The sequence below is a fragment of the Acomys minous genome (assembly GCF_964271855.1).
Source record: "Acomys minous genome assembly, chromosome: 1".
Classification (NCBI taxonomy): domain Eukaryota; kingdom Metazoa; phylum Chordata; class Mammalia; order Rodentia; family Muridae; genus Acomys; species Acomys minous.
In genome coordinates, this window is record NC_140483.1 from 124,579,240 (window position 1) to 124,651,328 (window position 72,089).

Genomic DNA, 72,089 nt, shown 5'->3' on the forward strand with positions numbered 1-72,089 from the left:
ATTCAAAAGATAGTGTTAAAAGCTCAATGTATTTTAAATTGTTTGAGGCAGGTCAGGCAGCAATCTCTAAAATTACAAACATGCCCTAAAAAGCATTTGGTGGTCTAGACCCTTGTCAAGTGTTCTGTATAGTGACTAAAAGTATAACAATAAGTAGAGCATTTCAAAAATCTAGAAAGGGTATTTAGGAAGTAACAATGCTGTCCATTGTACCTAATGAAGCATAGTCTCTCATTGTTGTCTTTTTCCACTTTTTTTTTTATCTTCAAACATCACCTCATACAATCAATCCTTAAGTATTATAGGCATTACCTCCTAAAGAATCTATATTACATTTTCACTCTTTGTCTTGAAACATTAGTGGTTCATTTTCTCAAGGTGTTCATTATCTATATTGGGCCAATCACTACACTTGGCATTAGAAAATATGAATTATTCAAACCTGGATTTTTCCATTAAAGAGTTCATGGTCTGTATGCAAAGATTATTAAAATAAAATACCTATGAGCAATATGCATGAGGTGCCATGAAAAGAATTTAAGAGCTAAAATGGATTATTAAAGGGCTGATAGATGAGCTAAAATAAGAAACAAGCATAATTACTAGCAAAAAGGAATGGTTTTGGTAAGGTTACTTAAGTAGCCAGTTCCATGTCCAATTTCTAATTCTTTTAAAATATATTTTATTAATGTACTCATATTACATCTCAATTGTTATCCCATCCCTTCTCTCCTCTCATTCCTCCCTCCCTCCCATTTTCCCCTTACTCCCCTCCCCTATGACTGACTGAGGGGGACCTCCTCCCCCTGTATATGCTCATAGGGTATCAAGTCTCTTCTTGGTAACCTGCTATCCTTCCTCTGAGTGCCACCAGGCCTCCCCATCCAGGGGATATGGTCAAATATGGGGCACCAGAGTTCGTGTGAAAGTCAGTCCCCATTCTCCACTCAGCTGTGGAGAATGTCCTGTCCATTGGCTAGATCTGGGTAGGGGTTTGATGCTGACTGCATGTATTGTCCTTGGCTGGTGCCATAGTTTGAGCAGGACCCCTGGGCCCAGATCTGCCCATCATAATGATCTTCTTGTAGGTTTCTAGGACCCTCTGGATCCTTCTATTTCCCCATTCTCCCATGCTTCTCTCACCTAGAGTGCCAATGGGATGTCCTCCCCTCTGTCCCAGTTTCCTGGTAAGTGAAGACTTTCTGGACACTAGCCCAAGGGACATGTCCCATGAAAGTCTTCATTTACCAATTTCTAATTTTTAATAATTAGTTAAAATTATATAAGATGATGGGCACTCTCTGAACAACGCCTAAACACTGAGTTTAAAAATTTTGTGGTATGTAAACTGTTTTAATTTGATGTATGCTGCTGCAGTATCTGTGAATGGCAGGGAATGGGTGGGAGATGTGGCTAGAACCCTAGCAAGTGTAATCTTGGAAGGCAGGGTAATCAGCATTAGCTTTACTCCTGAGCACTGGAGGACTTAGCAGGGCTTACAGCTGGGGTCTGACTTAGTCCTCTGTATTTGCCCTATGATGTTCTTGTACATATAAGTAGACACCAGTAATTATTCTACAACTTTTTTTGAGCCTCTAGTCTAGTACTTTGTTTATTCCTGTGGGATGTTTTACACTTTTGAACTTAGTAGTATATGCGGAATGCTCTCAGAAAATTCTTCAAGGCCTTGTTTTCTTCCTAATCATACAAACATTCAATTAAACTTGCCAATTATTTATTCCTAATTCTTCTTAACACCTCAGTGAGAATATTATCTCAGTCCCAGGGGAAAAGCAAGGCTGGTTTAAAGCTGTGTTGCCAAAGGTTTGGGCCATCAAGTTCCCAGCAACTAGTAGCCATGGAAAATATAGTTTAGTTTGGTATAGTCATTTGTTCATTAGTCAATTTTATACTTGGGCATAGTATGTTCTTCACAGAGAGAACAAAGATAAAAATCCTGATTCCTTTCACTTATATTTTTGCATTCTAAGTGGTGTTCCTAACCATTGCAATGAAGCAAAAAGAAAGAAAAATGTCAAGTTTAGCAATGATGTAGTAGAAGTTATGTCTTCAGGACTCCACCAAAAGATGTTAGAACAAATAAGTTCAGAAATACTGCAGGAAATAAGGTCAATCTACAAAATTGAACTGCAACTCCAACAGCTAGCAGTTAAAAATCCAAAGCTGAAAATTAAGAAAAGAATTATATTTGTGATAGTACCTAAATGAGTGAAATACTTTGCATAAATGTAATGAAAATAGAGCAAAAATTATGTATCATTAAAACACAGCATTGTGGGCAATACAAGCACCTATATAAATGAAAATTCACAGATATAGTTATTATTTGAAGCATAAGACAGGAGTGTGGAGAGAGCAGTGTATTTCACATTGTTCTAGAGATTAAACACAAATCTTTTCAAAATACATTTATAAAAACTGGCAAGCTGATTCTAACATTCATAAAGAAATGCAAACTGTATTTAAAAGGAAGCCAACTGCCTTTAAAGAGTGAAATCAGAGCTAGATGTTTCCAAGTTGTTCCAATTAATATTTGCATACTATCTCATTATTTGAATATACTTCAAAAAGTTGTTTTCACTGTTTCTGTTTGCATAATATTTTCAATTTTTTTGCTTGTATCTTTAATAATTTAGGATAATTTCAAAGACTTGAGTTAGTGAGATAGAGGAATGTGGATTTTTCAGCAGCTTTGGAGATATAGTATCAGATTAATTTTCAGTAAAATTATGAAAATAGAGTGAGCATGCCTGCCTGCTTTCCTGAATCTGAGAACTCAACCAACATCATAATATCGTAATGTTTCCTACAAATGTCTCATTATTGCCTATTGTTTTAATTTGTTTCTATGACTTGAGAACGACAGTTTTCAGTGTTTGTCAACTGTTGAGTTTTTGGAAAATTCAGTCACTTTATTTACTCTCTTCTCAACCTGGAAATTCCCCATGGTTTACAAAGTATTACTAAAACTAACTTGTTATATTCTAAATCACAAAATTTCTCTGCTGGAAATGTTCTGGTACTCTCTTAGGAAAGGAATGGATTCTATTTCATAGAGTTGAAATAAGAAAGTAGATTGTGTTAGTTATTTTTCTGGTTGTTGGGACAAAATTCATGAAAAATGCAGCAAAGAAAGACAGGTTCATTTTGGTTCGTAGTTCGGACAGTTCACCATGGCTAGAAGTTACGGCAGCAAAGTCACTGAGCAGCTGGTCACATTGGGTTTGTGGTCAGCAACAGAGATAGGTGATTGCTGGTGTTCAGTCTGCTTTCTCCTTTTTAATTTATTCTAGCCCATGAGACAGTGATGATACCATTCTGGGTTGTCTACACCCACGTTAAACTCTCTGGAAACTTCTTTTCTGGATGAACTTTTGAAACTCATCCGGAGGTTTGTCTCCTAGGTGATTCGGCATCCCATCAGGTTGGCCATAAAGAGCTACAACCACATAGATATTTAAAGTGGTTAATGCTGTTTCTAATATTATGCCATTAACATTAACTGACCCTGTTGCTTTTGAAAAATGTTAATATCATGAAACTAAGATGTAATCTCTTCAAAGCATGGCTCTTGTTGTGAGGTAGGATATGTGATTTGCCTATGACTCAGCCTTTAACCACCTGGGTATTTTTCTTTTTCTTTTTTACATTTAATTTTTTATTATTAAATATTTTTACATATACATTTATATTATTACACATATATACAATAAACTACCTACAGCAAGAAGAACCATGAAACAATCAGGAATTGTATAAATGTTATGTTGACAGTGTGTTGGCTATTTGTATTTGACATCCTTGAGGAAAACATCTTTCCTATCTTAGTGAGTCTAAAATTCCGAATGTAAATCAATATCTATCATATCTCATCATTATCAACTTAAAATATCTATCTAGATCTAAAAACATCTTAACCCCTAAACAACTAAGCTTAATTGTAAAACTAAACTATCTGGTCTTCAACCCCAACAAAGACTTGAGAAGGAATATAATTAATTACCTGAGTAGACAGGAAGTGCAGGATACCAGTTTCCCAAATGAGAAGATGACAGAGACAATTTACTGCCTGAACAGTCACCCAAAGCTCTCGATAACACTGGACCACCATTTTTTACCTTGTGGCCCAATATATCTGATTGTGAGGCAGGAGCTATTGAAGACCTGCTTACTCAGTTTTGGCAGAGTTTGGCCATTGACTTGGCTGGTTTTCCACACCTGAAGCCATATCGACAAGGAGGTTCTTTGATGCTTATCATCTTCTTTGAGGTAGGCTTGGTGTTGCCAGGAGTTAACCTGTCTCATTGTCAATGAATCTTTAAAATAATAAAAACATCTTTAAATGCCATATTCTGTAGGTCTCTGAGGTTTTTGAAGACCTTATCTAATAATCCTACCTTATCTTTCCGTAGAATCATATCTATCTGTTACACCTAGGATGTGTATTCTTGGGCTAAAAGTAGACTAGTAATTGATATGACTACAATTTGATCAACTAACAATTAACTTGTAGAACTTACTTATCCTAAAGAGCCTGCAAAAGCACTTTCAAACTATTGGAGACAAAGCTTGTATTATAATTGAGTTATATGGGTGCATTACCTCATATTAGAGTAGAAATATATCTAATGTGTGCGAAGAATAATCTTACATTTGAATTCTATGCCAATGTATCTAAAATTAAGCTTATTTTACATCTATGCACAAAATTCTATACCAGTGAATTAAAAATAACCTTGTGAGTAACAATTAATAAGGCATTAGGTTGAGGAGTAGATTCACTAATCTACTTTTTGTCCTGTCATGCCTATATATTTCTATATTCCTCCTTCTTTCTTTTCAACTCCCATCTCCAAACCTAACAATTAAAGACAAAGGAAAAGAGAGACATCCCTGAGTCCAACCTTTTTTTCTCTCTGAATAAGACCAATAATAACTTATAAACAACTCCCATTGAAAATAAACATCTATAGCCCAAGAAAGCAACCAAAAACCTATCCAACCCCCCTTAAGGGAAATGAAATGTCATTCCCTTAAGATTTCTTCTGGCTGATTTGAGATGAATAATACCTTTATAAGGGCCCAGATAAAATTGGGGAAAATGGTTAAACAAGCTAGGAATAGCATTTGTTGTCCAGATTCTAAAAGTTGAGAAATTCCAGACTTAATTGGAGTCCTGTGTAGGACAGTCTGAAATGATGGATCAATTGGGATTGGAAACTTTCTTCAAAGCTGTCCTGTTCTGATGAGGCACAGAAACTGAAGCACTTAATGGTGGAACATAAAGAATGCAGCATGTCAATGTCCAGCATACCGAGAGGAATGAATCCTGTCAGGTCTGATCCAGTGTCAGTGTCCAGTTCTTTTGTTCTGAAAACATAATTTCTCATAAGCGTTATATAGCCCTAAAATTACAAATGTATAAAGTGTATGTGATGCACAGAGCAATTAAAGCCTGTTCCCTGCTCTTTGTATGAGCAGGAAAAAAAAGACATCTGTAATATTCATTCATGTCATATGAAGAATGGCATCTAATAATAATTCACAGAGGTTCTGTAACCAACAAGAAGCATTGTCTATGCCTAGGCATTCAGGTTTCAGCCAGTCTCAGAGCTATTCCCATGTAGTGGGATTAGCAATATAAATTACCTGTTTATTCAGCAGTTTGAATTGTTTTTTGCATCCCTTTTGTATCTGCCTTTCTCATCCCTTCCTGATCTCTCCTTCCTCCTTCATTCCCTCTTCCTCCCTAACCTAGTCCTCAGAAAGAGGAGCCCTCCTCCCCTAACATCTGACCTCAGCCTATCAAGTCTCATCTGTACTACTTGTAACCTCTTCCTCTGTGGCCTGGCAAGGCTGCCCTATCAGGGAGAAGTGATCAAAATTGGGGGCCCAGAGTCCCTGCCAGAAGTTGTCTTTATTCCCCATATTGTGGGACCCACAAGGAGACCATGCTACTACTTCTGAACAGAGGGTCTAGGTCAACATCGAACATGGTCTTCGCTTGGAGCATCAGTCTCTATATTGTAGTGTAGTTATCCTGATTATGTGGCTAATATCTGCTTATGTGTGGGTATGGAGAAAGCTCAGAGGTTAAGAGCACAACCTGCTCTTCCAAAGGTCCTGAATTCAATTCCCAGCACCCACAAGGTGGCTCACAAGCATCTATACTGAGATCTAGTGCCCTCTTCTGGTGAGCAGGCACACATGCAGGCAGAACATTGTATACATGATAAATAAATAAATCTTTTTTTTTTAAATGGAGAGATGGCTCAGTGGTTAATAACACTAGCTTTTCTTGCAGAGGACCCAGGGTTGGGTCTCAGGAAGCTCTATGGAAGCTCATAACTGTCTGTAACTCCAGTTCCCGGTGACTGGATTCCCTCTTCTGGACTCTGTGGGTACTGGACACTGTGGTGCATATACATTCATTTGGGCAAACAAACCATACATATAGCAAACACACACATCCAGGTAAACAAAACACATAAAATCTTAGAAGAAGGCTCAGTGCTCTGTTGGAAGGTTAATTACAACAGACCAAATGGTCCTGCAACTGCAGATGGTTTTTGTAGCAAGCTCTGTACAGCTCAAGTGGGATGTGAATTAAAGTGTTGTGACATATCTACAAAGTAAAATACACTTTAAAATGCCAATAGTCTGCTGCATGCAGGAAGCTGTGTGGAGCACAGGACCACTCGATCTTTCAGTACCTTTCCTAACAACATCCAGAGATCTGGGGTTCCATTTACACCCCTTTTGTACTCTGATCTTTGTATGAGCCCCTTCATTCTCATGAAATCCTGCCTTTGTAACCACCCTGTCTCCAGACTGTGATCTTCAGGGTGTGTAGGTGCTCTAAATCTGTAAGCAAACACACATGACAGTAAGATATATTTAAATTGTTTTCCTGTCTTCTTTTTGGTCATTGATCCTTTTTTGAATGAGCTCTCGTTGGTTTTGAGTGAGATTCATTTCCAAGAGGGTGCACCAGCATCAGCTGACAGGACAGTGACTTTGAGAGTAATGCCAGTGATGGATTTTTGTAATTCTCAAAATGATAAGATACTACCCAGTGCTTGCCTGAAGGAGGGCTCGGTAAATGTTATTGGAATAGGTAAATGGATGGCTGAAGCTCCTCCCTTCTCTCTATCTCTGTCTCTCATTTATGTCTTTGTTCATCTCTTAGGAAACATTTTTCCCTCCAGGAATTCATTTTCCAGTGTGTCTTGGGATTTCTGACCTCTCCGATAGTAGGGCACATGAAGGCAGTGTAAAATTCCTTTCATATCCTACTCTGAAAGAGGTACCAGATTGATTTTGTAACACGCAAAGTTGATGGCTCTATAGGACACAATGACAAATGCAGTTCATATACCCCAGGTCACTGCTGCTTACTGCCCAGTTTCCATGCCTCATAAATTAGATTAGATTCTTGCCTCCTTCACAACCCATATTTCTCAATCAGAATTGATTCTTTTCTCCTGTGACAGCACCTTGCCTTCATAAACCATGAACATGGACCATATCTCCTATTATTTTATATCTTTCACCCCCCCTCAACTGAAAGTACTTAAGGACAGGAATCATATTTTATTTGCTTCTGTTTTCTGAATTTACCATTTTTCAGTGATATTTTCTATAAATAGCTGATATTTCCATAAATATTTGATCGAAGATTTGATCTTCATTGTCAAGTTGACTAGATTTCGAATCACTATGGAAACACATCTCTGGCTATGTTTATGAGGGTATATCTAGAAAGGTTTAACTGGTGAGGGGCAACCTACCCTGAAAGTGGGTAGTAGCATACTATGTGCTGAAATCCTGGCAGGAACTAAAAGGAGAATGAAAACCTACACCAGAATTCGGTTCTGTGCTTCAGGACTGCCCATTCAGAATGCCCAGCTGCCTCACATCCCTGGGGACAATCCTCCCAAGCCACGATGGGCTATACACTCAAAACTGGCACAGTGCCAGCCGCCTTTCCCACAAGCTGCTTCTGGTGAGGCATTTGATCTTAGCAACAAGAAAAGTAGTCAATCCAGATACTTTTGTTGAGTTGAGGAACTATCCTTCTGCCCTTAGATTGTTGGCTCTCTCTTCATGAAAGAATATACTTTTGATTCAAGGGCAGGGGAAGCTTTTAAAGACTCTTTTCCTCTTTTTTTTTTGTTCACTTTAATTTCTTTTTAATTAAAAAATAGCAAACAAAATTTACACATTTATTTTTGTATAATGTTTTTGTGGGATGTCTAAATTAATGCCATTAGCATGCATCATCCCACATAATTACCTTTTTTTAAACAGTCAAAAGAATTTTAAAGCCTACTCCTCAACAATTTTCAAGGGAACTCTAATGTTTTTAAATATGGACTCTGTGGTATAGGATGGACCATTTTCTCATTGAGTATTCTTTGACCAGCATCACTCCGGTCTGTCTCCTTACTAGTCCCAGGTGGCAAACATTTTACTCTATTATGTATTAATTAGGTTATAAAGTTCCACATGTGAGAAACTTTAATGAGGAGGACCAGGGTGAACTGCAGCAGCATCACAGCACCTAGCAGTCTGTCTGCAGCTGGTGAGTGAGTCAATGAAGAGGGTCTGACCACATCCTGTTCTCAAAGCAAACTCTCTGGTCTTCTTATTTCTCCCTACTGATGGGACTTGCCTGTTCCTCTCGCGAATGGAAGGGCATGGGAAGCTTAAAAGATCTATTTCTAAGATTCCCTCGAAAGAGTTTATTAAAATGAATTATGATGAGGGGTTTTGTAGATTTATTCATTTAATGTGTATGAGTGCATTACGTGTGTGTTTGTGTGTTTGTGTGTGTGTGTGTGTGAACCACATGCATGTCGTGTGTCCCAGATGTCAGGATGTTAGATATCCTGGAAGTGGAGTTACAAGGGCCATGATCCACTCAGGGGGTGCAGGGATCCAAGTCCAGGGCCTCTGTAGGAGCAAGTACGCTTAATTTCTGAGTGATCAGTCCAGCCTCAAATTAGGATTTCTGACTTAAAACAATGATATGTGGAAAGACAAGTGAAGTGCCAATCCACCATCCCAGAGCAGGCAGCAGAACCCTCCTGACTCTGAACTGTTCAATTCAGATGGAGGCTGCAACTCCCCTAAGATCCTTATTGTGTGCTGTGGCTTGAGTTTTTCCTAGAAGAATAAATCAGAGCCTGTTTGTTCAAACCATCCAATGATTCTGTACTGCATTAATAAAATCATTTCAGCATATACACACTAAGTAGTAGATAATGTTATTTGCAAATAAAGTATGAGGAACATACCCAACAAAGAGGGTCCTGGTCTAAAAATTAGCTCTGCTGTAAAAGAACAACAAAAGGATATATTTCTTCAATTAATAGTCATCGAGGCCTTTCCATGTAGTGAATGCTATAGACCATCCTTTTTTTCACTTGTAGTTTACCTACCCACTTAATAACAGGGTAGGGTTCTAGAATGAGTTTTAAATTAAAAAAATAACGGAACCTTTAAAGATCAAATACAATTACATGTATATTATTGTCAGCTGCCATATTTATAATACTTAAAAGAGTGTTTCAAAGTTAAAACTTTCCTAAAGAAGATGGAATTGCCATGAAGGTTTCCCATCACTACAGTTGTTCATACATAGAATAAGGCCAACATTATATAAGAGGTGTTGGAACTCTCCTGAAATTTAATTGGACAATATCGTAAGAACTCCTGTATTTCCAAGTAGGGAATCCCATTTCAGGCCCAGGACCTTAAAGCCAAGCAACAGCAATCTATATATGGATTCACTCCAGGATTCTAGATTTCCTTTATATGTACAATGAGCCTTAGTCAATGCCTCATTGGACAGAAAGATAGAGCTTGGGGGCTTCCATTCCCCTTGTTCCTAATTATTTTTGCCCTGACAGTACATTCTCTCTCCTAGTGTGACAAGCATCTTCTGTCTGTTGTCACCTGCATCTCTCCCACACTGGGGGGAGGGGACTGTGGGAGGCAATTTGCACCATGAGTGCTCCTTGTTTGGACATTCTGTCCTTTCTTTATTTGTATTGTTCCCCCACGTGGCTGCCTGTCACTGGTAAATTACAGTACCAGAACTTAGTTGAGAATAGTCAAACAGCTTTGAAACCTGCATCTCAAAACATACTCCTATGGCCTCTATGTCATTAATCACAGCTCACGTAGCTGTGCTGTGACAAGAGGCACTGTTTGCTGTGTCTTCATTGGGAGAAAAAAAGTGTTCAGCAAAACCAGAGCATATTCATGCTCTTAAGTGCATTTATAAAGTTAGTTTGTCTAATCCAAGGTAGCGATAGTGAGAACATCTTGACATCTGGAGATCACAAGGGGGCGAACAATAGTAAGTTTAATGGAAAAACATTTCTGATTAACTGTGGCTGTCTCTGACTAATGAAGCAGTCATATAATGATCAAGGTCCTTTGTAAAGCCCTTTGTTTCTGAAATTTGTTTTGTATCTGAGAGTCTCAAACCTGGTTGGGTCCATTTGGCTGGTACTAACTACTAAAATGTCTCCCTGAAGAAAATTGCTTCACAGAAGCATGAAAGCAAAGCCTTCCGTGTGGCCAGGAAGGACCTAGAAGAATCGGCTTAGTCCTGATGAAAACCAGGCAGAAGGCCAACTCTTCTTATATTTGGTTTTCATGAGAATCTGTCTGTGGGGGAGCTCTGAGTGTTTCTAGTGCAATAACAAGCTTGTGTTCTCTGAGCCAATTAGTATGTAATTAGGTGTTGGCTAATGAGGAGGAGGGAAAAGGAGGAGCTGGCAGAGGGAGCTAGTGTGGGCGTGACTCTTGTGTATGCAGGTGGTGAAACAGTACATGTTGAGAGCTAAATTGAATTTCTAAAACCCCGTAATTTGTCATGCTCCATCAGAAAGTGCTGGAGTAGACTTTCAACATCCTTTCTCCATTTCTGTGAAGTGTTATTCTTTTCCTCTTGGTAGAATGAAGGTAGCACATGTGTGTTGACATTTCTCATTGACCATTTTTGAAGACTTTACCATTAAAGTGCTAACAGCTGTTGAGTATTGAGTTACCTAGGAAGACAAAAGAAAATAAACAGGTTATTTATTCTACCATAACCATATGCTTTACATTTTCATCTGTGAACTGAACAATGACCTTTGCTTTCATGGAGTTTACTTTCTAGTGAGGAGAGTTGGAACCCAAAGAACAACAAAAGTTAGGCAGATGGTAATGAAAAAAAGTAGATTTTGGGTCCTCAGGGTAAATGTTTGAAAGGTAGCTGAGGTACACTTCATAAGAATTTAACATCTATGCAAAGTTTTGAAGAAGTTGTGGGAAAAAAACTTGAGTGACATGAGGTGGAAACTGACACACAAGTAATGTATTCGGTAGGACTGAAGCATTAGTAAAACAGCTCAGGGTTTTTTGTTTGTTTCTTTCTTTCATGCTTTCTTGGCTCACAGTTCAGAGGGAATGATACATTATAGTCGGGAACACACAGTGGCTGAAGGGCTTGATCTGTGACAGTGACGTAGTGGCAAAGGTCTTACAGTTTTCTAGATCTGGAAACAGAATACTTGGTTTGATGTAGGCCAGTTTATAATCCCCCAAAGCCTGCTTCCTGTGGCCAATTTCTGAAAGCCTGCCTCTTGTCTCAGAGGAGCTGCAGTCTTCCTAAGAAGCACCACTGGCTGGGGACCCAGCCTTCACATGCATGAGCTTGTGAGAGACATTTGAAATTCCAACCACAGTAGAAGGTGACCCTACTCATTGAAGAGCCTTGGGGCAAGCATTTCCATTCTTTTTCCAGTAATGGGTATAGATTTGTTCTGGCATACTTATGTCATTCTGCCTGAAGCTCAGGGCACAGAGGAGAACAATTTGGCCTCCATGGAGTGTTGAACACATAGCCATGTAATTGCTAACCATGTGAACTGATCAGTTGTATTAGTGGCTAGAGAAGTCTTTAGTATCCAAGTCATTGCTTACCTTATAATGTTGAACAGACCCTGCTAAGAACCAGGCACAAAGTCTTTTCTGAGATGTACAATGCAGTATGACAGTTATTATTTAGAAGGATGCTTTGAGTATGATTTATTCAAGATGATGATGATGAAAATTTGTAGAGAACCCAGGATTTTTATTTTTACACATTATATTTAATTTTTACATTAAGTTGTCTCATCTGCTAATTTACTAACACCATATCCGTGTTTTTAGTGATGCTGGCTATCACAATTAGGGCCTTTCACAAAGGTGGTTAAGTATTCTACTATTGAGCCACATCCTCAGTCTGATACAAAAATTCTAGCCCATTGTATAGACTCCAGTCTAGCCCTATAAAACAAAAAATGATCTGGCACTTCTATATAGGGACTGCAATGCAGGGCCATCATGGTCAAGTCTAGGGAGTATCCTATATTTGAATAAGAGGGCACTCAGGGTATCCCTGTATCCCATGCTCCCTCCTAAGAATCAGACAAAGAGCATCTTAGCTAGTATGTGCCAGATTGTCTTAATATCACAAAAAATGCTTTCTGTGAGATGACATTTATTAGAAAATGTTTTGCTAGCTAGTCAAAAGGGTTACCTGACTCTGTTTTAGTAAGCTGCCAGTGGGGTCTTCACTCCCTTGAAGCTGTGTGCTTGGGAAAGCTGATTTAATGGATTCCTCAGATCCTGGTCTGATACCCTACACAGGAACATAATTGCTTATTGAAAGGATAGATGGTTTTACTGAGACAATGAGTAAAAACATGTTGTACTTTGAGATGGTATCGTGATTTAGGGGGAAAAAAGTTTTTGCTAATTAAAAATTAGATGGCATATATAACATACAATGCATTCTAAATAAAAATGGGGAAGCAGAATTATAAAATTGTATTATTTCTCCAGTTTTAAAGAACTTAAGCTGTTATCAGAAAGAAATGAAGCTTTGCAAATTTTAGAAGGGAAGTTTTCCAGGAAGTATAAATGTAAATTGTCTATTATTTTATGTTCAAAAAAAGGTTTCATAGAATATATTTTTATTTCCATGGTGTTTGTTAGTTTTATTTTACTTTGAGAAGGATCAAAAAGCATTGTAGGTCATAACAAAAGTGAAATAAGAAAGAAAAAAAGAAAAAAAAGTAGAGAGAAGACTTCTTAACTAGGGAAAACTGCTTCTTGACTTCATTTCCACAGTACAATTCTGTATTAGTTACTTTTCTGTTGCTGTGATAAAACATCATGGCCAAGAAAACCTATTGAAAAGTTTATTTGGTCTTTAAAAATTATTTAAAATCTATTTACTCACTTTACATCCTGATTGCAGCCCACCTTCCTCTCCTCCCAGTTCCCCCCCCCCTTTGCACACCCTTTCCCCCCTTCTCCTCAGAGAAGGGGGAGATTCCCCAACCCATGCCCACCCACTGCACATTAAGTCAGAGCAGAACTAGCTACACCCTCTCCCACTGAGGCCAGAGTAGGCAGCCCAGTTAAGGGAGTGTCATAGAGGGCTCCTGCTCCAGTTATTGGGGAATCCACATGAAGACCAAGCTACACATCTGCTACATATGTGCAGGGGCGGGGGGCGAGCACTAGTCCATGCCTGCTCTTTGGTTGGTGGTTCAGGTGGTTCAGTCTCTGTGAGCCCCATGGACCTAGGTCTTCTTGTGGAGTCCTTGACCTCTCCGGCTCCCTCAATCATTCCCCCAGCTCTTCCATAGGACTCTCCGAGCTCTGTCTGGTATTTGGGTGTAGGTCTGTGTACCTGTTTCTATCAGCTGCTGGGTGAAGCCTCTCAGAAAAGATATGCTAGCATCTTGTCTACAGTCATAGCAGAGTAACATTAATAGTGTCGGGGACTGGTTCTTTCCCATGGGGTGGGTCTTAGAATCCAGAGGTATAGAGTTCATAGTGATGGGGACAGCATAACATCAGGCAGCAGGCACAGCAGCAGGAACAGGAAGCTGCGCGCCCATGGGGCTCTTAATCTTAAAGTCCACCCCCAATGGCCTTCTTCCTGCAGAAAAGCTGTCCCTCCAAAATCTCCCCTAACAGCACCACCAAGTCAAGTGTGCAAATGCCAAAGGGTGTGGAAGACCTGTCATTCCAACCACTGTATCTTCTCTCCTAGCACACACCTTCACTCAAGTGGTCAAAAGAAACAAACAAACAAACAAAAAACTGTTCCTCAAATGCCTCAAACCCTTGTGCTTTTGTTTTTACTATTGGGTAAGAAGCTTCTGTTATTTCAATTTTTAAAATAGTTCATACCTTATTTGACTGCTCCTTAAACTGGGTCACAATTTCATGTGGGTCCTGCAACTAAATGGGGTGGGATTTTGTAAGATTATAATGTGCCTGACCACAAAATAACTGAAACTCTATTCAAAGTGTGTGATGATGGGCTTCTGGTATCAACGTCCATGTTGCATTACATGGCATCACTACTGCTCTGACTCTGAACAAGCACCATGTTCACTTTGCACTGTACCTCCCTCACCTCATACCATGCAACCCAATGAAAACTATATAAGCTTCCCCCTTCCCCCAGCTCATACTCCAGACAGAGGTAGCAAGTGTAGTGCTTTAACTGGTATGGTCTTCTCTTAAGGAACATAGTGGTTTATTTGTAGAAAACAAGAACTTTTATTATTTTCCTACCATCATCCTTTAGTACTTAAGAATCAGTCTAGCACATCTCTGAATTTTATGGTTTTAGAATATTTCATTTGCTCACTTGTGTTTCATTGAAAATACTTTAAGTTTTATGTTGGGATTTATAAAGAATACCCAACTATTCCTGAAATCGTCTGAATCTGCCATGTGTGCTATGAACTGATGCCAAATTGCATTCTCAGCATTGACAGTTATAAAACAGAGTGCTGATCAACTCAGAGTCTTTGGAGACACCTACTTCATAGCCTGCAGTATTCAATATTTAGCCAAAATTTAATTGTTTATGCCTAAATAGATAAGAAAATCCATCTTATTTGTTTTAGGTGTTAGTATGCAGTAAAATGTGTACAACAAGGAATTGCTGTAAAATAGATACATGTTCTCATTTTATAAAATTATTTTTATGCCAATTTTATTTAGCTATATCTCCGGGATCATGTAAATTTTTATCAAGCACAAAGGGGGGCATAAAAAGAATAATTTAAGAAATCCTTCTCTATTTAGCTTTTAGCTTGAACAGTGTCTGTTTTTATGAGCCAAATGTAAGACTTCAAGATTTACAGGACCCTTGTGAAAGAACACTGAAGTGTGGAGCCATTGGCACCAGATATGGCAGTGTTCTGGTCCAGCATATTAATATTAAAACTACAAAGAAATCACAGAGAGAGAGAGAGAGAGAGAGAGAGAGAGAGAGAGAGAGAGAGAGAGAGAGAGAATGTGACAGTCCTTGGAACTCACAACCTTAAATGGGATGTCTCCATCAAATTTCCTCAGAGTTCGGGGAACCCTACAGAAGATGAAGTGGAAAAAGTGCAAGATACAGAGGAAATGAAGGACACCAGGAGAACAGGCTCCCTGAATCAACTGTTCATGTCTCATATGAACTCACAGAGGCTGAAACAGCAAGCACAGGGTTGACTTCGGTGTGCACCAGGTATTCTGTGCATATATTATAGCTTTCAGCTTAGTATTCTTATGGGGGATGCCTGAGTATGTGAGCAACCGTGTGGGTCTCTCATTTTTGTGCCTGCTCTTGGAGCTCTTTTCCTTCTGTTGTGTTGTCTTTTCCAGTGTTGATCGGGTTTTTATTTTATCTTATTATATTTTACCTATGTTTACTTTTTATTTCTTAGAAGCCTGTTCTTTTCTGCCGAGAGACAGAAGGGAATGGATCTGTAGGGAAGGAATGGTGGAGAAGATCAGGGGGAAGTAGAGGGAAAGAATACAGCGAACATGACATATCGTATAAGAAAATCGTCTATTTTCAATAAAAGGAAAAATAAGTAGAAATAAATAAATAGAGAAAGGAAGGAAGGAAGGAAAGAAGGAAGGAAAAAGGAAGAAAATTACTTAGGGGAGCAGAGTTATAGCTCAGCAGTTCAGAGTACTTGTTCTTCCAAAGGACTTGGGTTCAATCCTCATACTCCACATAGTAGTTCACAAGCACTTGTACCTCCATCTTAAAGGGACTCTGTTGCCTTCTTCTGATACATTACATACATGTAGGTAAGACACTTAAACACATAAAATAAATAACTATTTAACAAGAAAAAAATTATTCATAGAAAATATAGGTATTAGGATTCAGAGACAAAAACATAAAACAATATTTACATATAATATCCATATGTCCTAAAGGTGAACTAAGGCTATGAAAATATTTTTATAGTTTAAAAGTATGCTACTGACTGAAATTTAAAATGGAAGAAATTTCTAGAAGATATTAACCTCTGATTAAATAATACGGAAGAAATAAAGAGTGACCTGAAGCACAGCAGCAGACACTGTCCAAAAGAAACACAAAGAGAGTGAGATTTACAACGCAGAAGGTCATCACAGAGGCAGCTATACAGTAGAGGACCTATGGCATGTGCGAAGGATCTAAGTGACTTGAAAGTATAATGAGCCCTATTTTACCTGTAAGATAAGAAAGTAAGAATAACAGATAACAAACTAGAAAAAGAGATTAAATAATAAGTACAACAGTGTCTTCTTTACAAAAGGCAATAATGAAGTTCAGTGTGTTTCAAAAGCCTGTTTTTATAAAAACAGAAACAGAAACATGCAATTATGGTGGAAGAACTATATCCAAGTAAAAATGAAGGTTATTTTAAAAAACTGGACATATTTATTCTACTACAGCTGGATTTTTTTCTGTAAAGGTCCATAAAGCTGGTTTTCAGCTTTTCAGGCCACATGATTCCTCTGTTTTACTTTTTATTTATAGTCGCTTCAAAGAATAAAAGTCGTACTTGTTCCAACATGTGCAGGTACAAGTTGCATATCCACCACAGTCTGGCCACATGAAAATTTCAAAGATAATGAGTCAATTGTTGAAGTATATAGACAAGGAGACAAAAGATAAGCACAATGCATTCACAGTAAATATGAAGTAAACAAGGAGAAGAACAACGAACCAATAAGAACAACAACAGCAATAAGAAACAAACAAGATGGTTAAGTTTAAAACTACGGATCTAGATGGATTGTATATAGAATCATTTCCATGTACCCATATAAAAATTGTCAAATTGAAAATAAAAGCAAGACTCCTCCCCACAATGTTACCTGGAGGAAACACACTTGACATAAAAGGAACTGAAAAAGCATACAGTGTACTGTAATTAGGGGGGCAGCTGGTCTGTAGCTTTAATGCAATCCTGATCAAAATGGCAGAAAAGTATTTTTCTAAATCTACATAAGCATTTAATCCTAGACAAAGGCTTTAGAATAACTGGTACAATATTAAAAAGAGAACGAGGTCAAAGGATCAACACTAGCTGACTTTAAGGCATTGTATAATACTACATTAATTATGGCAACATGGTGCTGGTGAAAAAAATCAATAAATTGATCAATGAGGCCCCAGGAACACATTCTGATTTTTGATATAAGAACAAAGGAATTCAAACAGGGAAGAACAGTTTTTTTAGATTTAAGTTTAAAATGCAAAACTAGCTGTGTGTAGTGTTTAGTGCCTGTAGCTCCAGCACACAGGAGGCTAAAACAGAAGGACTGCTGTGAGTACCAGGCCAGCCAGGCTGCACAGTGAGTGAGTAGCCAGTCAGCTGGGAGTGTACAGTGAGTACCAGGCCAGCAGGGGCTACGTAGTAAGACCTTGTTGAAAAAGAAAAACAAAATAGCAAAGCCCAGAAAAAATGCACAGGAAATGGTACATGACCTTTCCCACACACAATCCCCAAAGTACTTCAGATAAAAGGGGGAAATTACAAATCACACTGTGGAATTCAAATTTTCTGTTCTGTGATAGATTTCGGTCGAGACTGAAAGACAAGATACAAGCTGGGAGAAAATATTTGCAAGTGTGCATCTGAAATTAGACTTGGGTCCTCTATGTAAGGAAAAGATCTAGAACGCAACAATACAAAACAAAGAACCCAATTAAACTTGAGCAAAAAAAAAAAAAACTTGAACAGATTCCTTATCAAAGAACGTATCATATACAAGTAAGGGTACAAAAAGATACTTATCATCATAGAGGGTTAGAGTACGGAAATGTAAAACAATGAAACAGCCTACCTGCATATTAGAATGGCTAACATACAAAGAGCTGATGACACCAAATATTATTATTATAGTGTAGAACAAGAAGATATTCATGGGCCTGAAGAGATCGCTCAGTGGTGAAGAGCATTTGCTCCTCTCACAGAAGACCCAGATTCAGTTCCCAGAAACACGTGACAGCTCACAGCCATCTGCAACTCCAGTTCCAGAGAGCCTAACGTATTCTTCTGTGTCTGAAGGCACAAGGAATAAATGTGATTCACATAAATAGATACGAAATCTCATAAGAAGATAAAAGTACATAAATCTTTATAAAAATACAAACTATGGGCCTACTAGTAGATAGCTCAGTAGGTAAGAGGCAGTAGACATGCTAGGTCAAACAAGGAAGGAAGGTGAGAAAAGACACCAGGATCATTGTCCTTCCTTTACCTGTGAGCCACCCACAAACACGTAAACAATCTCACTTGCCCTTCCTCTCTCTCCCCTCTCTCCTTTGCCCTCATCTTTCCCCTCCCCCTCCCTGTCTCCCCTTCCCCCTCTTCCTCTACCTACCTCTCTGTCTTTCAAACACACATTCACCAAAGAAGGCACGGTTAACATGTCTACAGTAAACTCCATACACAAATACATATGGCAGGTTTATTTATCTTTGCTGGAATTAGAGGCAGTCAAGATTTTAAATAGATGAATGAAAAAACAAACTGTGAAGAGTACAATACATTATGCTTTCAGTGTAAAGGGAAACGAACCACCAAGCCATAGCAAATTTATAGTTTTAAGCGTATGTTGCTATGAATGATAGCTCTCTGTAAAGATTGTACTGAGAGTCTGTCCTCATCATATTTTCCAAATAGCAAAACTATAAAACAAATAAAAGACACTGGCTTGGGGGCTATGGAGACAGCTTATTGGTAACGTGGTTACTGTGCTAGCATGAGAACCCACCTTCAAATATTCAGAACACAAAAAGTTAATTAAGAGTTGGTATCTACTTATAATCTATGTTTTTTTTAATGCAGGAATTAATAAGCTTGTGTAGCTTCAAACCCTATTGTCCTGGCTAGGTTTGTCAACATGACACAAGCTAGAGTCATTTCAAAAGAAGGAACTTCAGTTGAGAGAATGCCCCACCTGTTTGACCTGTAGACAAGCCTGTGAGGGCATTTTCTTGATTGACCATTTATGTGGGAAGGCCCAGTTCATTGGGGGTGGTGCCATCCCTGGGCAGGTAGTCATAGGGTGTATAGGAGAACAGGCTGAGCAAACCACAAAGAGCAAGCAGGCCAGTAAGCAGCAGTCCTTGGTGGCCTCTTCTTCAGTCCTTAACTGTAAGTTCCTCTCTTGAGATCCTAGTCTGACTTCACTGCATGATGAGTTACGAACTCTAAGAGAAAATAATCTTGTTCCTCCCAGGTACTTTTGATCACTGGGTTTTTATCACACCAAGAGGAACTCTAACTAAGATACTCATAAACTACAGTACTAGCTTTCCAAGCACGGTGAGTTCACTGGTGTGAGGTTGGCAAGACGGTTGTTGGAACAACCAGCAATTCTCTGATTGGATCTGTGTACTGTTCCACTAGGGGGCATTCATGCCTGGTACTGTAAGCCCAGTCAAAAATCTGTGGCTAAGGAAGTCTTGGGCCCTAGGGATGAATTTATTACTCTTGTTTAGCTAAATTGACACAGTGTTTTCTAAATATACATATTTAGACATTAATATTTTTAAAATATTAGATTAGACTAATGCCTTAAACAGAGAAGTTTTTTTAAATATATATATATATACACACATATATATATAGAGATGAGTTTAGAGACTCAGCTGGCCCAGATACTGAGAATAAATGACAATTGAGTACTCCTTCCTAAATAGGACATGTATAATTCCTCCTCCAAGGTTCTGGGAATACCGAAGAAGAGAGGACAGAGAACGTAGGAGACAGACAACAGGGCGATAGGATAGATAGGTAGACTCAAGACCTTTCAGGCACAAGCTCATGGCAGCTGTGGTTGCCTGCACCGAGCCTAAACAAGACTGGGCATGTCATCAGTCACTCATTGATCATGATGATCTATCGCTTGCCGAGAGGAGCACGAGGGCCCTCCTGAGCCCTGTGAATTACTGGCTACTGACAGATTTGAGAGAAGGACAATCGTTGCATGGCCACACATGAGCCCACTAGCATCCAATAGAGCTCAATCCGTGGTCATATAGACATCTTAGGTTAAGATTAGTGGATCACAAAATGAAACAAAAAGACATGAATGTGTCAGTGCACTTAAAGGGAAGAGGGGTTCTGTCAGAGAGGGAATAAAAGGAGCTAAGAAGTAGTGGGTAAGAGTAGCTACCATGTGTGAAATTATCAAAGAATAAATATAATAAAAATTATTTTTTAAAAACAAAAGCAGAACTGATGTAGCCTGCATATTTAATATCATTACTGGCCAGGTACTCTAATTAGTGATTTAAATGCCTTACTATAATCTTTAAAACATCATATTTTAAAATAAGAAAAATATTTATAGGTTTAAATAAAAACATAACAAAGCTTGGCCCAACAGCTCCTATTGGTCCTATTGGTAACCACAGTATTAGGGGAGAGGAGATGGACCAATCCCCAGGTTGGTGAGCTCCAGGTTCAGTGAAAAAAAAAACTTATCTCAAAAACAACATGAAAGATGAATAAGACAGCCAGCATTGACCTTTGACATACACATGCACACATATGCATATACACATATCTCAAAGAAGACATATAAATGCACACCACACACACACACACACACACACACACACACACACACACACACACACACACTAGTGCTTGACAGGGGATTGAGAATAGGTGAAATGAAGTGAAAAGAATGGACGATAGGGGAATCTTAGGGCAGCTAAATGATAGCATTCTGGATAAAAATGGCAAAGGATGTGTCATTATATACCGGTTAAGATCCCTAGAAATGTAAAGTACAAGTGGCTAGCAATCGTGGAAATGGTGAGTGGCAGTTTTAAAATCCACCAACAACAATTCTTATTTTAACAGCAAGATGTTAACTGTACAAAAGGATAGTGCACAGATGACCGTGTGAGCCCCTGGTACTGTTATTAAGATGTATTTACTTTTTTTTTACAAGGGAGAAATATGGATATATACTTAAATTTATATCCATGCTGCAACAGATGTTACAGATGTGTGGAGAAGGGCTCTGGAAACCTGCTGTGGCCGGGACTGGAAGGCACTTCTCACTACAAACCCTTAGTACTTCTTTTTTAAAAAGCACCCCCCTTTTTTTTCAACTAAAAGGAATCTATTAGGATATTTTTTCATTGATAAAGAGATCGACCAAAGATATTGGGGGAAATGGGAATGTTTTGGGATTCAGCAAATTTGGCAAAAGAGAACCAACTCTCTTCAGCTACAGAGCAGACAAGTGAGTCCCCAGCAGTCCAGGAGAAAGCTAGTTGGCTTTTGAGCTCCCCTTAGGGGTAGGTATGTGCACAGCTGCTCAATCCCGATATCCAGAGGTAGGATCTTCCTTCCCCTAAGGGGTTTGTAGGTACAAGATTGTTTAGACACAGAACCAGGCTGAAGAGCCTCAGTGGCAGAGCCGTGCATGTTGTATCTTTCCCAGCCCTATTATGTTTCTGTACTCAGCTATATAAGGTTGCTTCCGGTCAGTACACTCTCAGCTCATTGCGGTGCATCCTTGTGCGCTCCAGCGATGCTCTAAAAAACCCTGATGGTTTCTGAAAACAATTGCCACGCTGTCATCAATTCTGAACCTGCTGAGCTTTTAAGATCCTAGACAAAAGAATGAATGAATCAGAAATGATGGATGCCTGCAAAGCTTCCTGGCTCAAGAGAAATCTAAGAAGCTGAGTTGATTGAACCTGAAGAAACAGGATGACTCAGTGCTTATTTTAGAATCCCAGAGTTAATACATGTTCTGTATTTGGATCCACTTGGTAAGGGTAAAAGGATCAGAACAGGATGAAAAATGGACTTCTTTTGGCTCTGTAAAATGCTTGTTTCATGCAAGAACATGATGTTTCTTGACAGTCCATGCCCTTTCTTTCTTAGGATTATGAATATTGTTGCCCAAGAACATCCTATTCACCAAGATTCTGGTTGATAGAGCTTAGGATTTGAGTAATAACATATCTATCCCAAAAGATTCTCTTCTGCTTATATTCATAAATCTGCATGCTTCTGGTTTCTGGTGGCTTTCTGTCTAGTATATTTGTTGTTAAAATTCTGCCAAGGATATTTCCTTAACTAAAAAATTGGGTTCTCTTTATTTTATAAAAAACAGAAAACTTCATGGCCCCAGATAATCTTCTGTTTCATATGTAATTAGCCATAATAATGTATAATCATCTGAAAACATGTAAGTGAGGGGTATGTGCAGACTATGTTGAGTTGACTTTTAGTGTGCACTTGGTCCTGAGTTCAATCCCCAATTCCTAAAATAAAATACTACATATGAATTTTCTGTAAATTACAAATAGCATCCCTAGGTCATTCCTATTTTATCATAATAGCAGAGTATTCTAAGTCATCTCCTGGATTTATTTTAGCTTTATTAGTAATAAAAACATTGCAAAGAACCTACCAAGATTTTAAGAAAATGAATACCTTTACCTTCTTCACACACAGATTACCTGATCCGGATTCTCAGGAAGTTTAACAGGATCCTGAGTCTACGCAGTCATTGAGTCTATTCCCGTGTTCTTACAGTTCTCTTCAAAGTGTGCAAGCCACTTCCTTTGTTCTTTAAATATCCCTCTTCCTACCTTCTTATCATGTATTCAACGATCATGCCCCAGATTTTCCCTGGATACTTCTTTCTCAAAATGTGAATTTTATTTTGTTTACTTCATGTTTGTTTACTGTCTAGCCATCTTCACTAATTGCATGCACCCTGCCCACCCCCTCCAGCCCATCTCCAAAGCGATGCCTACCCACAGCCTGCTCAGGGGTGGTTAGGTAAGCAGGAACTGACCCACACTGCCTGACAGGTATTTGCAGTCACCGGGGCTCACAGATGGGCACTGTTCCTTCTGTCTTGTTCTTTTCACATAACCCCCTCCTATTCCCATCTTGATTTGCTCTAACCTAGTTTAAACGACCCACTTATTTCTACACTGTAAATGAGAACATCGTTGTCTAGCAGTTAATAGTCCACTTGGAGCAAACCTGGCTTTATGAATGTTTTCAATATGTCCTGGTGCTTTTGCATGGTGCCTAAATCTCCCTTCTGAGGTTTCTACACTATAACCTCTGGATATATGTATATACATGTGATATATATATATATATATATATATATATATATATATATATATACCACATATCAACCTTCTTCAGAATTTTTTACAGTAAAGCAGAGGACCCCTCAATTGTAAAATTTCATTTCTGAGTTTAAAACTAAACTTTTATTTGATTCAGTGTTAACTTAGCCCAAATTGTCATATATAGGTGAAGACTGTTATTCCCCTATAAAATAATTAATATATATGTATTCTTTATATATATTCTTTGGGCCCTATAAGTAAGTATACATTTGTTGCAATTCAGTTCCTGTGATAAAGCAATATTATGGTTTTATAGGATAGGACAAGTCTAATTTAAATAGGTTAACAGAAAATGGAATCTTATCTTATATTCAGAATATCTAAAATATTTAGCCAATTATGCGGACTCCTTAGGCTTTGCAGATATACCCTTTGTGAAAGAAGGCATGGGGATTGTAGACGAATGACTTTATGTATACTATTGGAAAAGAATTCTTCAGAACTGGTCTTATAGCTGAAGTTTTGAGTGTTACATGTATACGTGTTTATGATTCAAGAGGCCCTCATTCAATCCCTAGTCCTGAAAAAATGAAAACAGGATATAATGATAAAGTCATAGTTCATAAAGGGTAGAAAATCATCTAAGCATATGAAACTCTTCTCTGAGGGTATATGATAGTCCAGGCCTGTGAGCATCAGTGTAATCTTTGTTAAAGATTTTAAGGGACAGACTGCCTGCTGTGGGCTCTGCTAATTATATGCCACCATTCCCAGTGGACTAAACTGATGCTAGTGGAACATTCTGCTTTCTTCCCCCCAGCAGAACTTCTCAACCATCCTTCCTAGCCCATCCCCGTTCCTAAGTATCATATCCCAATACCTAAAAACACATTTTACCTAGCACTTATTGGGATCCCAAAATAATTTTCTACCAGGAAACAGACAGCCACAACACTCCCCTAAGAACCAGAGAGGGCATCAGAAATGAAGAAACAAAATACCCACCAAACAAAGAAAGAACAGATATTAGCACCTAAACTTACAGTCTTCCCAAACCCAGGTGCCTAGATGCCATCATAAAAGCACAAAAATTAAAAGACTACAACATGTCTCTGCTAGAGCCCAGCAACCCTATCACATCAGGCTCTGAGTTTTTGTTATTGCTGTTTTGGGTTTTGTTGTTGTTTTTGTTTTGTTTTGTTTTGTTTTGTTTTCCATTAATTTTTTTTTTACTTTTATTGAATGTCTATGATTTACATGTCATGCACCAAAATCCCTCTCCTCCCCCTAGTAAAATAAAACAAACAAACAAAAAATCTTGTCACAGAAGCTGTGGTATATCATGCAGTATAGCCTTTGTCCACATGTGTTTACTTTCAAGTGTTCATTGCTACAAGTCATGGGTCTGGTTGGAGGCCTACACTATCATTACCTGATCCTCACTGGGACTGCTGTCAGATATCCCGTTGTTGCCATGTGTCAAGGAGATTCTTAATCTTTGAATCTGCAGGTCTGGCCCCTTCATATGTTCCAGCAGGTCATACATGGGGTAGATGTTGGGGTGAGGCCCACTCAGAGCCCTGGATCACAGGCTCTGAGTTTAGCAAAATACCTGCAGTATAATAAAAAAGGCTTTAAAATACACTTTATGATTATGACAGAGTACTTAAAGAAGTCTATAAAAGCAGAAACAAATAGTAGAAATAAATTAGGAAAACTTGAAAATAGACTCAATAAAGAAAACCCAAACTGAGGAAAATATGGAAAAGAAAAATTTAGGAACTCAAAGAGCAACTTCAGAGGCAAGCCTCATCAACAGAATACCAGAGATAGAAGAGAGAATCTCAGGCATTGAAGACATGATAGAAGATATGCATACCTTAATGGAAGAAAATATTAACTCTAAAATCTCCTCACATAAAACAGGCAGGATATCTGGGACATTATGAAAAGAACAAATATAAGAATAAATGAAATAGAGGGAAGAGAAGAAATCCAGGTCTCACACATAGAATAATTTTTCAACAAATTAGAAGAAAATTACTCTAACCTAAAGAAGAAGATGCCTATCAAAATATAACATGCATGCAGATTCTTAAGTAGAATGTACTGGAAAAGAACATCTCCTTGGTACATAATAGTGAAAACACCAGATTACAAAACAAAGAAAGAATATTAAGAGCTTCAAGTAAAAAAGACCAAGTGAAATATACAAGCAGACCTATTAGAATTACAAATGACCTTTTAAAGGAGATTCTAAAAGCCAAAAGGGCCTAAATTTATAGCCTTACAGATTCTAATAAGTCACAAAGATTAGGCAGAATACTATAACCAATAAAACTTTCAATCACAGTACATGGAAAACATAAAATATTCCATTTTAAAATACATTTAAGAGACATGTATCTAAAAACCCAGAGCTTTCAGAAGGCTCAGAAGGAAACGTCAAGCCCACAGAAATTAACCACAAGGAATAAATTATCCCAGAAGAGTAGAATAGAGGTGGCATGTGCACATGTGCACCAAAACAAAACAAAACAAAAACCCAAGAATCAACAAACACTGCTCACTGATATTTATCAACATAAAAGTATCAATTACCAACAAAAAGATGCAGACTAACAGTAAGGAAAAGAAAACAGGATCCACCCTTCTGCTGTATTCAAGAAATACCTTTTGGTATCTTCACCAATCTGACAAAGGTCTAATATCCAAAATATATAAAGAACTCAAGAAATTAAACACCACCAAACCCAATAACCCAACTAAGAAATGGGGTTCAGAACTTAACAGAGAATTCTCACAGAGAAATATTGAATGGCTGAGAAACACTTAAAGAAACGTTCAACTTCCTTAGTCATCAGGGAAATGCAAATCAAAACGACTCTGAGATTCCATCTTACATCCATCAGAATGGCTAAGATCAAAAATTCAAGTGACACCACATGCTGGCGAGGATGTGGAGAAAGAGGAACACTGCTTCATTGCTGGTGGGAATGCGAACTTATACAACCACTTTGGAAATCTATCCGGTGCTTTCAGAAAACTGGGAATAGGGCTTCCTCAAGACCCAGCTATCCCATTCCTTGGAATATACTCAGAAGATGCTCCAGCACACAAAAGGGACATATGCTCAACCATGTTCATAGTGGCCTTATTCATAATAGCCAGAATCTGGAAACAGCCTAGATGCCCCTCAGTAGAAGATTGGATAAAGAAACTGTGGTACATTTGCGCTATGGAATACTACTCAGCTATTAAAAACAAGAAAATCCCAAAAATTCTGGACAAATGGATGGAACTAGAAACAGTCATAAGTGAGTTAACCCAGAAGCAGAAAGATTCACATGGTATATACTCACTTATAATTGGATACTAGCCCAAGAGGCATGTCCCATGAAAGTCTTCACTTACCAGGAGATGGGGATACATGAGAGGACATCCTATTGGGACTCTAGGTGAGAGAAGTAGGGGAGAATGGTAAAATAGAAGAAACCAGAGGGTCCTAGAAACCTACAAGAAGAACATCATGATAGGTAGATCTGGGCCCAGGAGATCTGCTCAAACTACTGCACCAACCAAGGACAATACATGCAGTAAACGTCGAACCTTTACTCAGATCTAGCCAATGGACAGGACATTCTTCACAGTTGAGTGGAGAGTGGGTACTGACTCTGACATGAACTCTGGAGCCCAATATTTGACCACTTCCCTATGGTGGGGAGGCCTGGTGGCACTCAGAGAAAGGATAAGCAGGCTACCAAGATGAGACTTGATAGGCTGTGACCATATAATGGGGAAGGAGTTCGCCCTCAGTCACAGACATAGAGGAGGGGATTAGGGTGAACATGGGAGGGAGGGAGAAATGAGAGGATACAAGGGATGGGATAATGATTGAGATGTAATCTGAATAAATTAAATAAATAAATAAATAAATGAAATACCTTTTCAACAATCCAAAATGGTAGCACCGAACACTTATTTTGTTTAATCAGCAGGACAGAAGTGACTGTATAGACACTTAAGGACCATGTTGAGAACCACAAAATGCCAGTACTAGTAACCCACAAGTAAAAACGGTCTAAACTGTGTGGAACACAGTGGGGTCCAGCCTTGGACCACCCAACTAATCCATAGAAAAGCCCCAGGTTCCTGCAGGCATGACCACCTGAACTCTGAAAGCTATTGGCACATGCCTGGCTCATGTGAATGTTCTGAACTCCTGGATCTCAGAGGAGCTGTGGCCTGTAAAAACACCATCTGTGGCTTCTAACACACAGCAGACACCACAGTCTAGAACACAAATGGATCTGACCTCAAGTTACCCAGAAAATCCACAGAAAGTTCCAGAGTCCAAACAGGCCCCTGGCACATGATCCAATGACTAGCCACATGCCTGGATGGTGGCATTTTCTGACCTTCAGGGCTCAGAGAGCCCTGGACTTCAAAAATTACAGCATCACTCATTGTCTTCTGCCCCCAGGAAGCAAGCAAGCCCACAGGAGCAGCTCTTTGCTTTGATAACTTTTTGCCTACTCCCCAGGTGCCTGGCCTACCTGGATCATAAATAGGGAGCCAACAGAAACAGTGAACCTAGAAGAAATGAGTAGGGTATGCAACCCCAATGTCTATACCTACTCTCAAACCCTCGGAGCATCAGAGACCACCAACCTGATGACACCAGAGACATCACAATGGGAAGAGGTCAGTGTAAGAACATAAGCAACAATTTCCAGGACCACTTGATAACATCAGAAACCAGCAGTCCCACCACCACCACAAGGCCTAGAGACACTATCACACCTGATGCACAAAAGAAGGATTTCAAATCAGAAGATATGAAAATAATAGAATCTTTAAAGGAGCAAAATAAATCCCTCAAACTAGAACAAGAAAAGACAAAGAAAGAGATGAAAGAATTGAATAAATTATATAAGAAACTAGCAAAAACTAGGAAACTATAATCAAACAGGAGAAGGAAATGAATATAAGAATCCAAGAACTGAAAATGGAGATAGAAGCACTGAAGAAAACACAATCCAAGACATTTCTGGAAATGGAAAACTCAGGGAAGAGGGAAGGAACTACAGAGATGAGCATCAGCAACAGAATACAAGAGATGGAAGGCAGAATCTCTGGGGTAGAAGATATGACTGAAGGAATCAACACAATAGTCAAATAAAGTGTTGAACATAAAACGCTCCTGACACAGAACATCCAAGAAGTCTGAGACACTATGAAAAGACCAAACCAAAGAATCATAGAGATAGAAGAAAAAGAAGATTCCCAGCTGCTAGGCCCAAAAAATACTTTCAACAAAAGCATAGAAGAAAACTTCTCTAACCTAAAGAAAGGAATGCCCATAAATATACAAGAAGCCTACCAAATCCAAATAGATTGGACCAGAAAAAGAAAATAATCCTGCCACATAATAATCAAAACACTAAATGTACAGAACAAAGAAAGAATATTAAAAGCTGCAAGAGAAAAACGCCAAGTCACATATAAAAGCAAACCTAGCAGAATTACACCTGACTTCTCAACAGAGACTTTGAAAACCAGAAGGGCCTGGACAGATGTCATGCAGACACTAAGAGACCAGAGATGCTGAGCCAGACTACTTTACCCCAGCAGAACATTCAATAATCATAGATGTAGAAAATAAGATATTCCATAAAAATACCCAATTTTAAATAGTACCTAGCTACAAATCCAGCTCTAAAGAAGATACTAGAAGGAAAACTCCAACCCAAGGAGGATAACTTTACCCAAGAAAACAAAGGAAATAAATAAACCCACATCCACAAAACCAAAAGAAAGGAAGATGACAGATCTTCTGCCACTATCAACATAAAAAAGGAACCAATAACCACTGGTCGTTAATATCTCTCAATATCAATGGCCTCACCTCCCCAATAAAGAGACACTGGCTAACAGAATGGATGTAAAAAGAGAACCCATTATTCTTCTGCATACAAGAAACACATCTCAGCATTAAAAAAACACATTACCTTAGAGTAAAGGGCTAGAAAAAGGTACTCAAAGCAAACAGACTAAGGAAACAAGATAGAGTAGCCATTCTAGGATCTAATAAAGCAAACTTTCAGTCAGAACTAATGAAAAGAGATGGTGAGGTACACTTCATACTCATCAAAGGAACAATACACAAAGATGATATCTCAATTCTGAACATCTATGCCCCAAGTCCAAGAGCACTCACATTCATAAAAGAAGCATTGCTACAGCTTTAATCATACATTGAACCACACACATTAATAGTGGGAGACTTCAACACCCACTCTCACCAATAGATAGATCATCAAGGCAGAAACTAAATGGAGAAATAATGAAACTAATAGACACCATGAATCAAATGAACATAACTCATATATACAGAATTTTTTATCTAAACACAAAAGAATACACATATTCTTCTCAACAACTCATGGAATATTCTCCAAAATTGACCATATACTTGATCACAAACGCAAACCTTAACAGATGCAAAAAGATCAATATTGCATTATTGCGTATTGCATCTTGCATATTATCAGACCACCATGGATTAAAGCTGCAACTCAACAACAGAAGTAACAAAAACCCTGTGAACTCATGGAAACTGAACAACTCCCTATTCAGTGACCTCAGGGTAAGGGACAAAATTAAAAACTTCCTACAATTCAATGAAAATGAAGGCACACCATATCCAAACATAAGGGACACAATCAAAGCAGTGCTAAGAGAAAAGTTCATAGTGATAAGTGCCTTTATAAAGAAATTGGAGAGATCCTATAGTAGCCCCTTAACAATGCATCTGAAAGCTCTAGAATAAAAGAAACAGACTCACTGAAGAGGAATAGATGGCTGGAAATCATCAAACTCATGGCTGAAATAAATTATTTAGAAACAAAGAGAAAAATTCAAAGGATCAACAAACCAAGAGCTGGTTTTTTTCTCAGAAAGTCTAAAAGACAGACAAACTCTTAGCCAAACTAACTAAAAGGAAGAGGGTGAGTATTCAAATAAACAAAATCAGAAATGAAAAAGGAGACATAATGACAGACTCTGAGGAAATCCAAAGAATTACTAGGTCTTACTTCAAAAGCCTATACACCAAAATTTGAAAATCTATACAAAATGTACACTTTTCTTGATAGCTACCAATTACCAGAATTCTATCAGACCTTCAAAGAAGAGCTAATACCAATTCTCTTCAAACTATTCCACAAAATAGAAAAAGAAGGAACATTACCAAACTCATTCTATGAGGCCACAGTCACCTTAATACCTAAACCACAGATAGACACAACAAAGAAAGAGAATTTCAGACCAATTTCTCTAATGGACATTGGTGCAAAAATACTCAAAAGAATACTTGAAAAATAAATCCAAGTATACATCAAAAATATCATTCCCCATGACCAAGTAAGCTTCAGCTAGGGCATGCAGGTATGGTTCAATATATTGAAACAGATCAATGTAATCCATCATATATGCAAACTAAATGAAAAAACAGATGATCATCTCCTTAAATGCTGGAAAAAGCATTTGACAAAACCCAGCACCTATTCATATTTAAAGTCTTGGAAAGATCAAGGATATAAGGCACATATCTGAACATAGTAAAGGCAATATACAGCAATCCTATAGCCAACACCAAACTAAATGGAGAGAAACTTAAATTATTTCCATTGAAATCAGGGACAAGACAAGTCTGTCCACTCATTCTGTATTGCTTCAATATAGTACTTGAAGGCCTAGCTGGAGCAATAAAACAACTAAAGGAGATCAAGGGGATAACACAGGAATGGAAGAAGTCAAACTATCACTATTTGCGGATAACATGATAGTGTACATAAATAACCTTAAAAACTCTTCCAAGGAACTGTACAAAGCTAAAGTCCAAGTGATTAAAAACCTCAACATAAAACCTGACACACTAAATCTGTTAGAAGGAAAAATAGGGCAAAGCCTTGAATTCATTGGCACAAGAGACAACTTCCTGATCAGAACACCATTTCTCCCAAATAAAAATGAATACACCTTCTTCTTAGAACCTCATAGACTTTCTCCAAAATTGACAACATGGTCAGGTACAAAGCAAATCTCAACAGATAAAAACATTTTTAAATAACACCCATCACTGTATCAGACTACCACAAATTAAAGCTGCATATCAGCAACAGAAACAACAGAAATCTTACAAACTGGTAGAAATTGAACAACTCACAGCTGAATCAAAAATAGGTTTAAAAAAAAAGTTAATGTTTCTCTAGAATGTAAAGAAAATGAACACTCCATAAACCTAAACTTATGGAACACAAGAAAATTGTTCTAAGAGGGAAATTAATGGCAATAAGTGCCTACATTAAAAATAAACAAACAAAACCAGAAACAAAACAAAAAAATCCAAATGAGATCTCAACCTAGTAATGTAAAAGTACAACTGTAACTCCAGAAGAGCAACAAAAAAAAGAGGAAGAAGAAGAAGAAGAAGAAGAAGAAGAAGAAGAAGAAGAAGAAGAAGAAGAGAAAAGAAAGAAAAAACAAAAAAGAAAAAGGAAAAAGAAAAGAAAGAAAAAACAACAGAAAAAAGAAAAGGAAAGAAAAGAAATCACACTCAAATGGACTAGGTAGGAAAACATCAAATTCAGTTTTGTATTTAATAAAAGACACAAACAAAACAACACGAAGATTCAATAAATCAGAGTTAGTCCTTTGCAAATGGATGGAACTAGAAATTATCCTAATGAGTGAGTTCACCCAGAAGCAGAAAGACTCACATGGTATATACTCACTTATAATTGGACACTAGCCCAAGGGGCATGTTCCATGAAAGTCTTTACTTCCCAGGAGATTAGAATAGATGAGAGGACATCCTATTGGAACTCTAGGTGAGAGAAGTATGAAAGAATGGGGAAAAGAAGGATCCAGAGGGTCCTAGAAACCTACAAGAAGAACATTGTGACAGGCATATCTGGGCCCAAGGGTTCTGCTCAAACTACTGCACCAACCAAGGACAATACATGCAGTAAATATTGAACCCCTACTCAGATCTATGCAATGGACAGGACATTCTCCACAGTGGAGTGGAGACCAGGGAATGACTCTCACATGAACTCTGGTGCCCCATATTTGACCACGTCCCCTTGATGGGGAGGCCCAGTGGCACTCAGAAGAAGAATAGCAAAATAAGACTTGATACCCTATGATCATATAGAGTGGGAAGAGATCCCTCTCAATCACAGACATAGGGGTGGGGAATAGGGTGAAAGCAGGAGGGAGGGAGGAATGGGAGGATACAGGGATGGGTTAACAATTTATATGTAATCTGAATATATTAATTAAATAAAAAATGAAGATAATTAAAAAGTTAGTCCTTTGATGAAATTAATAACATTGACTAATCCTTACTCAAATAAACTAAAAGGCAGAGAGAGAATATCTGAATTAACAAAATTAGAAATGAATGGGGCATGGCAGAGAGATGACCCAGAAGTTACAGTACTTATTGCTCTTCCAGAGGTCCTGAGACAGTTCCCAGCAACCATCTATAATGTGTTCTGATGCTCTCTTCTGGCATGCAGGAAGAGTACCATATACATAATAAATAAATAAATCCTTTAAAAAAAAAAGAAAAAGAAATGAACAGAGGGTTATAAAACAGACACATACGAATCCCGAGAATCATATGGACATATTTTTAAAAATCTGTACTCTATCAATTTGGAAATCTAAAAGAAATAGGTAAATTAAATAGTACATTCCACTTAGCACTGTTATATCAAGGTTAGATAAGCAATTTAAACAGATATAACACTTAGTGAAATACAAGTACTAATTAAACTCTACCAAAACCCAAGCCAAACAAAAATAAAACTACAGCCAGAGATTTTAGAGCATAATTCTTTCAGACTTCCACAGAAGAGTTAATGGCAATACTCCTCAAATTATTCAACAAAATAGAAACAGAAGGAACATTTCCCAGTTCATTTTATGAAGCCAATTACCCTGATTCTCAAACCACATACAGATTCAACAAAAAAGAAAACTATAGACCAATTTCTCTCATGAAATAGATGGAAAAACTCTTAATAAAATTGAATCCAAGAACACATCAAAAAATCACCTACCATGATTAAGTATGCTTCATTCCAGAGATATAGTGATAGTTCAACAAACATGAATTGATAAACATAATTCACCATAATAACAAATTATATGCATAAAAATTAACAATATCCAATACCCTTTCATGATAAAAGCCTGGAGAGATTAGTGTACAAGGGACTGTATACTAACACTGAAATAAAACAAAGGCACTTAAGAAAAATAAAGGCAATTTACAGCAAGCCCATAGCCGACATCAAGATAAATAATGAAAAGCTCAAAGAAATTCCAATAAATTTAGGAAGGAAAAATGGTTGTCTACTCTTGTAGCACCTATCCAATATAGTACTTAAAGTCTCAGCTAGAACAATAAGACAACTGAAGGAGAGCAAAAGGATACAAATTTAAAAAGAAGATGTCAAAATGTTTTTTATTTACAGAGGCAACATTGACAATGAAATCCCAAGAGCTTGTATTATAAAAACTATGGGGCCCATAAGTGCAACTGCTTTCCCTGAGGCCACACCAGCAACAGAGACCCCAGGTAAGACGACATCAATGCCTTATGCCTGCCAACTCCCTTTAAAGCACACTCAGCAGCGATAAATTGCGCCTCACCCCTTGGGCTTCATTTTCTGGCCCACAACTTCAACAGAAGACCTCTGTTTCCTGGAGCCCACACCAGTTCTAGGGACCAGTTTCATTTTTAATTTACAAAGGCAACTTTGACATCCAAAGTGCCAAAGCACAGATTAGTAGAGCCCAACATAAGAATACAATCGACAATATCCAGGGCAATATGGCACCACCAAAGCCCAACTATTCTACTTCAATAAGCCTTGGATAATCCACTACAGTGAAAAGTGACCTTAAATCTAATCTTGTGATGCTGATACATGCCTTTAAAGAGGAAATGAATAAATTTCTTAAAGAAATGGAGGAAAATACAATCAAATGGGTGAAGGAAATGTATAAAATTGTTCAAGATCTGGAAAGAAAAATAGAAGCAACAAAAAAGAAACTGAGGGAATCCTGAAGCTGGAAAATCAAGGTAAGCAAACAGGAAATACAGATGTTAGAATTAGCAAGAGAAGACAAGAGATAGAAGAGAGAAACTTAGATGTAGAAGATACCATAGGAAAAACTGATACATTAATCAAAGAAAATGTTCAATCTAAAAAGTTTCTGGTACAAAATATTCAAGAAATGTGGGACAATATTAAAAGACCAAAGCTAAGAATAATTGAAATAGAAGAAGCCTTCCAGTTCAGACTCAGAAAATATTTTCAACAAGTTCATAGAAGAAAATTTCCCGAACCAAAGAAAGAGATGCCTATAAATGTAAAAGCTTTCAGAACATAATAATCAAAACATTAAACATAAAGTACAAAGAAAAATATTAAAAGCCCCAAGGAAAAGAGCCAAGTAACATAAAAAGGCAGACCTATTAGAATTACACCTGACTTCTCAACAGAGACTCTAAAAGACAGAAGGGCATGGGACGATATCTTGCAGACTTGAAGAGATCAGAGATGTCACCTAGACTAAAATACCTAGAAAAACTTTCAAATACCATAACAGAGAAAACAAGCTATTCTATGACAAAACCAAATTTAAACAATATCTATCCACAAATCCAGCCTGACAAAAGATACCATATGGCACACTCCAACCCAAGGAGGTTAACTACAGTCAAGAAAACACAGGAACTAAATAATTTCACACCATAAAAACAAAAGGAAACACACATACACACACACACTACAACAACCAACATTAAATAACAGGAATTAAAAATCATTAGCCATTAATATTTCTCAACGTTAATTGACTTAACTACACAACAAAAAGACACAGGCTAGAAGACTGAATTCATAAGCAAAATCCATCCTTTTGATGCATTCAGGAAACACAATTCAGCAGCAAAGATAGACCTTATCTCAGAGTAAAGGGCTAGAAAAAAGTTTTCCAAGTAAATATACCCAAGAAGCAAGCTGGAATAGTTACTGTAGTATCTAATAAAAAGGACAATCAACAAAAAATAATATAAAAAGAGGTATGGAAAGACACTTCATACTAATCAAAGGAAAAATCTACCAAGATGGCATCTCAATGCTGAACATCTATTCCCCAAATTTAATGACCCTTTCATTCATAAAAGAAACATTACTAAAGCTTAAATCCCACATCGAACCTCTCACACTAATAGTGGGAGACTGCAACACCCCACTCTCCCCAACGAATATATCATCAAGACAGAAACTAAACAAAGAAATAATGAAACTAGCAGACATCATTAATCAAATGGACCTCACAGATATCTACAGAACATTTCACCCAAACAGAAAAAAAAATCTGCTTTCTTCTCAGCACCTTACAGAACCTTCTCCAAATTTGACCATATACTCAATCACAAAGCAACCCTCAATATACGGAAATAACTCATTGCATCTTACAGACCACCATGGATTAAAGCTGGATTTTAGCAACAACAGAAACATGAAAAAAACCTACAAACTCATGGAAACTGGACAACTATCTATTATAAGGTCACTGGTTCAGAAAAGAAACTAAGAAAGAAATTAAAGAATGTCTAGAATTAAGCAAAAATGATGACACATCATACTCACACTAATGGGAAAGCAGTGCTAAGAGGAAAGTTCATAGCACTAAGCACCTTCACAAAGAAATTGGAGAGTTCTCATAGCAATTTAAAAGCACACCTAAAAGCCCCAGAACTAAAAGAAGCAAACACACCTGAGAGGAGCAGATGGCAGAAAATAATCAAGAGGCTGTATCCAAATTAACAAAATCAGAAAGAAAAAGTGAGACATAATGACAGATACCAAGGATATCCAAAAAATCATTAGGTTTTACTTCAAAAGCTTGTATTCCACGGCATTGAAAAATATAAATGAAATGGATGATTTCCTTGATATATTTCACTTCCAAAGTTAAATTAATATCAGGCAAACAATTTAAATAGTCCTATAACCCCTAAAGAAATAAAACAAGCCATAAAAACTCTCTCAACCAAAAAGAGCCAAGGGCCAGATGGTTTCAGCACAGAATTCTACCAGACTTTCAAAGAAGAGCTAATACTTCTCAAACTTTTCCAAAGACTAGAAACAGAAGGAACATTGACAAACTAAGTCATTCTGACACTTAAACCACACAAAGACCCCCAAAATAAAGGGAATTTCTGACCAATATCCCTTATGAATACTGACACAAAAATACTCAATAAATACTCCCAAACTGAATCCAAGAGCATATCAAATTCATAGTTGACTGTGATCAAGTAGGCTTTATCCCAAGGATGGTTCAATATGAAAATCCATCAACATAATCCAACATAAAAACAAACAGAAATTTAAAAAAGCCACATGTTTATCTCATTAGATGTTGAAAAAGCCTTTGGCAAAATCCAACAATCTTTCATGTTAAAAGTCTTGGAGACATCATGGACACAAAGCACATACCTAACCACAATAAAGGTAATATACAGCAAGCCAGTAGCCAACATCAAATGGAATGGAGAGACACTTAAAATCCACTAAAATCAGGGACAGTACAAGGATGCCCACTTTCTCTGTATATCTTCAATATAGTATCTGAAATCCTAGCTGCAGCAATAAGACAACTAATGTAGATCAAGGGGATACAAGTTGGAAAGGCAGAAGGTAAAGTATTCCTATCTGCAGATGATATGATAGTATATATATATATGTAGCCCCCAAAATTCAACCAGAGAACTCCTACAGCTGATAAACACCTTCAACAAAGTGGCTAGTTAAAAAATAATTTTAAAAAATTAGTAGCCCTTCTGTATACAAATAAGAAACAAGATGAGACAGAACCTTCCCAATAGCTACAAATAATATAAAATAGTTTGGTGTAACCCTAACCAAGCAATTGAAATACATGTATGACAAGAACTTCAAGCTTTTGAAGAAAAAAATAGAAGAAGATATCAGAAGATGGAAAAATCTCCCATGCTCATGGATTGGTAGGGTTAACACAGTAAAAGTGGTCATCTTACCAATAGCAATCTATAGATTCCTTGCAATTTCTATCAAAATATCAACAGATTTTTAAATAACAATTCCCAACTACATATGAAAAATTAGAGAATAGCTAAAACAGTCCTGTACAATAAAAGGACTTTTGGAGGTATAATCATGCCTGATTTCAAGCTTTACTACAGAGAAGTAGTAATAAAAACTGCACATATTGGCATAGAAACAAACAGGTAACCAATGGAATCAAATCAAAGACACAGAAATACACCCACACACCTACACACACTTGACTTTTGACAAAGAAGCCAAAACCATAGAATGGAAAAAAGAAAGTTTAGAGGATAGGAAGTTAATGATATATATGGAAGACATTAAGGGGACAGTGAAAAGGATTAAAGTACATTGTATGAAATTCTCAAATTTTAATAAAATGTGTTTGTAAAGGAAAAAAAGAAAGAAAAAAGAAAGCCTCTTCGACTAATGGTGCTGGTCTAACTGTATATTTGCATGTAGAATAATGGTAATAGTCCATATTTATCACCGCACACAAAATGTAAGTCCAAGCAGATTAAAGACCTCAGCATAAAACCAGATGCACTTAATGTATTAAAAGAGAAAGTGGGGTAACCTTGAACTCACTGGTACAGGAGACAACCCTAAACAGAAAAGCAATAGCTCAATCACTAAGATCAATAATTAATAAATGGGACCTCATGAGTCTGAAAAACTTCTATAATGTGAATAACACTGTCAATAGGACAAGACAGAATGGGAAAAGATCTTAACCAACCCTACATCTGACAAATGGCTAATATCCAAAGCATAAAGAACTGAAGAAATTAGACACCAATAAACAAACAAAAAGAACAAAGCTAAACATAATTCTCAACAGGAGAATCTTAAATACCTGAGAAGCACATAAAGAAATGTTCAACATCCTTAGTCCTCAGGGAAATGCAAATCAAAATGATCCTAGACCACTACTGGCCATATACCCAAACAATGCTTCATCCTACCCCAGAGACACCTACTCAATCATGATCATAACGGAGTATTATTCAGTCATCAAAAGAAGAAATAAATTCACAGGTAAGTCAATGGAAGTAGAAAAAAATTGAGTGAGCTACCTCAGACACAGAAAGGCAAATATAGTATGTATTCACTTATATGTAGATATTAGCTGTTAAGTCAGTGACATCCAGGCTATAATCTGTAGAATCACATAAAGTATGTATAGAGTAAGGGACTAGAGGAGAGAGATTTCATTGTGAAAAGGAAATATAATAGATAGTACGGAAAGATGGAGCAATAATAGAATGGGAAGATCAAGTGCGGAGAAGGGGAGCATGGGACAAGGGAGATAATATGGGGAAGGACTGATAAAACAAAGTGCTATTTGAGGGGTGGTATGGAAACCTAATACAGTACAGCATCCGAAAACATATACATATAGACAAGTGATCTAAATAAAATTGACTAATCATGGGGAGACAGAGTCCTAATTGGCAATCTCTTGTCATCAATTGAAGTTTCTAGTACCAGGATTGGGTTACATCTAATTGAGTTGTTGGCCAAAGGGTTTCACGGAAATCCATAAACAGTTTCAGCTGTTGCCAAGACTATAGCTTGCTCTACACCAAATGATGGCGATGCCTTGTTGCTGAAGACAACACCTATACAACTCGTTGAACATGGAGAGGTCAAGCTGATACCTACATAGAGCCTTCACCTCTCCATTCTAGTAGTCTTGGTACAGAACTTACTCTGCACGCTACCAAAGGAGAATTACAAGTACCAACCCAGCTGCAAAACCATGGACCTCCAATGCTGTCCTACCTGTGAGACACACCAGTGCACATAGATTGTGAAAGCACCCAACCAATATCTGATTTGACTGAAGACCCACTCCATGGCATGGAACCCATACTCAACCCTGCTTAGGTGAGCAAGATCCTGAGACTAGATATCCTAGGGCCCTAGGAAAAAACTAAATACTACTATTTTTTTAATGTAGGAATAAAAGTGATTCCTTATGACATTGGAGTTGTCTCCAAGTTGCTCAGCCATCACCAGAGAAACTTCCTTTTACATAGATGAGAACAAATGCAGATATGCACAGCAAGAACCAGAGGCCTTGGAACACTCAGGTCTAAACAGGGCTGTCTCCATCCAATGGCTCCCAGGGTATAAGAGCCAGAGGGTATGGAGGATACCATATGACTCACAGATACTGGGGCCACACGCACAGGGACTGAACAATTCTTCACCAATTAGGATCCTAGAAGGAGAAGTGGACACATGCCCCCATTCCTAACCCAGAAATAACGTCCAGTTAATAACCACTCACAAATTAAAATTTAGTTTCCTCCAAGAGATTCTCACTGGGGAAAAAATACTCTTAAGGGTAGGCTGCACATCTTTGTGTCAGTAGATCATAAGCAGGAAATGAACTCAAAGGCAACTTTGGAGGTTTCAGGACTCATAATGTCTTGTCGAGTTTCTTTCCTTTTTTGTCAGTTTTATCTTACCATTTTTATTTGCCTTTTATCATATTTCTATATTTTTCTTCTCTTTATTCTACAGGTCTTTTGTGCATATATTATGGCTCCCAGCTTAGTGTTTTTATGGGATTCCAGAGTGTGCAAACAAGGGAGTCTGTTTCTTGTACCTTTTCTTGGGCTCTTTTATTTCTGTTTGTTTTGTCCAATTCTGATGTGTTAGTTTTTCTTTTCTTTTATTATATTGTATTGCATGTTATCATTACTCCATATAAACCTCTTTGTTTTCTTATGAGAGTCAGAAAGGGAGTGAATCTGGATGGGAGTAGAGGAGTAAAGTGAAGAGAAACTATAATCAGGAATGTATTATGTGAGAAAAATATGTTTTCAATAAAAGGGAAAAAAGTTCAGGGGACTAGCGTGATGGCTCAGCAGTTATGAGCACTGGCTGTTCTTGCAGAGGATCTATATTTGATTCCCAGAACCCACGTGGCAGCTTACAATTAAGTGTCACTCAATCCCTAGGAGATCCCATGCCCTCTATTGACCTCTGTGATCATCAAACACTCACATGGTGCACAGATATGCATGCCAGAAAAACACCCATACACAGGAAAAATAATTTTAGACAAAATTTCAGTTTAACTTAGCATTATTAATTTTGGTTTTGTTGCTTGGATACATGATAGATACGAATGGAGCTCTCTTTTACCCTCCTTCCACCTTGTGTAGAGGACGTAAGATAGGTGTGCTCTTTTGGGAAGGTGAACGGAGGAATAAAGTAGAATGGGGGGGGTTTAAAGGAATCATAACAAACTATTTGTCTAAAAATACACATAATTTTATGTGTAGTGTGTGTGTGTGTACATATATAGTTTTAATGAACTTTTTCACCTCTAAAATCGAAAGACAATCTAACAAAAATGACTTTCAGTTGTTGGCTAGGGCTGTCCAAGAGACTCGCAAAACAGAATGGTTTATCAATGAAAAATTATATTGTCTTTCCTATTCGAAACATTGGAGCATCTGGTAATCGTGTATGTTATACTAGGTACAAATAATGCATAGCCCTTATAGTGCAAAGGATGCCTCCTAAGAACTAAGAGATTTTAGAGAGCTAGTTGGTAATAAGAGCCCAATTTATTAAAAATTTTGGAATCAGAAAACTCTGATATAAATCCTGGGCCCACCAAATTAGCAGCATAGCTTTAGGAGACAGTTTCAGTCCTTAGTTGCTTTTCTTTGCAAAACTAAAATGGTATTACCTACCAATAAAATTGTTCATTAATTAAATTAAAGAAGAATCAGGCAGCATATGTTAACAGTTTATCATTTTCTAGTACATAGTAAATGTTGAGTAGGTAAAAGCTACATATCATTATTTTGAAGAAAGTATTCTGAAGTATATAGATACTGCCTACAGTTCAATGCCAAGTAGACACCAGATAGTCAGAATCGCAAAGTTCATGGTCGGCCAAAGGCGGACTCCTGCTCATACCATCAAAACTATGGCAGAAATCAGTAAATGAGCATGATGCTCTTAGCCAATGCTTTTGAGAACAATGGGGCTGAAGATAGAGATATCAAAAAACTGGACGGACTGAAAGCTGATTTATATACCACTATACATGTTTCCTAGCACTTAGGAGGAGTCAGAAGTATCTCACATTAGAGGACAGCCTGGACTACATAAAAGTTTAAGCTGGACTCTATGAATTGGCAATGTGACTGGACTAAGAGATGCCTAGGATTGGTGAAGTGTGGCTCCATCTCTGTGGGTGCAAACACAGAGGAGATTGGCATCTGGAACATTGACTAGAGGGAAAAGAAATGCACCAGATACATATGGGACCTCAAGGAAGCAAACTGCCTGGATGGAGAAGAGAAGTTAGAGACAGCTGCTTCTTGGTAAGGTGCTTTCTTCTAAGACTGCTCTCGCCTATCCTTGCTGCTGCCCACAGGCATGTAGTCGGTTTCCCCAGCCTTTCAGTGAGAACTCGCTGACAGTGAGTCTCCAGAATCTCTATCTCTCCTCCTCCTCCTTTTCTTCTTCTTCTTCTTCTTCTTCTTCTTCTTCTTCTTCTTCTTCTTCTTCTTCTTCTTCTTCTTCTTCTTCTCTCTCTCTCTCTCTCTCTCTCTCTCTCTCTCTCTCTCTCTCTCTCTCTCTCTCTCTCTCTCTCTCTCTCTCTCTCTCTCTCTCCCTCAAGCCTGAAATAATTAACAGAGGGGGCTGGCAAGATGGCTCAGAATGTAAGAGCACTGGCTACTCTTCCAAAGGACTCAGACTTGATTCTCAGCACCTACATAGCAGCTCACAACCATCAGTGACTCTGGGTCTAGAGGTCTGATACATTCTTCTGTCCTTGGGGACCACCAGTGCCTGAGTGTTGTACAGGCATATATGCAAACAAAGCAACCATATACATAAGATAGAGTAATTTTAAAACTAACATATAAAAACAAGAGCTTAAACTCTGAAACTAGAAATATTTATTAAAAATATGTGATAGTCCCTAAAGAAGAATGGCAGTAAAAAAAACTTTTTTATATGAGATGAGACTGTGGGTTTGGATAAGGAAAACATGAAAGGCGTTGATCTGACATAATTGTAGAACTGAAATAAAGTTAAAAACTTGAAAATGAAAACAATAATTTCATGGAACATAAGATTCAATTTTACATAGTTCTTTTCCTGGTTAATGTTACAAGATCAGTTTTTTTCCCCAAATAATAAAGTTTACAGTCCTAATATCACATACCCTGAAATGGCCTGATTTGGAAAGAGAATCCATCTAGGTCACATTAGGATAGGCCATCCTGAAGCAGGATGGGCTTCAAATCCAATACAACAGGTGTTCTGGAAAACAGACAGTTGTGGGAAATAAACAAAAACACCCACTGAATATGAGTGCAAAAGTTGGAGACATTGTCACAGATCAAAGAGCACAGGAGGCACCAGACAAGGCTCAAGGAAGAATTCTTTCTAGAGACTACGAAGAAGTCTTTATCTGCCTAGCTCCTTGATTTCAGGTTTATAATCTCGAGGATAGTGAACAAATGAACATTTACTGTGTTAAGACACTCTGTTGGTGGCTCTTTATTATGTTTTCTCTGAGAAAGTGGTGGAAGGAGTAAACAAACCAAGTTGGCCCACATAGAACCAAAATTAGCAATTTTCATACCCATTATAAATATCAGGAAATGCACCTCGGGTGCACTGTCACCTGGACCATCTATTGGGGCAGCCAGGCAGGCAAGAGAAACTTCCTTACATAAGCAGACTTCCTGTATTTGCTTGGTAGCTGCAATGCTACCAATCCTTGGGCAGAAGTTCCACTGTCCTTTCTACCGCAAATAAAATATTCAGACAAATATTAAACTCCATGCTATGTTATAGAAGTGAAGGAAGAAAGTTTGAGGTGGGTGAGTACTTTCTGGTGGCCCACTCAGGCTGGATAAACCTTGCCATGGATGATGGGAAGAATAACAGCTCCTCAAAAAAAAAACTTATATCTAAAGTCCTAAAACCTGTGCATATAAGAAAGGGTGCTTTTAAAATATGAAAAAAAATTAGGGCCTTGAGAGGTAGCAATGATCCTGTATGAGCCAAGTGAGACCAGTTTCATCACATGTGCTCTTAGAGCAGAAAACTTTCCCCTCCTGTGATCAGAAGGATGGATGATGGAAGGAAGTTTAAAGAGCAGTAGTGACTTTCAAAAGTCAAGAAATGAGGAAGGGACCTAGGAACAAGGGTAGGCCTTAGAAGCAGGGAGAAGCAAGGAACTTTTCATTAAAGCGTCTTCAGAATGACATTCCCTCTATCTCTGCTCTCTGTGTTCTATTTTTTTATGCCTGCATGTCTTGTAGACAGGGTAAGTTTTGGATCAAAGTTTTTGTGGGTGGGTTGGTATTCTTCTCCATCCACGAGGAGTATTGTTTAGCTAAAGGATGTCCTCTTTAGTATCCATGGCCCCTGCTACTAGGAGTCACAGCTGTAGTCCCCCTTATGTCCTCCCAGAGGCCTACTCTGATCTAGGTCTCCAGCTTGTCACAGAGATGATGCCCCAAGTTTCTCTTGGCCCAACCCAAGACTGACTATCAAAGACACTATTAATAGTACTCTGCAATGCTTGCAGACAGGAGCCTATCAGAGCTGTCCTCAGAGAGACTCTATGCAGCAGTGGTTGGGAATAGATGCAGAGAGCCAAACACTGAGCAAAGCATGAAGAGTCTAGTGGAAGTGGGGGGAAGGATAAAAGGACCTAGATGTGAGAAGGGCACCAAAAAAGACCTACAGGGTCAACTAATCAGGGCCCAGAGGGGTCTGTGGAGTCTGAAACACCAACCAAGGACCATGCCTGGACTGGACTTATGTCCTTAACATAGATGCAGCCAATGAGCATCTCAGAGGCTGTCTCTGACATTGAGATTGTCTCTGTTTCCTTCTTTTCAATCACTTTCCCTGGTGGAACTGCTTTACCAGACCACAGGGGAAGAGGACAAACTCAATCCTGATGTGACTTAATGAGCTGATGTGGGTAGGTGGAGGGGTCCTCCTCTTTTCCAAGGAATAGGTGAGGAGGGATAGGGGAAGGGAAAGTCAGACTGGGAGGAGAGGAAGGAGGGGCTACAACCAGGATAGATAGATAGACAGACAGACAGACAGACAGACAGACAGACAGATAATTTTTTAAATTATCAACTAAAATAAAAAAGACTTCATAAGGAATGCATGCCTTCCACATCCTTGGTTTTGGGTCAACCAGATCTCTTTTTGGAGTCTTGCAGAAAATTGAAGAAAACAAATACGTCTTATTTAAGCTGCTACAGTTGTGATGTTTGAGCAAGTAGATGTGGAAATCTGTCCACTGACTGGTCATGGATACCATGACAGGACCTGGACATTCTGACATGCTTACTCACCTTGATTTTCCTACCTTACGATCAATGATCTAAATCCTCTATCTCTCTTATCTTTAATTTCCTGTATTTTATTTCTAACTACTGTGGTTTTTTGAGATGTCTCAACATGCATCTGAATAAAGGAAACGTAGCTTTCATTGTTGGCTTATTTCCCCACACATGTCCATATTGAAAAAGGATATTTCCTCTCCTAATAAGTAGAAAAACATTCTTAAAATGAGTTTTTACAAATATGTAAACTATAACTTGGGGAGGGGGGAAGGGTTCCATTACTCTTCTCTTGATAAGATGCCAACTGTGTATCTGATATATTAATTTTAACTGATTTGCTGTAAACTATAATTGAACCAAACTTTTGGCAATTTACACAAACATAGATCAAGATGAAATCTTAAAGAGGACAGAGAAGGGCTCATTTATTTAAAAAAAAATACAAATGATATCTGAGTTGCCATCAAACTCTGAATCACATTATTTCATATTTGAAAGAGCTACATTACAATGCTTTTATGAATAATGATGTTACTGAATGAAAAAATAAAAACAGCGGCTTAAATAACTTGAAAGCTTCAATGCCTTAAATGCCAAGTGCTAAAGGAAAGGTGTTTTCAAGTGGGTACATGTGTGAATTCTCGATTTGTAAGTGGCTGAAGGAGTCATGAGGTGGGCACAGCCTGCTTTTGATACCTATTGGCTCTTCTGCATATAGGCAAATGAAAGGGCTCTGTTGCAGGAGAGGGGGCACACCCCAAGAGGAAGATCCTTGCTCCAAATCGCTAACCCTAGAAAAGCAGTGCTCTTGATGTGAAAGAAAATGAGTGCAGATGGTTATTACTACACCTCTGCTCTCCCTTAGAAAAGGCATTATATTGGGGTGTGTGTGTGTGTGTCTGTGTGTGTGTGTGTCTGTGTGTGTGTGTGTCTGTGTGTGTGTGTGTGTGTCTGTGTGTGTGTGTGTGTGTCTGTGTGTCTGTGTGTCTGTGTGTGCAGGAGGAGAAATTACACAGGCTAAGAAATGGTACAACAAAGATTCTCAAGACAAAATATTTTGGAAATTCCCAAAGAACTCAGGCTGTTGCCAAAACTATAGGTTGGTTTCCACAAACTGACAGAGGCCTCTTTGCTGAAGACAACACCTACAGAAGTCACTGAACATGGGGAGATCAAGCTGATGCCTACACAGAACCCCTGTGTTCACCCCTATGATGTAGTGTCTTTGATACAGGAAAAAACTATGCAGACTACTGAAAGAGAAACCTAAACTCCAACTCAGTCACAAAACCCTGGACTTCCAATCTGTCCAGCCTGCAAAATATGCTAGGGAAATGGAAGTATAAAGCTCGTGGGAGTAACCAACCAGTGTCTGATTCGGCTCAAGGCCCACTCCACTCCACGAGAGGGAACCCATACCTAGCAATGTTTGGGTAACTAAGAATCAGAGACCAGGTAGCTGTGAACTTAGGATAAAACCTAATACTACTGGTATAAAAACATAAATAACAATTAAATGACACCTAATGATATTTTTCTATAGTCATTAGTGCCTTATTCAGCCATAATAAGAGAAAATCCCTCCTGGAACAGAAACCAATACAGATACCCACAGCCTAACATGATGGAGAGAGAGAGAGAGAGAGAGAGAGAGAGAGAGAGAGAGAGAGAGAGAGAGAGAGAGAGAGAGAGAAAGAGAGAGAGAGAGGTCATAGTGAAATATCTCCATCAAATCCCTCACCTCAGAGTTAGGAGAGCCCTACAGAAGAGGCAGTGGAAGGAGTACAAAAGCCAGAGCAGATGCAGGACACCAGGAAAAGAAGACTCTCTAAATTATCTGAGCAATGCTCATATGACCTCACAGAGTCTGAAGATGCAAGGACAGAATGTACAGGTATATATATATACAATATATTGTAGCTTTCTGTTTAGTATTTTTATGGCATTCCTGAGTGTGCGAATGAGTGGGTCTCTGATTCTTGTGCCTTCCCTTGGGCTCCTGGGCTCTTTATCTTCCCTTGATTTGTCCAACTTCAAGGTGATGGTTTTTGTTTTATCTTATTATATTTTATTTTGTTTAAAATATAAACATTCGCCGGGCGTGGTGGCGCACGCCTTTAATCCCAGCACTTGGGAGGCAGAGGTAGGCGGATCGCTGTGAGTTCGAGGCCAGCCTGGTCTACAAAGTGAGTCCAGGACAGCCAAGGCTACACAGAGAAACCCTGTCTCGAAAAACCAAAATAAATAAATAAATAAAATATAAACATTCAAATTTTATGATTAAAAAATTAAAAATAAAGAAAAATAAAAACAAAATGGAAATTTTGTGATTTGGACTCTTCCAGAAGAGCCATAAGTAGGTGAGAACGGAAAGGTGGGATGAGAAGAAACAGAATACACAGACCTCGTGAAGTTGATGGAGTGGGAACTGATTCCTGAGTAAAGTGTTAGAGAGGAAGAGGGAAACTCTACATGTGAGTCTTGCTCAATTTCACTTGAAGAAACCCATATAGATTGCATGCCGACATAAAAATATAAGTCCCAGACTTTCATTCCATTAATGGGAAGAATGAATACTCCCAAAACATATATCCCTATCTTAAGTCTCAGAACATGTCTGTGAGTATAACCTTATTTGGCAAAAAGGCCTTGGTGGGTATTGTTAAGTACATCAAGATGAAATTGCGCAGGATATTTCAGATAGACATGGTAATATCCATTGAAGAGAATGAAAAGAAAAAAAAAAAGAAAAGAAAAGACCCAGAAAGGAAGGTCACAAGAAAGAAGCAGAGATTGGAGTTATACAGCCACAAGCCAAGAATATCTGAAACACAAGATCTGATAGAGGTTAGGAAGCAAACTTTCCTAGAGCCGTGGAAATGCCTGTACAGAAAAAAAAAATATTTCTATTGTCTTAAGCCATAAAATGGATGCCACTTTGTCCAATAAATGAAGATCTAGCTCCTCTGTAGCATGTAAGAGAAAATCCAAAGGAGGAATAATGAAGATTTATAAGTTTTTGTACATCTGGGGTGATAATGTGCCCTATAGCCAATCCAGAATGGATATGTGGCCATGGGGATAAAGGTCAGGTAAAAGCAACTGGATCACCTACCAATGACAGAGAAGGACGGAGGACTTCCTCACTGAAGGGTTTTTCTGTTTCATGTCGCTACACCAGAGCCAAACAAGTAACCACCCCAAGCTGTCACTAGGCATGCTCTATACCATGGGCTTGGACCATAAAGTCATTGGGTGTTTACAACTGTGGAAATGCAAAGTGGAAGAGACCTAAGAAATACATACCACCCTCCCTCTCACTGCTAACTCTTGCACCAGGCTGTTGTGGAAGGCAAAATTATCCAGTACAAGCAAAAGTGGAAGGAAACAGAAATGCATAAGTAATTACTCTAGATTTGATAAATAAAATTCCCAACTTTAGGAAAGGCATACATATAACCAAGTAGATATAGTTCAAGCCAAGAATCAGTGCTGCCATGTGAAAATACTCTGAGCAAAGCTATACAGTCTGTTACAGATAAGACTTGTCTGCCCAGGAGCTTCATAAGAAGACTCCCTACAAAGATGTAGTCTATAGGCAGCTCAGGCTTCATGTTGGTCCTCTAATAAGGAGAGCAGAGCCTGTCTCTGACATGGACTCTGTTGTCAGCTTACTAATTACTTTCTCGTGGCAGCACTGCCTTGGCAGGCTACAGAGGAAGAGGACATGTTTAGTCCTCATATGACTTGATGACTTGGGATGGATGGGAAGAGAGGCTATGGCTTTCTGTGGAATAGGGGAAGGTGAATGTGGGGAGAGGGGGAGAGAGGGTGGGACTAGGAGGAGCAGAGGGGGGGGGCTATGACCAAGATGTAAAATGAATTAACGATTTGAAAAGACTGTGTCCTCTACTGAAGTAAAAACTAATTACTGAAAGTATTTAAGAGTATACCTAACAGCCTAAGCAGTATAAATACACATGGATTTTTAACAAATATTGGAGAAATCATCTTCTAATGGCAAAGTGTCAGAGACCATGTTATGTCATAAAGAAAAAAAAAAGGATAAAGCTTCAGAAATTTGAGTGATTTTTTTTTTAGCTTTCTAAATACACTGCATTTTTGGTTGGAAGAGATCCAGCTTCTTTTGGGTGTTCATCTTGTCTGTTTGGAATGTGGGCCCAGGAAAGGGGATTCCAATCTTCACTTCCAGGGACATTGGTGGATACAATTATTTCAGTTTCTTTTCAGTTGATCATACATTTGAGACAAGTGGTCCATCCTGGGTAATAATCACGACAGGAAGTCTCTTACAGAAACTTTGGGGAAAGGCTAAATTGTAGAAATAGTAAAGATCATTGGTTGTCAGCATCTTGGTGAGGGTCAGGGGAAGTGGAAAACATCAGTTTGTAAAGCAGCAGAAAAGAATCTCTGTATGTCATCATAACTGTGTATAAGTGACATTGTATATTTTCAAAACCCATGGAATCTATAAAATGAAAAGCAATCCTTACACTAATAACTTAGGGTGACAATGGCATATCGATGCATGCTTAGTAACTGAAAGAAGTGTGCCATCTGCTGAGAAAGGTGGTGTGAGGGAGATGATGCATTTATGAGGGCAAAATACATATGAAAAAACCTTCCCAATATTTATTATGAATCTAAAACTCAGATATAAATAGTCTTAGATCATATAGAAAAATCCTTCCAAATTTTCTGTATATAAAACCTGACCAATAATCACTTTCTGTAAATAACTTGGAAAATATCTCATTTTTTGCTTTGAAAAACTAAAATACAAAATGAGGTATGACTTTATCATGGATTAATAAGACTTTAATTAAATTACTTACCAATGTCCACAATCAAAAAACTGTCATAATAACTCAATAGGAGGTTGGGCCCCATATTTCTTCAATGAAGGAATATTCATATCATCTATAAGCACGACACATTTCTATATTAGTACACTTTCTGTTGTAGTAACAACCAGCTGAGACAATCAGTTTGCAGAGGAAAAAAGTTTATGTTGACTCACAGTTTTAAAAAGTCTCAACCCATAGTTGGTTGTCTGTGTTGTTTTGGGGCTTGTGGCAAGACAACACACTCAGGAAATGCATGGAAAGTAAAGTAGCTTATTTTATAGCTGGGAAGCAAAAAAAAAAAAAAAGATGTTGGGTTCCTACAGTCTCTTCAAAAGCCTATCTCCAGTGACTGGAATACTTTTCACTATTCTTCATCTCTCCAGTGTCCTGATGTTTCTCCAGCTGGATACCAAGCCTTTCCTTCATGGGTCTTTGGAAACTATTCCAGATTTAAACTGTAGCAGCCGTATAATTGGAGTCAGTTAATTTGTGCCATTTCTACATGGGCTTCTTTCTTTAGTAACACACATTCAAATTCCTTCCATGTCTTCTTAGTTTTAATTAATATTCCTTTGTCATAGATGCTCCATAGTTTGTTAGTCCACTCATCTCTTAAAGGGCATTTTGGTTGCCTTCAGGTTTTCGACAATTCTTATACTAAAACTGTTATAGACATTTGAATGAAAATATTATGTGGATGTGTTCTCAACTGCATTAGATACATACCAACTACAATAATAATAATAATAATAATAAAAAGAAACTTTGGGGAAGGATGCTGAGTAATAAATGGACAGAAACGTGTATTCCATGTTATAGTAAGAACTATTATCTTAGGGACTGTGCCATTACTATCATGACCATGAGGGACCAGGATGGCACAGAGACTGTCAGAGAAGAAATATGAAAAAATACTGGAGCTTTAAATTTACATTTGAGTCTCTGAAATCTCAGCTGTACCATACAGTTTTAATAATGCCTGCTTTGAGGGAGATTGGCTCTAGTCTAGACTGCAATCTGCTTTTGTCTCTTGCAGCTAAGAACAGCCTCATTGAAAATGGAATTATCAAATGCTAGAGTAATCTCTTTTTAAAAACTTTTAATTGAATACAAAGTAAAGGGATTCTCTAAAGCTAATTTTAATGTTAAATATGGCAAATCAGTGAAAGCTAGTAACTAAAATATAAGCCATAGCATCACACACACTGCAGTGAATCCTTACCCAGTGATAAAGACAGGGCTAATAGGAGATGGAAATTGAAACATAAAATTATATAAATTTGTTTATATATATGTACATATATTCATAAGTGCATAAACAAAATCTGCTGAATTGCTGTTACTTATATGTTTATGTTTGGAGGCTAACTGGTGTACAGCCAGTGTGCTCTAATTCCTGGGGAATATGTGGCCCCCCCACTCTCAGCGTTCCTTAGTGGCCTCTATGTTTTTACATAGGGTTGAGGCCTTTTGAACTTTCCTCCATCCACAATAACATATCTGTTGGTGTTGTACTTGTTCTCGCCATGTTTTGCGAGTCATGTTGGTGAGACTTCATGGTTGCGGCTTCTGGCACTCATAAGAAAAACAGTCTCACCACAAACTCCCTGTTCCTCTTGCTCTTGAGTTTGAGAGAGAGAAGGGAAGGATATATGGAACGGTGTGAAGGAAGAAAGGGGAAGAAGAAGAAGAGATGTAATTATATTATAATCTCAAAAAATAAAATGAAAAACTAATTAAATTTAGGTGAACTTGTTTTAGGGATACATTGATTCATATTTCTATAAAAATTGACAGAATAATAAAATGTCTTTGTGCATACAGTGCAAACAAATATCTCTTGGAATAGTAGTTAGCAAAAAGGAATGAACTTTATAGAATTTTTTCTGACCCCCTAAAAATACTTCCTGGTATTGTTTTTTTTTTTAAAGTATTTTTTCAGGAGCTTATGAATCATGGATTATCATGAGATTCTTGTTTATTTAAACGTAAAATGTTAAGAAAAAAATCTAAAGTCTATGGCTACTGGATTACATTAAAAGAATGACTCAAGCCAGGAAACTTTCTTTTTTGCTTTAAAATTTATTGATTCATTCACATTACATTCCAGTCATAGGCCCCTCCCTCGTCTCCTCCCAGTCCCACCCTCCCTCTCCCGTCCCTCCTCCACTATTCCTCAGAAAAGGGCAGCCCCTTCCCCATCCACCCCAGCTCATCAAGTAGCATCAGGACTGAGTCCATCCTCTTCCCCTATGGTCTGGGAAGACAGTCCCATCAGGTGGAAGTGATAGAAAATCAGGCAGTAGAGTCCATGTCAGAGAGAGCCTCCCCGCTTCTCCCATCCCCTCACTAGTGGACCCACATGAAGCCTGAGCTGTCCATCAACTACATCTATGTAGAGGACCTAGGTCCAGTCCATGCATGGTCCTTGGTTGGTGCTTCAAACTCCACAAGCTCCTCTGGCCACTAGTTAGTTGGCTCTGTGGTCTTTTTGTGGAGCTCTTGTTACTTTTTATCCTTTCCCCCACTTTTTCACTAGACTCTCTTGGTTTCGCCCAGTGTTTGCCTGTGAGTCTCAGCATCTGTTTCCAACAGCTGTTGGGTAGAGCCTCTCAAAGGACAGTTGTGATAAGGTTCTTGTCTGCAAGCACAAAAGAGTATTGTTAATAGTTCCAGAGACTGGCTCAGTCTCATGGGGTGGGTCTTGGGGTGGGCCAGGTATTGGTTGGACAAGGCCTCAGTAGTAATTTAATTGAAATTCCCTTGCTTCCTCACTAGGGATTCACATTTCTGTTTGATATTGTGTGAGGTTTGACTTTTGGCACCTGATGAATGCAGGTACATTGCTTGTAATCTAGAGCAAATACAGAAACACTGATGTAAAATTCTAAAAATAAATTTATATTAAATATGGAAAATCAGTAAAAAAAAAATGACAATCCATAGGCAGGGGGAAAAATGCAAATTCTACTTAACTCATGGCTCTCCCAAGATGCATTTTCCTGCGATGGTTACACCTTGATCATTTAACATTGTTAGTGTACCATATAAGTTGAAATTCAATCAAAATAAACCCTATGGACTTTGTGTATTGAAAAGAGGGTCAGTAATCATTAAAGTTGAAATTCAATCAAAATAAACCCTATGGACTTTGTGTATTGAAAAGAGGGTCAGTATTCATTAGTTGTCTTTGTCATTTTGGTCTTTGGGCATATCTGTGAGAAAGTGCCTTGGTTGTTAATTATGGCCGACCCCACTGTTGGTGGCACCGTTCCCTGGACAGGTGATCCTATAAGAAAACAAGCTAAGCAAAGGTTTCCGTGTGACCGTAACAGCAAGCAGTGTTTCCCCTTAGTTTCTGTCATTATGTTCCTGCGTGAATTCTTGCCTGACTTTGTTTTCAATGACGGATGTAACCTGTAAAGAGAAATAATTCCTTTCTTCACCTAACCAGCTTTTGATAAAATAGATAATCACAGCAGCAGAAATGAAACTGGAATGTCTCAGATATAATTATTCCTACATCTAGAGTATGATTCATGTCGTAATGGTTAGGAAAATCATAGCTGTTCTCCATATGCAGAATTCCTGGCGTATTAAGTAGGACATGGGTTCACAGGGCAGAGATAATATTTCAAAATTATTTGTCTTAAATCATGTTAGGTGGCACATACCTTTAAACCAGCACTTGGGAGGCAGATCTCTCTGTATATCATGGCTATATAAGGAGGCCAGGCAGGGCAGCAGAAAGAGACCTTGTTTTTAAGAAATTACATTTTATTTCTTTTTCTTTCCAGCAACCTAGTTTTATATGCACAAAGTATCTAAATAAATACTTTATCATCAGTTTCTATAGTGATAAAGACAGAATCTTAGAAATTTACTATATAAAGTTCCAAATTTACTTCTGGCACTTATTTTCATAGAAATATGACCCACTAAACTTTTTAGACATTATTTTTCTCATTAAATGTGATAAAAAATAATTCTATAAAGTTGCCAGCAGGAGTAAGTATCCCCTCAAGCTTGTTTCTATTATTAATATAATAAAAGTAATGGCATCAGCTGTTAAATAAGGCAAAAGAAGTCAAAGTTGCTACAAAGTCACAAAAAACAACATCCATGGAACACATTAAAAATGTAGCTTCATAGTGAATAAATACAGAAAAGTAATGCCCCTTGATGGTTAATATTTCAAACATGGTAGTCTGATCTTAGAGTTCATGCAACAGGAAGGATGCAAGTATGGGGCATGTTAGAGTTTGGCTAGGTCTAAAGAAGGTCTTTTGAAAGGCTGTTATAATATTAAAGAGAATAAGTTGATAAGTTGAACATATTTATGGAGAATAAGACTAGGCAAAGAGCTGGGCATGGTGGTGCACACCTGTAAAAACAAGGTCTCTTTCTGCTGCCCTGCCTGGCCTCCTTATATAGCCATGATATACAGGGAGATACTTGGCTTCTGCCTCCCAAGTGCTAGTTTAAAGGTATGTGCCACCTAACATGATTTAAGACAAATAATTTTGAAAAATTATCTCTGCCTTATAAACCCAGAACTAGGGGAGGCAAAGGCAGGCAGATCTCTGTTAGTTCGAGGTCAGCTTGGTCTACAAAACAAGTCACGGCCAGCCAGTGCTACACAGAGAAACCCTGTCTTGAAACACCCACCCACCCACCCCCCAAGAAAAAAGACTACGTACGGAAAGAAAACAAGTTTGTATCAACTTTTATATCTAAAATGAAGCGATTAAAAATGAAAATGTAAAATAAAAAAGACTCATAAGATATGATGCTATAGTTAGAAATAATGTCACAGTTGAGAAAAAGACATAAGATCTAGTTAAAGCAACTCACTGTCAGTTGTGATGAAGAAAATGTGACTATGGCACATAGAGGAGTGATGGCTTAAATATAGAGCTCATTAAAGCACAAATTGATGCCACATCATACCTAAACTGCTGCTATTTTAGTGAGCTTCAGTGATCAGATGTGTGAAGCTACCATCTACTGCTTTCTCCTACAATTTATTTTTCAACGTAGTTGGGACATAAATCAATCATATCTCTTGAAAACTTATCAAGTTGAATTACCAAACATGGGTATATGTGTGTGTCTTCCCGTCTTGGACCGTACAGTTTTTCCTTTGTAAGACATGCACATTTTTGAAGCCACATCTGGGTGCCTTTTCTTGGGGAAATATTCTTTGCCTTTCAGCAACAGTAGACGGTTCCATTGCTTCATGCACCTGACTCATAAAAAGATATTTTTTTAACTGATCACAATCCAGCATTTTAGAATGAAAGTCATTCATTTATGACCAAACTATTAAGGTTATTCTATAGATTATAGGACAGAATTAAACATTTTTCAATAAGGAAAAAGAATTATTCAAATTTGATTGTAAAATATTTCATAATGTGGGGATAATGATCCTTTAGCAGGCAGAAAGACTCTTAATATGTAGAAAAACTGAAGAATTCTCTTTATAGAAACTTTCATTCATCTTTAATAATAAATTTTCAGCAAACCCAAGTCATTACTAGTACTATCAATGCCTGCCTGTGCACATACATTTTAGTGAATATCTAGACAGAGCTTGCTACTTGAAACCATAAATAAAGCTTGTTCAAGTAGGAGACTAATAGTATCCTTTTCTGACTGAAAACCCTAGTTACATTCTCATTGGCATCATGCAACAATAGTTTCTGTCTCCCCTTTTCTAATGAACAGAAGGAAAAATAAAAGTTGTAGTATTGCTAGAGCTTTTGAGCCTCAAAAGCAGTATCAAATCCAAGGCAATCAGAAAAATGACTTCTTAGAAGAAAATTTTGTAGAAAAGGAACTGCAGTTCTCTTGTAACTCTTGAAAGCCAGAAATGATTTTTAAAATAAATTTAATAGAAAAATAAGAACATAGGTGTCTTAGAACAAGAACAACAGCATTAAACATGGACGGGGAATGCCCAAGACGCCTCAACCCTACACAAAGAACTATAGGAAATGAAGGAATGCTAAGAGTGGAAGAAATAGTCTTCCCCAGAGAAGAGCACACTAATTGGTTATCTGATACCAAATGGTCAATCCTGAAATATATATACATGTAATACATTCAGAATAGGCTGTTTATACAATTGATATATTGATACAATTGATATATTGATGATTTTATATTTTTTTTAAATATTTTATTATTTAATTAATTTATTCATATTACATTTAAATTTTTCCCTTCACTTATATTCACCTGTTCCTCCCTCCCTTTTGCTTTCATCCTATTTCCCTTCCCTAGGTCTATGACTGGAGGGAACCTCCTCCCAGACTGCATGGTCATAAGCTATCAAGTGTCATCTTGATAGCCTGCTTATCCTTACAGTTTTTATCTGCATTTCTCTGATGATTAAGGATGTTGAGCATTTCTTTAAGTGTTTCTCAGCCATTCGATATTCCTCTGTTGAGAATTCTTTGTTTACTTCTGAGCCCCATTTCTTAATTGGGTTGTTTGGTTTTGTGGTGTTTAATTTCATGAGCTCTTTATATATTTTGGATACTAGGCCTTTGTCAGATGTAGGGTTGGTGAAGATTTTTCCCAGTCTGTAGGCTGTTGCTTTGTTCTGTTGACAGTGTCTCCTGCCTTACAGAAGCTTCTCAGCCTCATGAGGTCCCATTTGTTAATTGTTGACCTTAAGGCCTGAGCTGTTGGTGTTCTGTTCAGGAAGTTGTCTCCTGTGCCAATGTGTTCCAAGCTCTTCCCCACTTTTTCTTCTAACCAATTTAGTGTCTCTGGTTTTATGTTGAGGTCTTTAATCCACTTGGACTTGAGTTTTGTGGATGGTGATAAATATGGGTCTAATTGTATTTTTCTACATGTAGACATCCAGTTAGACCAGCACCATTTGTTGAAGATGCTATCTTTTTTTCCATTGAATAGATTTGGCTACTTTGTCAAAAATCAAGTGAGCAAATGTGTGTGGATTCATCTCTGGGTCTTCAATTTGATTCCATTGATCCACCAGCCTTTTGCTGTGCCAGTACCATGCTGTTTTAATCACTGTTGCTCTATAGTACAGCTTAAGATCAGGTATGGAGATTCCTCCAGAGGATCTTTTATTATGTAGGATTGTTTTAGCTATTCTGGGTTTTTTGTTTTTCCACATGAAGTTGAGAATTGATTTTCAATGTCTTTAAAAAATTGTGTAGGTATTTTGATGGGGATTCCATTGAATCGGTAGATTGCTTTTGGTAAGATGGACATTTTTACTATGTTAATTCTCCTGATCTGATTTAATATACCTTATATATGTGAAAACATGATGAAAAAGGAGGCCATGAATTTGAAAGAGACAAAGGAAAGATATATGGGAGGGTTTGGGTGGAGAAGAACAAAGGGAACAATGAAGTAATTATATTATAATCTCAAAATGCAAAATGAATTAATTTGAAATAAAGAGAAATACAGGTATTTTGAAAATAATTTTTTAAAGATTTGTTTATTTATTTTATGTATATGAGTACTTTATCTGCATGTACACATACATGCCCGAAGGAGGATTCATATCTCATTGTAGATGGTTGTGTGCTATTACATGGTTTCTGGGAACTAAACTCAGGACCTCTGGAAGAGGAACCAGAACCCTTAACTGATGAGCCAACTCTCCTGCCCTCAAATTATTTTACTTATACCTTAGAAATTTGGCTATATTAGTTATGAATCCTAACATCTGTGGATTATAAAAAGTTATTTTTATTCCTACATGAGACTATCTCTTACTTTCTGTAGTTTATTTCATTGATGTCACCTCTTCTCCTATGACTCATTATTACTACAGAAGGGGGGTTGCAAAGATCACAAGAGTCAGAGGCAGGATATGACAACAAACAAAGTTTAATGAACACAACAGGGTACATGCGAATTGACAGCAGTTGAGAAGCATGCGCAAGACCTGTACAGGCTCAAGCCAGGTAGGAGAGGGGAGGCAGGCACCAAGTCCCAATCCTATCTGAGGAGTTATTGGTAACAGACAGCTGCTGGGGGAGAGGAGAGACAGCTTTCTTAGAGATGTGCCCTGTGATAGGTTGTCTTGGGGTTTCTATTGCTCCAAAAAAAAAAATGCCATGACTAAAAGGCAAGCTGGGGAGGGAGGTGCTTACGATGCTTATACTTTCACATTACTGCTCATCATTGAAGGGAGTCAGAACATAGACTCCAACATGGAAGGATCCTGGAGTCAAGAGCTGATGCAGAAGTCATGGAGGGGTGCTGCTTACTGGGTTGTCTCACATGGCTTGCTTAGCCTGAGTTATTATAGAACCCAGGACCACCATCCCAGGGATGACATCACTGGGCCATTGCCCACTGATCACTAATGGAGAAACTGCCTTACAGCTGGATCTGCTGGAGGCATTTCCTCAATTGAGCCTCCCTTCTCTCTGATGACTCTAACTTGTGTCAAGTTGACACACAAGACCAGCCAGTACATAGGTCAATAATACTTGAACAGAGGGCTGCATATTCAAGAGTGTGTGGAGAGGACAAACTGTATTTGAGGGGTTTTCTTTTTAAAGTGGACAGACAGTTAAGTGGGTATAAGATGTATCTGGAAAAAAGTCTGGGGGGAGAAGGGTGAATATGATCAAAACATACTGCATGAAATTCTCAAAGAATTATTAAAAATGAGAAAAGAGAAACAAGTACAAAAAGCATTTTAAATTGATAAAAATTTCCGATGATCAAAATTTTGATAAAATAAAACAAGCCTATTTGAAATGTATTTTAAACAATATCTCTTCTCATTTCCTGTCTTATATTAGGGGTACAAAATGAGATACACAGTTCAGTTGGAGTTAAAATGCTGATTGATAAACTATATTAAAATTAAGAAAAGCCTCTTCATTGCTGTTCTTTTCTGTTGCTGTGATGAAACACCATGATCAATGCAACACAAATGGGGCCATTTAATTGGGGCCTCACTTCCAGTTTCACAGACTAAATCCATGAACATCATGGTAGGGAACAAGGCAGCAGGCAGGAAGGCATGGTGTTGGAGCAGTAGCTGAGTGCTCACTGTGATTCCTAAGTTGTAGATAGAAGGAGAGACTGAGCCTGCCATGGACTTTTGAAACCTTAAAGTTCACTATCCAGTGACATACCTTCTCCAACAAGAACATACCTCCTAATTCTTCCTAAACAATTTACCAACTAGGAACTAAGCATCTAACCTCATGGCATCTAGGGGCCATTCATGAATAAACTACCAAAAGCAATAAAAGGAGAAAGAGCGTGGTCAGAGAAAATATTCAAGTTCTTGCCTTGAATGTGGAAAAATCATCATATTTCCATAAGTCAACACAAAAACCAGACAATTCAGTGGGGAAAGGAGCAAAAGGACATGAAGTGATATTCCCCACAGAGCACATGGGTCCAAAGCTGCTGAATCCTATTAAGCATCAGAGAAATAAAACAATGCCATAGAGCTCTAAATCTACAATATCTGACCAACTAAAGCTCCAAAGAGTGGGACAGGCAAAATGGTTAAGCTATTATCACTGTATACTGCTTTTTCAGAGGACCTGAGTTCTATTCTGAGCACCAAATCAGGAGGCTCGCAGCAACCCTGTGGCTTCAGTTGCAGGAGATTCTACTGCCTCTTCTGGTCTCCTTTGGTTACTAGAGGGCCCATTTATTTTTGGAGTGTAAACTTGTAGCCACTTTGGGAAACTTATTGGTAATATTAGCTATAGTTGTCTTTTATAATTTTTAAACATTTATTTTTATGAGTGTGAGTGTTTTGCCAACATATGTCTGTATACCATATGCATATAATGTCCCCAGAAGTCAGAACCGGTCATTGAGAATTCCTGGGACTGGAGCTACAGAGGGTTATGAGCTTTGGTATGGGTTCTGGGAACTCCGAATCTCTGGAAGAGCACATAGTGCTCTTAACAGCTGAGCTAATTCTGCAGCAAAGTTTTCTTTGTAAGTACGTCAGTGTAGATAAAGCTAGATCATCTCTAGCCCAGGTGTGGTTAATCAGCATTTAAAGGTTTTCATCCAAAAACTTACACTCAAATAGCAACTAGATCAAGTCTGAAAGATACTCACCAGAATTCTCCTCTCCAAAAGCTGCAGGCACTTCAAAATGCTTCCTGACAAAATAAATGGCAGAAGCAATTTTTCATTGCTCAGATGAGTGATGCTTGAGAAATGTGGCTGCCTGGATATGCTCTTTAGCCATCCCACCTTATCAATATAGAATGAGATAGGGGAGCCCCACCTACCCTCACCTTATCAATGCAGAGTGAGACAGTGAGCCCTGCATAGCACTACCTTAACAATATAGAGTAAGACAGGGAGCCCCACATACCCCACCATTGTCAAGTACTCTCTTAGAAGCACAGTCACAGTTCTCTTCTTAATGAAGAACATCATAACAGACTCGTGAGGGTTAGTTTTCATGTCACTGTACTTTTTTGAATGCATTGGAGATGCACAGAATTGTGGACAAAAGAGGCTTCAGTATCCATCAGAGAAGGTTTTAAGATCTGTAGCACAGATTGACAAGTCCTTCTTTCATTGTAGTGTGCTACCCACTACTGCTGCATACTTCAGATTATAATGTTAAGTATAGCTTTCTGCAACCATTATGAGTTCAGGGATTGAGACAATTACACCTCGATTACAATCAATTACATTCAACACAGGGATTGTGATGCAATGAAATTGGCACACAGAGAAGGAGATTGTTAATCTGAGCCACAGTGTAATAGGTACAAGAACATAAAAGAGTTTATATGGTTTATGAACAAGGAAAGTAACATCTGTAAAATTCTTAAGAACCCTACTCAAATCTAGCCAATGGACAGGACATTCTCGACAGTTGAGTGGAGAGTGGGGACTGATTTTCATATGAACTCTGGTGTTCCATATTTGACCATGTCCCCTTCGTGGGGAGTCCCGGTGGAGAGGAAGGCTAACAGGCTATCAACAAGACTTGATACCCTATGATCATATAGAGGGGGAGGAGGTCTCCCTCAGTCACAGACATAGGGGAGGGGAATAGGGTAAAAGCGGGGGGGGGGGGCAGGAACAGGAGGATATGAGAAATGGGATAACAATTGAGATGTAATATGAATAAATTAATAAAAAAGGAGAAAAAAGAATTTCATGATCCTGTTTAAAGCAAGAACCAAGGAAGTTGGGAGCACTCCAGCTCTAGAATACAGAAAGGAATTCAGCAGGCAGCACAGAATATATTCAAACCTGTCACAGTTACAAGTCATGACCCCTCCAGTTTCTGGCTATTCTATTCAATAACTTTAACTAGCCCGTGCATACTGGAGTCTGTTTACTCACACAGCAGAGGTAGAAATGGTTCCCTTTTAAAGCTATTCTAAAGATTAAATGGGTTAAATATATACAGACTTCATGGAACAAAGCATGGTACATGGCAACAAATCAAAACATCAAAACAGGCTGCCTTTATAGACTGTATGAGGTTGCTAGAAGTGCCATAACAAAGCACCATGCACTGAGTGACTATCAACATAGAAACCTACATCCTCACAGAGCTAAAGGTCAGAGAGTAATGTGTTGGCTTGCATAGCTTCTGAGTCTCTCCTCTCTTGTTCTGGTTGGAAGACATCTTTCTTCTCCCTCAGTCCTCATTATTTTATCCTTCTGTTTATGTGTTTAATTTCCTCTTCCTATAAGAGTTCATTCGATTAATCCCATTTTTCTTTAATCCCCTCATCAGAAACACCAGCTACAAACATACTCACAGAGACCTGAGAGGATAGAATTTTTACACATGAATTTTAACAGAACATGATTCAGCTAATCAAGAGCACGCTGGAGACACTGGCAGAGTACATAGTTTGGCAGTACGAAAGGTTTATTCTGCTGCTTTATTTTTGTTATACTTGTTTTAAGCAATCCATCTAAATTCAGACCCTATGACTTGTTCCTCCTGGAACGCTCTCCTCCAGCATTATAGCTGTACTCCTTCAGGGCTGAATACAAGAGGAGGGAAGAGATGGCAGCAGTGTGGGGGTGGAAGAATTGGCTTAGCCCAGGGACAATGGAGAGGGCAAAAAGAAAGAGTGTTCACAGAAAAAATGCTGTCTTCTTCAACTGCAGTTTGCATTCTCAAAGATGGCTTGCTGCCCTTGACTCTGTAAATAGGGCTCTTGGATTACTCTGGCACATGAACAGGACAGAGATAAAGCTACAGTGACTTTATTGTCATTTAAAAATGTGGTCTGAATACATGCAGTGAACTTTGAACCCCTAACCAGATCTAGCCAATGGACAGGACATTGGGGTCTGACTTTCACATGAACTCTGGTGCCCCATATATGACCATGTCCCCTGGATGGGGAGGCCTGGTGGCACTCAGAGGAAGGATAGCAGGCTACCAAGAAGAGACTTGATCCCCTATGAACATATACAGGGGGAGGAGGTCCTCCTCAGTCACAGTATCATAGAGGAGAGGAGTAAGGGGGAAATGGGAGGGAGGGAGGAATGGGAAGATAAAAGGGATGGGATAACAATTTAGATGTAATATGAATAAATTAATAAAATATATTAAATAAATAAATAATAAAAATGTGGCCTGGAGAGATGGAGTGGTGAGTAAAGTGCATGCCATGAAAGCATGAGGACCTGAGTACAGATCACCAGCATCTATACTGAAATCTAGGCACAGCAATATATACCTGTAACCATAGCACCGAGGAGGATCACTGGGGCTTCCTGGACAGGCAGTCTAGCCAAATCAGTGATTTCTAGCTTCAAAAAGTGACTCAAAACAATAAGATAGACAACTGTTGGGGAAGACATCCAACATCTGCTTCTAGCCTCCACAGATGAACTGTACATACATGAAGTACACCCACAAGCACATGTGCACACACACAGCATTCTCCATACAAATATTATTTTGTGTTATTATATTGTTATATACCAGAGCTATGTTTGTAAAAAAAAAAAAAAGCTTTCTTCAAGTTTGGACTTCAGATGTTTCTAAATAGGAAATTAATGAAGTCTAACTTTTGAGAATTGTAGTCTCAGAAATATGAAGCAGCATGTAACTGGAAAAGAAAAAGTGATGGCAGAAAGGCATAGCATGGTCCAGTGCATGCACAATAAGGCAAAGACCACCGGAAGGTAAAAGAACAGCTTAAGTAAGGATTGTACCAGGATTGATGCTCATGGATTGGAAGACAGGAAATGACATCATTGTCCAGTGGACTTGGGTGGAGAAGCACACTTGCAAAAATAGCCTAACCAACATGAAATCATTTTCAGAAAAGATGATCTCTAGAGAACTGTGGGACAACCTGGTGCTGATGGCCAAAGCTTGATTGAATGTGAGTTTGCAGCTCATGGCATGAAGGGAACATATTTGGAAGATTATTGTTTTTTATTATTAAACGTGGAAGCAATAATCAGAACCAGGGAAACAGAAAAAAGAGACAAAACCAGAAACTCAAATTGAAGTAAGAACAGTGAGCAAGGTAAGGTGACAGAGGATGATGGGAAAAGATAAAACAAACAAACAAGAAAATCTTCAACAGCAAAACAGGCTGTGAAGATTCTTATAAAGACAGAAGCACAGCAGTGTATACCCATCAAGAGAAGGTAGGTGACAACAACCAGGTGTACCTTATTGTCCCTCATTGTCCATTTCTCTTTTTTTAATTCATAAAAGTGATTTATTCTAACCAACCTTTAGGAAAATATAAGTAATTTTCTTTTATTTGCTGTTTTCCATTCCATATTTCTGTTTTCATTTTTTCTACTAAATATTTTTACATATACCTTGATATTATTACACATATTACACATACAATAAACTATGTAGAGCAAGAAGAACCACAAAACAATCAAGAATTATATATATGTTACATTCATAGTGTTATGGCTATTTATATTTGGCAACCTTGAAGTAAATGTCTTTCCTATCTTGTTGAGTCCATTTCTAAAAAAATATCAAATACTATTTTCTTCCAGACTTCTGATGCAGTTTCAGATTAAAACATGTGGGGTCTGTAGCTTGACTATTGAAATTCAGTGTCCGTTCTACTACCTACTAGAGAAGTTGCCTTGCACTAAATATGGAATTCCCGCTTGCTACACTCCACATCCCACATTCCACATTCACAAAGTGGGAATAGTGCTAAGAAGACATGTTTGTTTGTAGGAAATAGAAGACTGCATGTGCACCACCCAGCGTTAGATGTCATTCATATGGAACAAAGGCACTATTTTAGTCTAAAAGTATGCTTTACAAAGAGGGCTCAGTGAAACTTCACTGAATTATAATCAACTTAATAAATGCATCTTATTTCATTTCTAAGTGTTTTCTGTATGAAATCTATCTCATGAATTTTACATGGCATCATCTATCATATTGCTATCACTCAATTAAACCAGTAAAGAAAGATAACTAAATAAAATAAAAGCATAGATAATCTAATTCAAAAGTCTCTATGTGTATGACTCATAATAATTGGAAACAAAGAGACCTTGCCAGGTATCAGGTTAAGGCAACTTACATGGCTTCATCTCTGAAGAAATTTGAATGTTACAAAAGCCAGGCTTTACATGATTATGGAAAGTTCTCATTATTCATCAATTACAAGTGTCCAAAGCACACTTGGTAAAATGTTTAGTTTTTTTCATGGATTCCCACTTTATACAGAATACAATTTAGACAGAATAAAAATTAAGGATCTCAGTCCACATAGAAACAGGGACTATATTGATGCACCTAAGGGATTTCGTACTCCTCCACACCCAGTTTTCTGACTAGATTTCAGCATTTCCTAACAGACACATCAGGTAAAATAAAGGGCTTATGCATTTTGTCCTCTTCTACATATGGGAGGCAAGAGCATAGATAGTTGAAGATGATTGAATCTGGGCACAGGAGGGTGAGAGGAGAGCCCTGTTAACTTTCCTCTCCTTCTTCCCACCTGAGCATGGTTGCCTAGGATGTCATTGCAGAGTTCAAAGTCCTGTATATTATTGGCATAATTTCTCAGTCTTTCAGCAGTGGGAACTGGCAGTTCTAATCCTCTGCCTGAACCTGTCATTTTAACTCTCCTTTCACGTTTGCTGCGTTTCCTTTTCATATTTTTTTTCTTGCTGAAAATTATGGTTTATTTGACTAGTAAGTGAAGCTAGTAGGAACAAACAATATCAAACTCTTGTATCAACAGATCACATATCTCAAATTTCATCTGAATTCTGCAGGATATTCAACCTTCTTCAGGGTTCCAGAAAATATGACGAAGCAAGCCAGGCTGAATAGAGATCAGACAACTTATGAAGAGTTGACTTCTGTCATATCTGGGTCAGTTCCTAGCAGGAACCATGATAATCCCTGATAGGAGAGGATGAAAGGTGCACGTAAGGTTGAGTGAAATTATATGAGTCAAATGTCAGGAAGAGGCAGAACCATAACGTACTCACAGGAGCCATTGTGTCAACTCAGAAGGGGGCAGGTGGAAAGAGTATTTCTGCTAACCAGCAGCAGCTGTTTACCTCCAGTTCTTATCTCCTAGTCATTTTAAGTATCTTACAAGAATTAAAATACATGAACTGAATCTAAGGGAACATATTACTAATATCACTAAATCCACAGGTCATTATTTGTTCCTGGTTCTTGAAGTTTGGGAGGGACCAGCCTGACTCCATATTAAGATTGGAAGCCATCTTCTTTCAAAGTTAAAGTAAGATCGGTCAGTCTTGGGCTTTACCACATCTTAAGCCATTTTCTGGAATTTGAAATGGCCAGCACCCCATATTCTTGACTGTACCATAAGCTCCACCTTGACAGGATGTTCTGCTAATAATTTTGAGATGTTCAGCCAAGTTCTTATGTACCCACAACCTCTCAACCCCTGGAAACTCTCTAGTCTTGTTATTTTTAAAGCTATGAAACCCCACTTTCTCCTGTGCTCATGGTAGTTGTCTCAAACTCCCTTTAGGGAGACAGTCTTGTCTGACAGAAAACAAAGCTTGCTTAATTCAACCAAAAATTGGGATAATGTTCTTAACTCTCATTCAGTGGGATTAACAGTTGGATGTGGAGATGTTCAAGTCATCTGTGGTCTATATTTAATGATCTTTAATCCATGAGATAGTCTGATTAAAAAGTCACATTTTCTCAATTAAAACTGTGGAAAAATTAATTTAGCAAATTAATGAAGATTGTATTTTTATTTTATTGAGTGGTTTCTGGAAAGATTAATTTTTGAGATGTATTTTTATTGCAAAATTCATAGTTTGACATTTATATCTAAAAGATGAGACAAGACAGTCAAAGCCAGTACCATACATATGTCTGAGGATTTTTGTCTGCCTATTCTTGTTATTTGTTACAACTAAATATGGTAAAAACAAAATTCTTAGAATTAAGAAGCATGTGTTTATAATACTCCCTGTACTGCAAGTAGGTAAATCCATAACAGTAGAACTTTGGTAGGGCAAATAATTACCATTTCTAGGATGGGCTGACCTTAGAAGATGTACAAGTGGAAAGGCTGTCAAGAAATCCATCATTAATTTGAGTCGGTGTAGAGACAGAGAAGGCACGTAAGAAAAGGTAGGTAAGCCTTTTTCTTTCTGCTTAAAGATTGGCCATTTAGTTGGTCCCTGAAATGTTACCTGGAGTCTAACTAAGATCATATGAAGTAAATTATAGCATTAGCCAGCCTAGCTTAACTCATCGTTGGCAAAATCAATTTAGAATGGGAATAAATGAGCCATACATGCCAGATTAAGGAGACCTAACTTTGAGCTTCCTCAAAGGACCATGGAAGCAATGCCTAAGAGAAGTTTTGTAACATTTGATGGTCTCATGAGACAGAAGGCTTCTCACATGTATGATAACACCTGGATTTCCCTAACTGTGGATATCATCACGCCACTGAACTGTTTTTGTTGTTGTTGTTGTTGTTGTTGTTGTTGTTGTTGTTGTTGTTATTGTTTTGGGGTTTTGTGTGTGTATGTGTATGTGTATGAGAGAGAGAAGGGGGAGAGACGGAGAGAGAGACAAAGAGAGAGAGAGAGAGAGAGAGAGAGAGAGAGAGAGAGAGAGAGAGAGAAAATGGAGAAACAGAGAGACAGTGACAGAGATAGGGGAAAGATGTTGTCTAGTGAATGCTCTGTAAATGACAGCATTAGCTGCTGTGCAGGCTTTTTTTTTAAAGTAACATATCTCTTGGAGTTCCCCTTCCAGAAAACGATGGCCTCTGGATGGTTTGAGAGTCAACTGATTCCCAAAGGAGTCTTGGGCAGCCTTGTATGGATATTTGATTAAAATTTGAAGACATTTTGTCTCTCGATGTCTTCCCTCCCACAACCCCTTCTTACTCCTGCCTCCCAACTGGTATTGCTGGATCTTGATGTAGATGGATTCCCATCTTCCCAAGCAAATGTCACACTGATTTCCACAGTGACTGTACAAGTTTGTGTTCCTACCAGGAATAGATGAGTGTTCCCCTTACTGCACGTCCTCATCAGCATGAACTGCCACTTGTTTACTGATCTTAGCCATTCTGACAGGTGTAAGATGGAATATAAAAGTAGTTTAATTTTGAATTTTCCTGATAGACAAGGATGCTGAACATTTCTCTAAGTCTCTCTCAACCTTTGAGTTATTTCCTCATCTGAGAGTTCTTTGTTTAGATCTGTTCACCATATTTAAATTGGATTGTTTGTTGCCTTGTCCAGTTTCATGAGGTTCTTTGTGCATTTTGGATATTAGCCATTGGTGAAAACTGTTTCTCATTCTGTAGAGTGCCACTTTGTCTGAATAAGAGTCTTCTTTACCATGCAGAAGCTCTTCAGTTTCATGAGGTCTCTCTTATTACTTGTTGATCTTGGAACCTATGTTAACAGTCTTCTGTTCAGGAAATTGTCTCCTGTGCCCGTGAGTCCAAGACTATCCTTGCTCTTTTCTTCTATCAGGTTCAGGGTATCTGGTTTTTCATTTAATTGGAGTTGAATTTTGTGCAGGGTTATAATTACGGATCTGCTTGCATTCTTCTACATGTAGCCAACTACTTTGACTAGTACCAGTTGTTGAAGATGCTGTGTTTTTTTTTTCCAGTGTGTAGTTCTGGCCTTATCATCAAAAACCAGGTGTCCATATGTATACAGATTTATGTGTGTATGTTCAGTTTGATTCCATTGCTTAACATGTCTGTTTTTGAGCCAATATCATTCTGTTTTTATTACTATGTCTTTGTAGTACAACTTGAAATGAGAGATGGTGATATTTTGAGCAGTTCTTTTTTTTTTAAGGATTGCTTTAGATATCTTGTTTTTATGTGTGAGTTTCTATAGGTAGTACAACTTGAAATGGGAGATGGTGATATTTTGAGCAGCTCTTTTATTAGTAAGTGTTGCTTTACATATCTTCTTTTGTGTGTGTGTGACTTTCCATAGAAAGCTGAAAATTGTCCTTTCAATATCTGAGAAGAATTGTGTTGGAGTTTTGATGATTACTGCATTGAATCTGTAGATTACTTTTGGTAGGTTGGCCATTTTTACTCTGCTAATTTTACTGATCTATGAGAGTGGGAGATCTTTCCATCTTTTTTATATCTTCTTCAGTTTCTTTCTTCAGTGACTTGAAGTTTTATCATACAAGTCATTCACATGGTTGGTTACAGTTGCCCCAGTATACTTCATATTATTTAAAGAGATTGTAGAAGGTGTTATTTCTCTTATTTGTCATTTTCTATAGAAAGATTTGGAGTACGATTCTTTGTATTTGTTAATTGCTTGCCCCCCTGAGATTCTTACTGCAGACTGGCCTATACCCCCAAGTATTGTCATTTAATCTTACCTCCTTGTTTGATTAATAAAGAAAGCCAATAACTGATCATAGCCTGAGGAAGGTAGGCCTGGTGAAGGTTCACAGGCTTTGGGGACAGAGAAGAACTTGGGAAGAAGAAGCATTCAGGTACTGAAGGAGGAAGAAGGAGGAGGACCACCATGGGATAGAAAAGAGCCACATAGCCATAGAGGAGGAACTCTGAAGTTCCAAATGAAAGAAATGGCCCAACCGAACAACATTAGCAAGTATTTTGGGATTATGGATAGGATTATCCCAGTAGAAACTATTAGAAGCAGACAGCATGAGATAGAGGATGAGACATATTGGAAGGCAGTTTAGGGGGTAAATATCTACCATGCCCCCAAGTGATAAGGTTATTCTAAAACAGGTATTTGTATCTTTTATTGATTGTGAAAATGGGTAAATAATACTGTCATAATAATCATAAGCCTAATAATAAACATTTATTAGGCCACATTAAATTACTATATAACTACTTTGCTGAAAAGTATTCATCAGCTGTAGGAATATCCTGGTGCAATTATCTGGGTGACTTATATGTACTATCACAACATCTGCAATAGCATTTGTAAAAAAAAATACTTTGACTTCTTCCTTTACAATTTATATCCCTTTGATCTCTTTCAATTGTCTTATTGCTCTTGCTAAGACTTCAAGTACTTTATCTAACAGTTATGTCTTGTTCCTGCTTTTAGTGGGACTTGGGGTTCTCTCCATTGAATTTGGTTTTGGTTGTGGCTTCCATAAACTTCCTTTATTGTGTTAAGATAAAAGGACCACATGAACTCACAGACACTGCAGCAGTGTGCACATGGCCTGCAGAGGTTTGAATTAGGCTCTATGCACTTATATTATGGTTTGTAGTTTAGTGTTTCCTTGGATAACTGAGTGTGCAAATGAGTGGGTTTCTGATTCTTGTGCCTTTTCTGGGGTACTTTTCCTACTGTGGTTTGTCTTGTTCCATTTCAGTGTAATAGGTTTCCTTTTATCTTCTTTTGTTTTATTTAAACAAACAAAAAGCAAATTAATGAATGAAAACTTAGCCAGTAGGATAAATATTCACAACTGAACTGTCACTTATACCTGCTGGGAGAGGGGAAAATCCGTCTTCTCTGATAGAGTGATACTTGGTATATTAACCATCCCAGAGCAGGTCTCATGGTCATGCAGTTGACCAACATACAATTTACTCTACAGTGTTTGTGTGCTTTTATTCAGTTGTAATTTGTTTTGGGGGTGGGTTGGTATTTATTTTGTTTCCTTGGTTTTTGAATACTTCATTGTTGTATTGTGGTTTTTGTTTGAGAATGAACTTAAAGTTGGTTGCCTAGGGATGGGAAGAGGATTTGGGAGGACTTGGGGGAAGCGGAAGAATATGATCAAAATGTATTTAAAAATAAAAACTGCTTTAAATAATAAAAAAAAAAGACGATCCTTTGATAAGGACAATACAAAGGGCTATATCAATTTGTTGCCAAATTATACAAAACAGAAAAAGAATTTTTCGGGATTAGAAAGAATGTGTGTGTGTGTGTGTGTGTGTGTGTGTGTGTGTGTGTGTGTGTGTGTGTGTAGAGGGTTGTTTAAGACACCAATCATTGTTTCTAGCAGAGGAATATGGTTGAAGGAAGACAAAGTAGAACACATGAGGGCAGGAAAGAATCAAATTATTGTTGCTTTAAGAATAAAATGATAGGATTTACACTTTGCATTGATTATTTTAGCTCTGAAGTCAACCAAGGGGACTATCTACTGCAATAGTCCAGGTTACAGATGATAAGAGCTTAGGTTAGAATCATATAGATGAAGCATAAAAGCAGAATAAATAGAATTTGAAAGCTTCATTCATGAGACAGGATTAGTGCCAACTAGATGGAAAAGACTGAAGCTCAAGGACTCAGCATGAGTATTGGGTGGGAGCTGGATGACAGCTTCAGTAATGATAAGTCAGTTATCTTTAACTTTAGCACAGATTTCTTTTTAAATTAAAATATTAAATAAGACTCAGCATGCCATCCTGCCACATTGCCATCTCCTAATTAATAAAGTTATTTTTAATATATCCCATTATATAAATACCAGTTTATTGATTTCACCATTTCAGTTATGTCAATCAGAAAAATCTTTTTTTTTTTTCACCATGTAATCTCTTAAAACCAAATAGCCAGCTCTAGCTGGTCTCTGCTAATCTCTTTCCTGCCTTTAACTATCTGGTCGAACCAAACTTTAAACAAGAAGACAATCTTATTTTGGTTATTCACATACCGACTTATATCTTTAAAAAAAGAACAACTTCAACCCTACTGCAGTAGAGGCAATTTAATGCTTTTGTTGTTTTTCCTGTGCCCTGTTTGCTGGCTTCCTCTGGCCACTCCAAAACAAAGAGGAGAAGAGTGAGAGAAATGACACATGTTGGTTAGTATTACATGATAGCCCCATCTTGGTAATAGATGGGGTTTCTGTGAGCTCTTCTGAGGCCTCATGGGTGTTATTCCAGCATACTACCCCTTCCTCCTCGCCTTTGGCCTTCCCTGAGTAATTGCTACAAAGATGTACTTTGCTCTGACAAACAGCCTTCTTACAGTTCATGTTGCCCGGTAATTGTGAAGTCTGGCAATTGGTAAATGAAACAATTTGTGAAGAAGAAAGCAAATTTTTGACGTGAAGACCTGTCTGCTGACCTTCCTCCTTTCTAACTAACAGTCATCTTCACACAGGCCTTTAGCTCAGGTGCTTTCAGGTAGAAATACAGAAAGTGATCTTCACATACTATACCAGATATGAAGCTAGCACTCTGAAAATTCCCAGATGGCATCAATTTTCTTTCACTTGTCTTCTCAATTATTTTCAGTTTTTCCCTTTTGTATGAGATGAAGGAAGTGCCACAGAAGCAATTTATCTTTTGCCAAGTCTAAATGTGAATGTACACATCCTCAACTTTGGAGCTTTCATCTAAACGCTAAAAGAAGAAGAAGAAAGATGCCGTTTGTCACCCAAGTACGTGTGTCAAGGCAAGTAAGGCAACATTTACATTTGCTACCAAAGCACAAGGGTAAAAATGACATGTTAAATTTTGGATGACAAAAGAGATGGAAATGTAGAGTCCATCTCAGGGATGGAAGTCATTCCTGGTTTGAGTTTGGGCTTTTATGAACCTGGCCCAGGAAAAAGAGTATTATTTTCCTCTTAGCACTGCTTTCAATGTATCCCACAAATTTGGGTATGTTGTTCCTTCATTTTCATTGAATTTCAGGAACTCCTTGATTTCTTTCTTTATTTCTTCTCTGACCCAGGTGTCATTTAGCA

At 38.0% G+C, this 72,089-nt stretch overlaps 1 long non-coding RNA gene across 1 annotated transcript; it reads right to left on the reverse strand.

The window, feature by feature from the left end:
* Positions 1-21,410: 21,410 nt before the first annotated feature.
* LOC311600078 lies at positions 21,411-28,130 on the reverse strand. Its single transcript, XR_014780128.1, has 3 exons — positions 28,060-28,130; positions 24,936-25,115; positions 21,411-22,010 (listed from the first exon to the last, which is right to left on the reverse strand). It is a non-coding gene; the product is annotated as an uncharacterized lncRNA (long non-coding RNA).
* Positions 28,131-72,089: the final 43,959 nt, after the last annotated feature.